General features: G+C 36.4%; 2 protein-coding genes and 2 long non-coding RNA genes across 4 annotated transcripts; 3 read left to right on the forward strand and 1 right to left on the reverse strand.

Annotated features, from left to right (window-relative positions):
• The first annotated feature begins 9,137 nt into the window (after positions 1-9,137).
• Positions 9,138-15,490, forward strand: LOC110865706 (vacuolar cation/proton exchanger 3). The gene is made up of 12 exons (XM_022115032.2): positions 9,138-9,489; positions 9,980-10,047; positions 10,162-10,190; positions 10,335-10,531; positions 10,655-10,879; positions 10,962-11,093; positions 11,229-11,345; positions 11,448-11,501; positions 14,696-14,812; positions 14,902-14,992; positions 15,082-15,149; positions 15,260-15,490. The coding sequence occupies exons 1-11, from the start codon at positions 9,214-9,216 to the stop codon at positions 15,144-15,146; spliced, it is 1,371 nt and encodes a 456-aa protein (XP_021970724.1). The 5' UTR covers positions 9,138-9,213; the 3' UTR covers positions 15,147-15,149; positions 15,260-15,490.
• A 5,513-nt stretch (positions 15,491-21,003) lies between these two features.
• On the forward strand, positions 21,004-21,442 carry LOC110865707. Its single transcript, XR_002550889.2, has 3 exons — positions 21,004-21,047; positions 21,162-21,218; positions 21,332-21,442. It is a non-coding gene; the product is annotated as an uncharacterized LOC110865707 (long non-coding RNA).
• Positions 21,443-35,680: 14,238 nt separating this feature from the next.
• On the reverse strand, positions 35,681-40,269 carry LOC110865705 (importin subunit beta-1). The gene is made up of 3 exons (XM_022115031.2): positions 40,020-40,269; positions 36,601-39,011; positions 35,681-36,167 (listed from the first exon to the last, which is right to left on the reverse strand). The coding sequence occupies exons 2-3, from the start codon at positions 39,003-39,005 to the stop codon at positions 35,963-35,965; spliced, it is 2,610 nt and encodes an 869-aa protein (XP_021970723.1). The 5' UTR covers positions 39,006-39,011; positions 40,020-40,269; the 3' UTR covers positions 35,681-35,962.
• A 17,750-nt stretch (positions 40,270-58,019) lies between these two features.
• On the forward strand, positions 58,020-59,375 carry LOC110864094. Its single transcript, XR_002549617.1, has 3 exons — positions 58,020-58,099; positions 58,990-59,086; positions 59,169-59,375. It is a non-coding gene; the product is annotated as an uncharacterized LOC110864094 (long non-coding RNA).
• Positions 59,376-72,089: the final 12,714 nt, after the last annotated feature.

The raw sequence follows: 72,089 nt of genomic DNA on the forward strand, positions 1-72,089 counted from the left end.
ATAACAAAATAATAAAATAATTATGTTAAAAAATAATGATTTGAAAAAAGAAGCCTTGAAGTGCCATCACATGCTTATTGCTTTAAGTTAATTAGAATTATAAAATAATAAAAAAATATTGTTAAAAAAGTAATGATTTGAAAAAAACAAGAAGCCAGTTAATTAGAATAATAAAATAATAAAAAATTAAGATGTATATAATCATCATGATTCAAAACCTTGTATTTTGCTTTTCATAATCTATGGAATTTGTTATAGAGAGACAATAGACAATGTTCGGATAATCAATCTATTCTATTTCTTTAATCTTAATATTTAAAAGTTCAATAAATCGTGATTCATCGATTGATGTTCTATTCAATTAGTTAGTTCTACTCTCATTATTTAATTTATTTATCATATATCATCTCTCATCTTCCCTCTTTTGTAAGATTCCTATATTTGTTATGGAGTAGCAACATGCACAAGAGCATTTTCAACATGTAACAATATGCGTATATGCATGTTTCATATTAAAAAAGTATTAAATAAATAATAAGTGCATGCATATTCCTTTATGAAAGAAACAAACGATACAATGATGTCTTGAAAAACTGATCAAAACGCATGACTTCAATTCATCCTCTCAAACACATGATCATTATGTTGTAGTGTTGTAGGTGGAATTAGTTGTAAAATAATTTTACACTTTTTTAATATTTCGTCGAAGTCACAGCTAAGATATCCACCACATCTAACCAATTAGGGATTTATCTTTTTCCTATGAGATTTTTTACTTAATTTTTAAAACCTTGAATAATTTTTTAAGCCTTATCTTTCAACTATTAAATAAAACCGTATGTTATATTAAACTAGGTTACAACCCCGTGTATTACACGGGGTAAATAAATGTAATTTTATATATTAAATAATAAAACAATATATATTTAAAAATCTCGTTATTACATGGGTTGAATACATATATTTTTATATATTAAATAATAATAAAAAGGAAAATTGGTATTTAATAAACCAACCTTTAACCATCTGGTAAATAATAATCCAACCTTCAAAATTGGTAAATAATAATCCCACCTATCAACATGTTGGTACTTAATGAACTTCCGTTAATTTTTTTTAACTGAAGTTAGTTTTTATGTTTTATTTATTACACAAACAGTCCCTATAGTTGTAATTTACTAGTTTTAACTATTTTATGAAACAAAAAAACCACTCGAAAATCCTCCTTTTCCTCGATTTGAGATTTATAAAATAGTTAAAACTAGTAAATTACAACTACAGGGACTGTTTGTGTAATAAATAAAACTTAAAAACTAACTTCAGTTAAAAAAAATTAACGAAAGTTCATTGAGTACCAACATGTTGATAGGTAGGATTATTATATACCAATTGTGTAGGTTGGATTATTATTTACCAACTGGTTAAAGGTTAGTTTATTAAATACCAATTTTCCTAATAAAAATTATATCTTTAAGCACCCCATGTATTGTACAAGTTGAGTAATGTAACTTTATATACCAAATAATAAAAAAATATATATTATTAAAAACCCGTGAATTACACAGGTTGTATAATTGTAATTTTGTATACTAATTTATAAAAAGTTATATCTTAAATAAAAATCTTGTGTATTATACGGGTTGAATAAATCTAATTTTATATACAAGATAAAAAAAATTATATCTTTAAAAAAACTACCGGATATACTCGATACCCGCCAATATCTTATACTTGATTGTAGATAATTATTGTTTAGTTGAATACCTTATACTTAATTATATGTAACTCTCCTACCTAATTATAAATAATAATTATTATTTAGTTTAAATTTAGTGTAGGTTTTAAATAATAGGAAGGATAAATAATTAATGTAGAGCTCCTCGACATGTATCCCTTATAGGTTTATTTTATTATATAGTAAAGAAGTATAGATTTTATAAAATGTATAAAATATGTTTAATAAACATATATTAATTTTTAGAATTTTGCTTTGGTAATTAGTTGTATTAATATTCGTGTATTATAATTCACAACTTAATTTTTATTTATAGTGATAATGATATATTATTTTTTATTAAATGCAATTATCTCTTGAAAAAGGTAACAAAAAATAAATGAAAAGCAAAATCATCTTTTATTATTAGATACAATTATCTCTTGAAAAAAGTAACAAAAACATCTAATATAAATGGATATGATGTAAATTTATTTTACTTAAAAACAGATTCTAAGATAATCCGTTCAAAATTTAAACAAACACATAAATTTCTTGTTTTATATATTTAATTAATTAATATAAGATACTCTCAATAAATGACACGTGTCCACTTATTGGTTTCTTTTATTATATAGTATAGATTTATGAAATATTTTTAACCATTTCTAGGCATAGTTCTAAATGGTTCTAAAGAACGACATGCATCAACATATATTGCTGCTAAAACAAGATTCACATACTTCATTTAAGATTCCAACGTGTTAGTAAACAATGACTTAAATATGTTTTGTTAAAGTGAATATATAAGCCGTATTCAATAAAAACCATTTCTTATAACATGTACAACAAGAAGGATGGGAGAGTTGCGATTAATTTTTAATTCTAATAAAACGGGAAAATTACATATATTCCTTTATTTTTAACCTTAATTATATACCCCATCTCAAGTATAGTTATGTTATTAAGGGAAATGAAAAATATCATAAAAAACCAACATATTTTCTGTTTTTTTTTTCTCATAAAAATCCTTACACGTTTTTTTGCACATTAAAAACCAACATATTTTTTTTTCTCATAAAAATCCCTAAACAACTTTTTGCATATAAAAGTTTCCCAAAATGTTGAATTAGAACAAAATTGTGAATTTTTTTTTACTTAATAATATCACGTTAAAAAAATTAAGATAAATTAGTGCTCTAAATTGGATGTATGGTAAACCAAAGCAAGTTTCATGTTTGTCTTTTCTTTTTCATTTTAAATTCAATAAATTGATAACAATAAATATTATTCGGAAAATAATATAATAAAATTCATGAGCGTGGATGAAAAAACACAAAATAAAATAAAATAACAAACATATAAAATGGTATGTATAAATTTAAAATCGTTAAAAAGTATAACATAATTTGTCAAATACTGTTCTCTTGATTTCATCCGATAATAATTAAGAGATTCTTTTTTATTAAAGTTTAACATTTTAAGGGACTTATATGATACAAGAGTAGTAAGTATGTTGTTTTATTTATCAAAAGTGGTTAGGCGAATTTTATGAGACGAAAAAAAAAGTATATTGATTTTTTATGTGCAAAATAAAGTGGAGGGACTTTTATGAAACAAAAAATTAAGTATATTGGTTTTTTAAGTGCAAAAAAAAATGAAAGGACTTTTATTAGAAAAAACAGAAAGTATCTTGGTTTTATGGCATATGCTGTAAACGAAAATTACACATGTCCTTTTTTCAGTTTGATTACATATATGCCCAACCACACACGTTTTTAACTTTTTTTTACATTTTTTACGAAAACTTTTTTTACGGTTTTAAACTTTTTTTTCACAAAAACATTTTTTTACAATTTTTTTTACAAAAACTTTTTTACAAAATAATAAAAAGAGGAGAGAGAATATGAAGAGAGGGAAATTGAAAAGACTTTAAAAGAGACTTTAATGAGTAGAGAGAAATGATTTGATAGTTTTGATTAAATGACTATATTACCCTTTTGGTTGTCATTATTTGATTGGTGGAGGGTGGTTCTAACGGTTCTCGCAATTGGGGGTGGTTTTCATTTTAGTGACCCCATATATATATATATATATATATATATATATATATATATATATATATATATATATATAGGATAGGAGTTGGCCAGAAAGTCCAAATTTCCTAAAAAGTGTAAAAAGTCATAAAACACCATAATGTCAACCATAAAACACACCAAAAACCCACAAATAATATGATGAAGATTACTAAAACATCATGTATGTGGGTTTTGTGTTGTGTTTTAGATGTTAAGGCTCTGATTGTGGAATGACAAATATTATTGTGTTTTATGTTGTTTAGCATTGTGTGTTTTATATTCATAGTTCTACGATGGTGTGTTTGAAATTTTTATGGACTATTAGAGTTTGAATATGATTTTAGTAATATTCATTCTATTATTTGTGAGCTTTAGGTGTGTTTTATGCCTGAAATTATTGTGTTTTATGACTTTTTACACTTTTTAGGAAAAACACACTTTCCGTAGGATCCCCACTCTATATATATATATATATATATATATATATATATATATATATAGGGATAGGATCATGAGAAAACTAGATATAAATGAGAAAACTAACTAAAATCCACTAAAAAGGAGGGGTAGGGAGACTTTTAATGAAGGAGGGGTAAAATTGGAAAAAAATATATATAACTTTTCAAACATTTCCCATTTCTCCATACGTTATCATTTTAAAACAAAAATGGCACCATAAGATCACAAATTTTCTTATCTTTCATTCAAGTATATTCGAGCATATTTTTTATGACATAAAAAAAGATTTATGGTGTCGTCTTGTTTTCAACACTATTATTATAGTAGTGCACATGTGCAATATAACATGTACTACAATTGCATTATATGCTTAAAATTAGCTTTTTGAGTCTAGTTTAGATTTTAGGGTTAGTTTTTTTGGAGGTTTAGGATTAGGATTAGGTTTTTGGGTGTGTGGGGGGGTTAGGTTTTTTTTTTTTTTTTTTTGGGGGGGGGGGGGGGGGTTAGGTTTTTTTCGGGTTTATGTTTAGGGTTTAGTTTTAGGTTTTTGGGGGGTGGGGGTGGGGGGTTTAGGTTTTTTTGGGGGGGGGGGGGGTTAGGCTTTTGGTGGGAGGGTGAATTTAGGTTTTTTTTTTTTTTTGGGGGGGGGGGGGGTTGTTTAGGTTTTTTTCGGGTTTATGTTTAGGGTTTAGTTTTAGGTTTTTGGGGGTGGGGGTGGGGGGTTTAGGTTTTTGGCGGATGGGGGGGGTTAGGCTTTTGGTGGGAGGGTGAATTTAGGTTTTTGGGGGGTGGGGGGGGGTTTAGGTTTTTGGGGGGTGTCGGTGGGGGTGGGTTAAGTGGTTTAGGCTTTCCGTATTAGTGCACATGTGCAGTACAACAAATTTTTTTTTTTTTGAAAATTTTTTTCCATACATAAAAAGTAGCGATTTTTCTTTAAAAATTATAAAAAAAAATTTTGGTTTTTTTTAGGTTTTTTTAGTTAGTTTTTTGGTTTTCTCATTTAAACTAGTTTTCTCATGATCCATCCCCTATATATATATATATATATATATATGTAGAGGATCCTGTAAAAAGTGCTCAAAGTGTGAGAAGTGTATTATAATACTATATATAATACTATATATAATACTATATAACACCATATAAACAACGTATAACAATATGTAACACCATATAATACCATATAACACTATGTAACACTATTATATTATATATATATTGTTAATAAACTATGATGAATAGTAACTTTATTTTTATAATAATATATAGCTTTTCATTATTCTTTTATTTAATATATTATAGTTTACTATTATATTTACTTTCAATAACATAATTTTAATTTTTTTCTTTTTTATAACATAAATTAATTTATCAATTAATTTGATACTTCTTCAATAATTTACGTTTATAACTTTTTTCTAAAAACTTAAGTATATAGTTGTGCTTGATTTTTCCCCAACATTCCGTTATAATTTTTGTTAAAAACGAAGTTGTACTCAAAATAAAGTATTTATTTGGTATCATAAAACGGTACAATGATAAACTAAGTCGTTCTAATGGTTTGGCTTTCTAAACAATATGCTTTATTTTCAAATCACGTTTGTTTTACATTATCATTTGCTCGATTTCGCTGCAACGCGCCACGTCGATATAAACTAGCATAACATTATATAACAAATATAACACTATAGTTTGTCTGATAGCATGTCTATGATAGATGTATAATATAAAGTTATATTTGTTATATAATGTTATATAGTGTTATATGGTATTATATGGTGTTACATATTGTTATACGGTGTTTATATAGTGTTATATAGTATTATATATAGTGTTATAATACAATTCTCACACTTTAGGCCCTTTTTACACTATCCTTACCCTATATATATAGTAGGAGTTGGGTGGAAAGTGTGTTTTTCCTAGAAAGTCTAGGAAGCAATAAGAACGTGACATGTAGCATTGAAGGATTTTATCTAAAAGGGCATTTATGTACTTTCACAATCTATTTTTATTTTAGTAAATTATCTTCAATAACTAACTATCCATAAATTTCGGAATTTTTTGTTTTCGATTTTTTATCTCACTTAATATCAATCATTCCTTCGTTTCCTTGCTGGAATCTATCAGCATGTTCTTGGTACTGTGTTTTAACATTCAGATTCATACAGCTGTGTTTTAACAGCAAGCAGATTCATACAATTGTGTTTTAGCATTCAGATTCAAACAGTTGTGTTTTAACAGCAAGCAGATGTATACAGTTTGTGTTTTAGCATTCAGATTCATACAGTTGTGTTTTAACAGCAAGCAGATTCATACAGTTGTGTTTTAGCATTCAGATTCATACAGATGTGTTTTAACAGCAAGCAGATTCATACAAATGTGTTTTATCATTCAGATTCATACAACTGTGTTTTAACAGCAATTCAGATTCATACAGTTGTGTTTTAACAGCAAGCAGATTCATACAAATGTGTTTTATCATTCAGATTCATACAGCTGTGTTTTAACAGCAAGCAGATTCATACAAATGTGTTTTATCATTTAGATTCATACAGCCGTGTTTTAACAGCAAGCAGATTCATACAAATGTGTTTTATCATTCAGATTCATACAACTGTGTTTTAACAGCAATTCAGATTCATACAGCTGTGTTTTAACAGCAAGCAGATTCATACAAATGTGTTTTATCATTCAGATTCATACAGCTGTGTTTTAACAGCAATTCAGATTCATACAGCTGTGTTTTAATAGCAAGCAGATTCATACAAATGTGTTTTACATCAGCAGATTTCGCCCCAGCAAGCAGAGTCATCCACAACAAACGGAATACCTACAAACATTTGTTATTTTAAACACACACCTAGGGTTCTTGCGACTTCAACTGTGCTTCCAGCAACTTCAACTTTTCTTCCGGCGACTTCATCTCTGCTTCCATCCATCTTGTTCAAATCCCTCTGTTCTTTGAATCTCTTCCCTTCAAACATCAATTACTTCAATGTAGAACACGATTGAACCCTAATCGCCTACTAAAACACAGAACACAATGTTGGGAAGATCTTACGTATATAGAAGTTGGTAAATCTCTTATCTTGATCCATGATTTTAGGTATTTTTGGTATGATTTTAGAGGGTTTTCGTTGTGGGTTTAGAGAGAGAAAGAGAGAGAGAGAGAGGGAAAATGGCGTGTATTAAGGAGATGTGATATCTCTGACGGTTATTTTTGATTGATTTAAAACACACATAAGGACGAAATTGCCCCTCCTCATTTAAAACAATCTATTAAATATATACTAAATTATTACAAGATTGCCATTGATTTGATCTCAACCCTTAAACACACCAATCGGATGGACAAGATCGCTTCCTAGACTTTCTAGGAAAAATACACTTTCCGCAGGAATCCTACTATATATATATATATATATATATATATATGTTGAGGTTCCTGAGTGAACCATAGTGGTTTTGTGAACAAAACGAACAAATCTGGACCATTGATTATTTAGATCCTGAAACTTTATAGTAATGACAGTTTTGTAATTATTTGTGTGTAGAAAATAAATGAAAAGGGCATAAAGATAAATTGTTAACTAATTCTCTCTGCAATTAAATATTTAATTAGATTCTCTTTTTTTTTCTCTCACCAATTAATTAATTTGTTAATTAAAAAAATACAAACATTATAAAATATTGTTCCATAGAACACATTTAAAAATGATGCTGAATTGAATGTACACATATGTATTATACGTATTCACAATTTAGAAACGTATGTACGCATATTTACATTATCAAATACTGTTCCATCTGATCATCTTCTTTAACTGTACGTGTCTTATTTTGTAATGTGCACATATGTACATTCATAATATACCTCTAGTCAAAAGTTAATGATATGGTTGTATAGTATCGTACATATGTGTATAACAAATACGAGATGGTTGTTCGATATTGTACACATTATACATATCAATTTGAATTCACGATGAACAATGTTTTCAATTTCTTAAACATTATTTATAAGTTTTTTAATAAAAGATTATTTATCATTTAGTTTATTTTTTAGTAACTTGCTTATGTTGGTTTTTCTTAATCTAACTCTGTAACTATACTTTTTAAACATTGTGATATAAATTTTCATGAAAATGGATATCGTATCGCTATCATACCAAATAGAACCGGAACCGACGATGTATAGTATTTACATATTTTTATCCAAAACAACTTATTTTTTTGTATTATATATTATACGAGTGCCAATAACAGTATTAAAAATGCATTTTTTATTGTAAACTATACGTGTCTCGATATGTGACGAATCTAATCGATTTCGACCAAATAACATTGTAAACTATACGAATCTCGATATGTAACGAATCTAATCGATTTCGACCTAATAAAATCGGTACCGATATGGCGGTAACGACAATATCAAAAACCGGTATTCGTTTTTAAGGTTTTTGATTGATGTAAAAGATGCGACAAAATCGCGACTTTATTTCTTTCTCTTTCAGTTACTATAACGAGTATCGATATCGAAACGAACTCAACCAAACTAGTACTAACAGAGTTACTGACGTATAGCACAGGGAAAACCAACTAGTGTATATAATAAGTTTCTAAAATGAATGTTCAACATTGTACATATGTCAGCCAAGGTGAAGACAAAGTGGTGAGTTCGGCTATGATATTTCTTTTGAATGATTAGTTAAAAACTCATAAATAATATTCCTAAAATTTTAAGGTTTTTTACTTTTTTATTAAACAGTTTAATAATTATTATTGTAGAAATCATTGGAAATAATACTAACTTCTAAAGACAAAGTCTGGTGCAGCTTCCACGAAGGTTCGCTCGCTTGATATATTGCAAATATAAAAGAGGAGGGCTTCAATGCTTCATTCATTCAATTCATTCATTTAACCTCCAAGTTTGCAAACACACATATAATATACCAAATGGCTTCAAACGAACCATGGTTGCTCGAAAACGGCTCAGTCAAGAGACTGACGAAAGAGACGAGACACGGTCATGGTCATAGCCGAACCGCCCACAACAAGTCCTCGTCCTCACTTCGTCGAAAATCCGATATGTCCCTTGTGTCAAAAGTGCCTTGTTCAACTCTTAGAAACCTTTTAGCCAACCTCCAAGAGGTCATTTTGGGTACTAAGTTAGCAGTTCTTTTTGTCGCAATTCCATTTGCAATTGCTGCCCATTACTTCGGTTATGCAAGGGTGAGTGCCTCTCATTGCCACCCCAGCCACTTGTTATACGTATTAATTATAAATAATTTTGTTATTACTCGTTGAAAATTAATTAAACTCGTTGTTTATATAGTTCTTTATATAACTATAATTTTGCATATTTCTATTTAACAGAAAATAAATATTACAATAAGACCTTGCATATTCCATGTGAAACTGACTCTTTACATTATGTAAGAGACGGTTTATATATAAAATTTGTTGTTGTCATTTAGCACACGTGCGTTTTATGTATTGGGGAAACAGAAGTTGATTAATTTTATTTTATTTAATATATCTGCACACGTATCATTTACCTGACATAATATAATAAGAAATTCTGATCTTGATGTGTTAAAACATAAGTATTATTATTATTATTTTTTTTAATTCGAGGTTACCAATTTTTATACAACAAGATTCGTTGTTATTAATTATAATATTAAATAACAAAATCTCTTATACTTTTTTTTCTAAACAGCCATGGGTTTTTTCATTGAGTTTACTTGGCTTGATTCCGCTTGCCGAACGTGTGAGCTTTCTAACAGAGTAAGCAAGAGTTTTCATGTTTCTTTACTTGATTATATATATATTTTTTCTTAATTTCCAATTATTATATGCAACTAACTAAATTCATTTTATGTAATTAATCGCTGATTACAGGCAAATTGCTTTCTACACAGGCCCCACTGGTAAGTTTAATCATCTATTTAGGTTTGATTATATCTCTAATTTTTCAAATAACTATAAAACAAATTACATTGTTATTTATATATATTATTTTTTTACTTGATTTTATTTTATGAGTAATAATAGGTTTTATTTTATTATTGCAGTGGGAGGGTTGTTGAATGCAACATGTGGAAATGCAACAGAACTTATCATTGCAATATTTGCGTTAAAGGAAAATAAAATTGATGTTGTCAAATATTCTCTGTTGGGTTCCATTCTCTCCAACCTTCTTTTGGTTCTTGGCACTTCTCTTCTTTGTGGTGGTATTGCCAATCTTTCAGTTGAGCAAAAGTTTGATAGGGTAATAATCTTTTGTAGTTCTCAACGTATTACTGGTTCTAAAATAAACGTCTATTTTATATATGTGTGCACATATATCATGTGTTACTGAGATGTTAACATAGGATAACATCTGTTGAAACAGAAACAAGCAGATGTCAACATAGCCTTACTGCTACTGGGGCTGCTATGCCATCTGTTGCCACTCATGTACAGATCTGCAGCGGAGAGTAGAAGCATTGATGCACTTAGTATTGCTAAAGAAACACTGAACTTATCCAGAGCTAGTTGCATTGTCATGCTTATTGCTTACTTTGCTTACCTTATCTTCCAACTCTGGACTCACCGCCACATCTTTGAAGGGGAAGAGGTATGTATGTATGTACATGTGTTTACTTTAGTGTGCATTAATTAATCACATCTACACTACAACTAATAACTGAGAATTGTAGGAGGATGAGGATGATATGGATATGAGTCAAGAAGAGACCCCAGTGATAGGATTTTGGAGTGGGCTGATTTGGCTAATTTCAATGACTGCAGTCATCTCATTGCTCTCAGAATACTTAGTGGACACTATTGAGGTTTGATCATTATTCCTTATAACTATTTCATGGCCAAACAGTGATTTTATTTAACTATTCATTAGGCTTAAATTAAACCTTATCCAAATTTTATATAAAATATAAGTATATAACTTAACTCATTTGGATTAATAGGAAGCCTCCACTTCATGGGGGATATCAGTGAGTTTCATCAGCATCATTGTGCTACCAATAGTTGGAAATGCAGCCGAGCATGCTGGAGCCATCATCTTTGCCTTCAAGAACAAATTGGTAATCTAAACTAACAAAAACTTATCACGCCAAGTTTTATATCTTTTAAACCCATAAACTAATCATATGATTAATTATTGTAATTATATTTTAAAATTGTAGGATATAACTTTGGGTGTGGCACTTGGTTCTGCAACTCAAATTTCAGTTTTTGTGGTGAGAATTATTTTTTCATAGGCCCTAACTATCTGCACACCCAGTTTGCCTATCTGCACACTTAGGGTTTACCTACGCAGCGTATTGGTCAATACGCAGCGTATAGGGTTAACCCTATACGCTGCGTATTGACCAATACTCAGCGTATATAAACCATGGATCTCAGTGCCTAGTTACCAATCATTGCACAGAAAACAAGGTTTATATACGCTGCGTATAGCTCTCTACGCAGCGTATATAAACCATTAGACTTTTTTGGGTCATTTTGGTAGGTTTGAGGGATCATTTTTTCACAAAGTTTATATACGCTGCGTATTGACCAATACTCAGCGTATATAAAGGTCTGAAAATGTCATTTATACCCTTGTATTGAGGCTATACGAAGCCAAATACAAGGGTAGTAGTGTCATTTTTGTCTTATATGCTGCGTAGTGATCTATAAGGAGCGTATATAAAGCTCCATTTTTGTATTTTTTTTGTGTATTCCTTTGTTTATTTATAAAAAAAAAGGAAAATAACACCCGATACGATAATATACGATACGATATAACACCCGTATAGGCCTATAGGTGTGATTTAGGTCCCGTATTAACCTCGTATAAGCCTATAAGTGTGATATCATATCGTATAGGTGTGGTTTAGGTCACCTATTAACCTCGTATAAGCCTATAAGTGTGATATCGTATCGTATATGTGTGGTTTAGGTCCCGTCTAATCCTATATGCATATACAAGACCTATAGGAAACCTATACGAGACTTATACTACACTATACGATACGATACGATACGATACTATACAATAACACCTGTATAGGCCTCTATACGAGACTTATATACTATACACTATAGGATACGATATGATGCAATACGATACGATACGATACGATGCAATACGATAAGATAATTTAATTTAAACGATAACAATATAATATATTTGTATTATTTACGAATAATATTCTTTTTTTATAAATAATTTTCTTTTTTTATAAATAAACAAAGGAATACGATAATTTAATTTACACGATAACAAAACAATATATTTGTATTATTTACCAATAATATTGTTTTTTTATAAATAATTTTCTTTTTTAATTTTTATAATTCATAATATTTATATTATTTTTTATTTTTATAATTTATATTTGTATTATTTACCAATAATATGTTTTTTTATAAATAATTTTCTTTTTTTTATAAATAAACAAAGGAATACACAATAAAAAAAATACAAAAATGGAGCTTTATATACGCTCCTTAGAGGTCCCTACGCAGCGTATGAGACCAAAATGACACAACTACCCTTGTATTAAGGCTATACCAAGCCAAATACAAGGGTAGTTGTGTCATTTTTGTCTTATATGCTGCGTAGTGATCTCTAAGGAGCGTATATAAAGCTCTATTTTTGTTTTTTTTTTGTGTATTCCTTTGTTTATTTATAAAAAAAAAAACGGAAAATAACACCCGATACGATACTATACGATACGATATAACACCCGTATAGGCATATAGGTGTGATTTAGTTCCCGTATTGACCTCGTATAAGCCTATAAGTGTGATATCGTATCGTATAGGTGTGGTTTAGGTCACGTATTGACCTCGTATAAGACTATAAGTGTGATATCGTATCGTATAGCATAGTATATGTCCGGTATTGACCTCGTATAAGCCTATAAGTGTGATATCGTATCGTATAGCATAGTATATGTCCCGTATTGACCTCGTATAAGCCTATAAGTGTGATATTGTATCGTATAACGTAGTATATGTCATGTATTGACTTCGTATAAGCCTATAAGTGTGATATCGTATCGTATAGCGTCGTATAGGTCACGTATTGACCTCGTATAAGCCTATAAGTGTGATATCGTATCGTATAGGTGTGGTTTAGGTCACGTATTAACCTCGTATAAGCCTATAAGTGTGATATCGTATCATATAACGTAGTATAGGTCACGTATTGACCTCGTATAAGCCTATAAGTGTGATATCGTATCGTATAGCGTCGTATAGGTCACGTATTGACCTCGTATAAGCCTATAAGTGTGATATCGTATCGTATAGGTGTGGTTTAGGTCACGTATTAACCTCGTATAAGCTTATAAGTGTGATATCGTAGTATCGTATAGGTGTGGTTTAAGTCCCGTCTAATCCTATATGCATATACAAGACCTATAGGAATCCTATACGAGACTTATACTACACTATACGATACGATACGATACTAAACAATAACACCCGTATAGGCCTCTATACGAGACTTATATACTATACACTATACGATACGATATGATGCAATACGATACGATACGATACGATACGATGCAATACGATAAGATAATTTAATTTAAACGATAACAATATAATATATTTGTATTATTTACGAATAATATTCTTTTTTTATAAATAATTTTCTTTTTTAATAAATAAACAAAGGAATACGATAATTTAATTTAAACGATAACAAAACAATATATTAGTATTATTTACCAATAATATTGTTTTTTTATAAATAATTTTCTTTTTTAATTTTTATAATTCATAATATTTATATTATTTTTTATTTTTATAATTTATATTTGTATTATTTACCAATAATATTGTTTTTATAGATAATTTTCTTTTTTTTATAAATAAACAAAGGAATACATAATAAAAAAAATACAAAAATGGAGCTTTATATACGCTCCATAGAGGTCCCTACGCAGCGTATGAGACCAAAATGACACAACTACCCTTGTATTTGGCTTCGTATAGCCTCAAAACAAGGGTATAAAAGACATTTTCAGACCTCTATATACGCTCCTTAGAAGTCAATACGCAGCGTATTTAAACTTTGTGAAAAAATTTCCCTCAAACCTACCAAAATGACCCAAAAAATCTAATGGTTTATATACGCTGCGTATTGACCAATACGCAGCGTATATAACCCTTGTTTTCTGTGCAATGATTGGTTGTCAGGCACTGAAATCCATGGTTTATATACGCTGAGTATTGGTCAATACGCAGCGTAGAGGGTTAACCCTATACGCTGCGTATTGACCAATACGCTGCGTAGATAAACCCTAAATTTGCTAGGGTTTGGTGTGCCAATAGGCACTTTAGTGTGCCAATAGGCACACCCATACTTAATTTTACCTAGATATATTATTAAAAAAATTTGAATTTTTTTAATAAATTTTTATTTATGATTTAGGTTCCAATGAGTGTTATTGTTGCATGGATAATTGGCATCAAAATGGATCTTGATTTTAATCTCCTTGAAACCGGTTCACTTGCCCTCACAATTCTCGCCACAGCTTTCACATTACAGGTACGTTTTTTTGTAATTTTATTTATTTTTAATTTTTTATAATTAACTTCAGAATATATTTAGTAACTTATGTAAATCAATATTTGCAGGATGGAACTTCTCATTATCTTAAAGGAGTAGTTCTTTTGCTTTGCTACTTTGTCATTGGAGCTAGTTTTTATGTTCAAATTTCTCCAATTGGTAAAATACCTAGTTTTTAGTTTTTTTAATTTTTTTAATCAAATTTCTAATGTTGAAAGCTTTTATTCATTTCTTGAATCCTTTTCTAGAACCTGGTCTCCATGCCGTGAACATGAGATTCAAAACATCTAACCCTGGAGTGTTTAGTGTTTAAAAGGTAATTGACTATACATATATCTATAATAATAGATTTTTCATTTTTATGTCTTGTAAATTACGAAAAATGTATAAAGAATTATTATTAATTTCAAAATATATTGTATGCAGGGTGTGAATTCTGAGAAGTAAATCTGCATGCATTCTTTCATTGGCGTGGGCATAGAGCTAGGTTTATGAATTGTTGCTTGTACGGTACAAGTACAAGCTTCTAGGTCTTTGTATTCTTAATGAAGAGTAGTATTTACTCTTTGATAAAATAAACATTGAAGTTTATTATGAATCTATGTTTGACTCTCTCTGTATCCACCGTCTTCTATTAATTTATTAATTTGTTCTATTAACCGAAATCCGATCACTTCATTATCTAATTTCTAAGTTTAATAATGAAAAGTTATGGTTTTGGGTTTATCTTCTAACTAGGTTATCATCCGAGATTTTTTCCTGAACTTGAGAGAATTATTTATGTTAATTATTATTTATGATTAATACATACTTAAAACTATAAAAAAATATGACATATTAAATGACTTGGCTATAAGAAGAGTTATAAACTTTTCATAAACTTAATCACAGGATCATACATAAACATTTATATATGTCTAAATAAAACAAAGAGAAAAGTGTCCGGATAGTCCCTGTGGTTTCCCCATTTTTCACCTTTAGTCCCTAATTTTCTAAAATTACAGCTATAGTCCCAAACTTTTGCAATTTCGTTCCCGGATAATCCCTAGCGTGGATGGGGGTTAGTTTTTGGTGTTAAGGATGTGTGAAATTACTAACGTGCCCTTTAGTATAAAAAACAAAATATATTAAAAAATTACTAAATAAACCACATTCACCTCCACCACCGCCATAAAACCCCACCGCCTGTCACCACCTCTATCACCAAACCCATCGCTACTGCCGCCTTTCACCGGTAACCTCCTCCACTCCCACCACCGAGCACGTCAACACCACTTTATCATAACCGTATCCACCACCGTATTAACCACTGTATGCCACCTACATCCACCACCATCACCAACCTCACACACACAACAACCTCTTCACCTCTCGAATCCGCACACATATACACCACATTTCCTGCCATAATCACATCAATCGATGAAATCATCGTCTCACACCTCTTCAAATCCTCCACAAAATCCACCGGCATCTCTCTGATCTCCTTCAATCCAAACAAATTACAGTTACCTCCCACACCTTCACTCTGGTAACATTTTCTACTTCACCTAACACTCCATAAGGTATAGATTCTGATCATCGGAAGCAACTGAAAGCCAGATCGTTGAAGCGGATTGGTTGAAAATCCTAGGCATCGAATCCGACTTGATCCAGGTGTGTGACTAGAGGTCGTAGATTTCTACGGCAAGTGGATCGTCTTCGAATCGTGACGGCGGTAGTTGTGGTGGTGGGTGGTGGTGGTGGTGGCAGTGGTTTAGAGAGATAGAGAGAGTAGAAAGAGTGAGATAAGGTCTGAATGTGTTGTGTGTATATATTATACATTTTATAATTGGGTCCCATATATATATAATTAATTAATATACTTTGTTTTATATTAAAAGGCATGTTAGTAATTTCACACATCCTTAACACCAAAAAGTAACCCCCATCCACGCTAGAGACTATCCGGGAACAAAATTGCAAAAGTTGAGGACTATCGCTGTAATTGTAGAAAGTTAGGGACTAAAGATGAAAATGGGCAAACCACAGGGACTATCCGGGCACTTTTCTCTAAAACAAATAATAAGTTTAGGGATCGTGTATAAAGCTTTAGTCTTCAAAACTCTGTTAGCATCCATCTTCCAAGCAGCAACAACATCATCCATCTTCAAACCTGTATCCTCGTAAGACGTCCAAATTTGACATACATACATGATACTTCTATTGATGATACCCTCATCGCGTAAAATTGACCATTTATCTTTTTACATGATTTCGTTCGTTAATCCCAATTTTCGAAAATTGATTTGGTGCAAGAAACCAAATTCTAAATAAAACATGCTCGTTTATCTTTTTACATGATTTCGTCCATTAAACCATTTTATTCGGTTCTTATTAAACGCACGTTGTAAAGAATAAGTTATTGTGAAACGCCAGTGATGATGAAGTTGATTTGATTGTGAGAGATATGATGTTGATATCGTACCTTTGGTAATTTTAGATAAGTTATTGTTAGTTTAATTAAAGAATAAACTACTTAAATATCTACATTTTATATCTATATTAATAGTTGTTATTTACTTATTTTACTAATTACTTATCAATAATAAATAAGTATACTTCAACAAATATTTAAAGAAAGTTGTTAATTATGTGTAATAAAAGTTTTACAATTCTGATTATATATGGAAAATAGAATAACCAGTTATTTACATATTATTTGTAAAATAATCATATTTTTAAGTACTCCCTCCATCCCACTAAAAGTGTCCTATTTTGAGTTTTCAAAGTCTTTATTTATAAACTTTGACCTTAAATAATTTTGTTTGTGTTAGATAATACTTGATGAAAGTTATATGATTTGAGTGTGTTTTACAAGTGTTTTTATTGGGTTAATTTTCATCAAGTTTTATATAACACAAAAATATATAATTAAAGTCAAAGTTTATAAATAAAGACTTTGAAAATTCAAAATATGACACTTTTAGTGGGACTGAGGTAGTATGATTTTGCAATGTTCTTTCATAAATACATATTCTAAATTTTTCTTTCATTGTATGTAGTGCAAGTACTATTCAATCTTTAGTTTTCTTTTTGATTTTCCGTGTTTTGGTTAACATGTATCGTCATGGTCCGAACTTTATCATAAATATACTTGATCCGCTATCGCTTAAACAGGTACACAACTCTCCGTATTATTTTTTAAAGGAATTATTCATATTCTTTTATCGTTTATTTGAAAGAAATGTGCCTTCTGTTTTTTGTTTTTTCAGGCTATACCTATATGTATGAGTAGATTTATATGGATGAGTAAGTTAGAATCTTCAAATGTTAGTCTTAAATTTGATGAAACGCATTCATGGTCTGTTGTTATCAAATTAATAGAAGATATATTCTACTTTACCGATGGATGGTGTGAGGTTTTAAACTTCTTCGGCCATGAAGTTTTCTTCATGATATTCAACTATCTTGGTGATCGTACTTTCATGTTCAAGCTCTTCTCTCCTGATCCAAATAAAGAGTATGGAAAATCATTTTGTAAAATTATTCATAATCTTTTACAAAGTCCAATGGTACGTAATTTTCTTATAGATGACATTTTTAATTTTTGTTTTATTACGCTTTATTAAAAATAGATAATAGGCATAATTTTTAAAAAAGAATTTTTTCTACAAGTTCTACCAAACACTTTATTTCCAAACATTATCAACATCATTTACCCGATAACATGGTTATGCTTAATGTATCCGAGTATCATCAATGGAAAGTCCGTATGAGAAAGATTGGCCCAAATTATTGTTTTGCTGACGTTTGGTTTAAATTTATAGAAGATCTAACGTTAAATCCTGGTGATATTCTATGTAATCAAATAAAGGACGCCACACATTTTAATATTATGATATTCAATAAACATGGTCGTCAACTTTTGTTAAACAACACTCCCTTGATTGAGCAAGAGTACGAACATATTAGCAATGTGGAAGGTTATCGACAAGTTAGTGACGATCCTAACTATCTTTTTTTGCAATGACAGTAACTCATCAATTGGTATTATACTATCCTGTTTTATATTTAATTTTTTGTCTTTTAGTGCTTTTCATTTAACAAAATTTACGTATTTTAATGTTCTTATAAAATGTAGATCATTTCCAAGTTAATTACTGACTTAAGTGGTTTAAATGAGTTTTCTTAAGTAAAGATCAAAGTTTTTAAAGAAAATACTTGGGTTAAGAATCTTTGTACACACAATATTGATGGTCATAGAAGGTTCGTCAATCAATTTCTAATGTTATTGGTTACTTTTCTTTTAACGAATTCTTATATATTACTAAAAAAATTCATATTTTTTCTAGGAAAAATTACAAGTTTTGTCCTTTATCTTTATACCACTTTTCAGGTGGTATCCTTTTTAACGAATGTTGACACGCGATGTCCTTTACTAGATATTTTGTTGCAAGTTTAGTCCTTTGCACCCAACCCAGTTAAAAAATCCTGTTAATTGTTGACAGACGATGTCCTTTACTAGGTATTTTGTTGCAAGTTTAGTCATTTACCTAGGTATTTTGTTGCAAGTTTGGTCCTTTACACCCAACAATTAACATGGTTTTTTAATTGGGTTAGGTGTAAAGGACTAAACTTGCAACAAAATACCTATTAAAGGACACCGCCCGTCAACATTCGTTAAAAAAGACACCGCCTGAAAAGTGGTATAAAGATAAAGGACAAAACCTGTAATTTTTCCTTTTTTCTATGATAGCTACGGTGTTGTTGGATAGCATGATATAATTGAAGTTGAACATATTTCGTTAGGTGATGATTGTTTTTCAACTGGTCTAAAACGAATTCAAGGTTATTGGTTACGAAACTCCAGCAAGTAGAAGTGTTAGAGTAATAGAGTTTCAATTTATATTTCAAACCAGAAAAACATATTTCTTACATTTACTTTTCAATTCCCTTTGTTACGTTTATAGTATGATGCTTCGTTTTATTTTAATCTTTAAATTCAGATTTCCATAATAAGTTCATGCGTACAGTTCGTTTACGATAAGTAACATAAAACTTTTTTACCAAAAGTACAAACATATCATTTTTCAACCCCGTGAAATTCACGGGTATTAGCACTAGTAAAGTATAAACAAATGGAATCTTGATTTATAGAAAACAATTTTGCATGAAACCTAATCTAAAGTAAGCATACGCATTTGTTTTCTTTACACAATTTATTTTATATACATCATTTTATCCGATTCTTGGTTACACCAATAGAATTGGTTAATCTATCTATTATACTAAAGCAAAATAGTGTTTGACTAATTGCCTTTGATGTGGCTATTCTCTTTGGCCAGAGAATTGTGAAATTGGGCGCCATTCTCATATTCTACCTATTTCCTTCAATTTCCTTCAATTCTCTGCGCAGTTTCTTTAGATTATATATGGAAGGTTGCAATCTTATTCAATAATTGGAAGTTTTATTAGGAAATTATGGAACCGTTTCCAATTATATCGCCTATATACAAATTATTTTTTTTAATCGGATGTTTGAAACGATCACCGAAGAAGCCTGTTATGTTTTATGTTCATCATCAGACTTCGAAATACAAGGATCGGTAAGTTGGATTCCACCTCTGTATGTTAATTTTTAGTTTTTATTAGAAAACCCTAATTTTGTTGTATGATTTGTATGTTGTTGTTGATGTTAACGGATCCGCTAATTGTTTTTTATATGAGATTTTAACCAGTTGATTGTTGTAATTTGTCTGTTTATTGATGTTCTAATACACCATAATGGATTTCTATTTGTTTCTGGTTAATCCTCTTTTCTTAGTTTTCCAGTTCATTCATTCCATCATAAACCCTAATCGCTTATTTTGATTATGTATAAAGATTTATTATGTTGCCATGTTGTTACGGAGTTTGAAAATTTAATAAAACAGACTTTTTGTTCTGTTTATTTGAATATAATATTGTTCTAATTTCAATTTTTTTGTGTGTATTCTTATTTTCTTTGCAGATATGGAAGTTGGGTTTCTGGTTCATATGACGGATCCGTATAAATCTGAGTTGGTTAGAAACTCTGCTTTATTTGCCAATTTTATTTTGTTAGATGTTATAAAGTAATAGAAATCCATGAAATGCTATTACGAATTCATTTCTCAAGTGTTGTATGGTTTTGTGCAGTTGGTCTGCTGACAGCAGACTTCTCTTGAGTGGTAGCAAGGACTCTACCTTGAAGGTAACATTAATTTTGTTCATAATTCATTATAAATAATGAATAATCCAGATCAATTCTATAAATTTACAAGTACTCTTTTAATTTGTTATGATCTTAAACATGTTATATATTTAGGTTTGGGATGTGAGGACACAGAAATTGAAGCAAGACCTTCCTGGTCATGAAGATGAGGTTATTATTTTTTTTAATTTATATTTTTTTCTTAAAAAAAAAAGGTTAACAAGAATAAAGGTCATTTCAACAAGATGATAATTATTATCATTCTTTTCTTTCAATTTGTTAAGGTTTTTGCTGTGGATTGGAGTCCAGATGGTGAGAAAGTTGCATCGGGTGGTCGGGATAGAGTTTTGAAGCTATGGATGGGTTAAAAAGTTAAGAAAGCTTTTTGTATGTACTTCAAGGTGTACATGAACCATCTATTGCTCTCATATGGGTTGTGTTTCGTTATTAAGCATCAAACGCTTTACGTTCTTAGTTACATGTTTCCATTGTAAAGAACAGACATATGTAGACACATAGATGTATTATATGCATTTGTTATGTTTAGAATTCAGTTTTAAGTGAATTACAGTGAAACATGATGTAGGGATGTGATGCATCGGTGCTTTTGGATCGTACTATCTTTATTGGGAGTGAGAAAGACACTCTACCAAATCAGTCTTTGAGGGGATTTATGATGTAATCCGATTAGAGCATCGACCGATTCTCATTTTCATTCGAAATCTTCAATTTGCAAAGAGCACTGGAAAGAGCTTTCATTATACAACTTCACCTCATCTTCCTACACAGGTTTCCACTTTATTCAAATGTTGCCCGAAACTCATATCAAACCCTTTATGCCTTTCTAAACACCAATTGTTGATATCTTATCTTCTAGGGTTATAGATTGTTTATGGTTGAAAAGTCAAAGATTGGCAAGTCTCTTACAATCAGGTTTCTCTATGTTCATTTTGTTAATCTTTTTCAAGTGTTATTGTGATCTATATTTATTTGGAGTGATTATTTAGTTGCTAATGATAGCTACCGCATGTATTATCAGTGTCTTAAATGACACGTTGTTAGGGTTCAGGTTTCTGTTTGTTTAAATTGAGTTAGGGTAGGGTTTGGGAGTGCTGAATTGGATTGGAACTTATGTTAGGAGCATTAAAGTATGGGTGCAATCAGTTAATAGGGTTCGACCTAATTATGTTTTTGAGTGGAATTCGTGGGTTCCAAAGAAGGTAGGAATTGTGGCATGGAGGGCTGTGAAAGAGAGAATGTTGACTATAATTTTGCTGCTTAGAAGGAGAATCCAGGTTCCCTCGAAAACATGTGTTGTTTGTGGTGAATACAGTGAAACAAGCTAACATTTTTTTTTTGTTTCTTGCCCATTCGCCCAGTCGATGTGGCAGGCCACACTAGCAGTATTCAATACTACATTGACAAAAAATGAACATTTTTATACAACTGGAGCTATTATCATAACAGGTAAAATGAGCGGAACCGAGTATTATCTAATCTTGAAGGAACATTGTCATTTTAATTTTGTCACCTGCTTCAGGATAACAAAAAAGCCGTTGGAAGGATTTCATATAATTGTGGATGCTAGCAATGGAGTTGGTGGTTTTTTTGCTGTAAGTTTTTTTTTAATCTAAAAACGGGAGTTATGTGTCAATTAGTTTGATTTTCTTTTCTTTTTTTTTTCAGGGGAAGGTGATGTTACTTCTCGCAGTCAATTTCTAGAAACCTGATGATAATACGCTGTTTTTTAATATATTTTTTTGCAGGGAAAGGTGCTGCCTTCAGAGGAACTTAACTATGACCAGGTAATTTCCGTTAATTTTCTTTTGCAAAGTCACCAATATGCACCTCATTTAACGGGTCAATTCAGGCTTTAATTTTATTTGATATATGTAAAATATTAAAAAAAACGTAGCAAAATATAAAATGGGTACAAGTTAAACGGGTCAAAATTAGTCTAACTTATATTAAAATTCGTATGATGTCCTAAATTGTTCTATTTAAAAAAGATTAGATTCATAGATGTCAATAGTGGTAATAGCGCCCACTATAGCGCGTGCCGTAGCATTGCGAGGTTTTGGCGTTATTCGCTGGTTAGCGACTAAATAGCTGAAGAATACCAAATTTTATGGTTTTTTTTATTTTTATAAAAAATTAGTTTATTATATATGTAAAATTCTCTTTGATTTCAACTTAATATAAAAGCTAGCGAGTCGACACGAATTTCGACCTCCATATAGTGTTGAACATTTGATAGGTTAAATTCAATCTAATCAGCAGCTTTAGAGTTTGAGAAATGGAAAAGGGGATTTTAAAGTAGATGCTGAAAGTACTATAGAAAATGAAGTTCAATATGCCAACCATGGTTTGCTTTTTGATTTTGTTGAGTTCATTAAGGTATGTCTTTGGTCTTATTAAATAATTTAACTTAATGTGTAAATTGTTTTCTTAAAGGTAATGGGTTATAAAATGATTTCATGATATCACGTACATGCTCTTCAATTTGCAGAAACAGAAATGTGTTCCACTGGAAGATCTTGCCGCAAAATTTAAAGAACTCAGTTGTGTTTTTGTGTTCTACTCAAAGTGCCAATGTGGTTTGTTTTACTTTCTATAAATTACAAGTGTGTATTTATATTTTGAAACATTTGATACTTTTAAACAAAGGTGTCACTTTTGATCATTTACTTTTATGTGGGTTGATTTGGGTAACCAAACTTCATCCAAACAACCTCATCAACCGTTTTGTTCAAAGGTTACGATTCTTATTTATTGTGATCTATATTTGTTTGGAGTGATTATTTAGTTGCTAATGATAGCTCATGAGTTGCCGAAATATGGTCTTAAGGTTAGGCTCACATATTATGTTGTAGGTAGGTATGTTCTAATCCAATTTTATTGTAACTTAACTACAATAATTACGAAATTAGAAAATTATTAGGTGAATTCATATGGGAAAGAACATAAACTTTTAGACAACCATCTTTCATATACGTGCTATTCTATTTTCTCAACTTCTAACCTGTCGTGCCTATGCCTATGTGAGCAACTGTTGTCGAAATGAGCATGCCAATGTTCATCGTCATTATTATTATAATTATATCCAGTTCCAATTGAATGAAAGTGATTGTTTACTGAAACAAAGTTGTAAACTTTGAGGGAAATTGATAACGACTTACTTAAAACAGACTTGGAGTCATTTTTATCTGGTTTAGGAAGTAAATCGAAGCCTTGGACCTTGGACTAAGTTTTTCAGCTTTTAAATCTAACTTGGCTATAATCGGTGATGAATTGTTGGTCGCTAACGAGTAGAAGAACTCCAAGACAAGTCTCTGCCAATTAAGGTGATTTTATATCTTTTTTCGATGTTATTTGGTTTTTACAATTGGGCGTTGATTCAATTTCATGGGTTATGTTCTTTCAGTTTTATAGGAACCCGAAAATATAATTTATAGAAGAATTCAACATTCAGATTATGCCAGCTGCATTTCAGGATTATTCAAATACTCCCTGTTGATTATGATTTTAAACTTGACATATTTACTTATAAGCGGGTCAGCTTACAACACATCAAAGGGGTAATTTGTTTATAAAAAAAAGGCTAAATAGGTTTGGGCCAAATGAGTTAAAAGTCACCCATTTTCATATTATAAAACCTAGAACCTTTTAATCGGTTAAAAGAAGACGGTTTGAATGCGTCAAAGTGTCAAACGGTTGAAAGTTGACGAAGTCTGTTTTAATGCACACAATTTCTAAAATTGTTTAATTCAAATGTTAAGATTATTATTGTATTAATATGGTTTTTGTAATACTATGTAACACAATAAATACTTATTAAGAACAAAATTGGACAAAAACATATAATGTGTTAAGCTTTCTACTTTGATTCATGATTTATTTTGTAAATGAATTCACTTAAGTTTCAACCAGTTTTTTAGTTTTTGGCATGAAATTTGTGGACTTGGGATTAAACTCACATTGAATGTTTATTGACTATTTATTTCCTGATAGGTATTGTTGGGTTTGGTGGTAAATGCAGGTTATTGGACTTGGGTTTGACTTGAATGATGGCTAGAAGCTTGAAGTTTGTTGCTGATGCGTATGAAAGCCGATAGAGTTTTGAAGATTGATGTTTTTTGTTTGAACTGTATTTAGTCTTCATTTTGGTTGTTTTCGTTTATTTTTTGTTTGGATTTTGAATAGGTTTTATGTTTGTAATACTTGGGTTGTGTGTGGTCGTGAGTAGAGTTAGACGTAGTAATTGTTATTTGTTAGAGTGGTTGGGGCAGGGGTTTGTTAAAACCCGTTCTGTAAGGCCTTAGGCGTTTTTGAGGTTGGTGTTCTTGGGGTATGTCTCGGAAGACCCAATGCTCTTTAGGTGTAACTATTATTTTTTAATTTTATTAATAAAGTTTTGACGGGGTGCCGTCCCCGTTTAGAAAAACAAAAGATTGAATTAATTACTTTAGTTGCATGCCTAATTTGAGGTTTTCTTTGTAAATAGGCTTCCTTGATTTTTTTTATGGTATGGGATGAGTCGGGTTGGGTTGACACACAAACACAACTCCGATCATCGGATATTTAAACTAGATACAATGTTGGGGCCTTTTTGTTTCTACTCTTAGGGGAATCATTGCTTATGTAATGTGGAAGGCTTTCAACACTAATTCGAGGTTGGATCATTATTTATTTTATATCTATGGAAAAATTATGTTTACGATCAATATACATAACTTTAGGATGTCAAAGAGAAGCACTCAGTTACTCTCTTATAGCTCAATATCATCAAGATGTAATAAAGTATTTACGTATTAAAGTATAATTTTTTTTGTTGTTTAGCCACCCGTGTATTACACGGGAACTTAAACTAGTGGTATTATAAATGAAAATTTGATTTCTAAAAGATGAGATGTTGCAAGTTTTTTTATTGAACGGCTAATTATATTATTCATTACCCATCAATATAATACACATGCACCATCCAGCAAATAGCTAGATGGCAGCCATACAACGGAATACCATCCCCTAAACATTCTACTACATCACCTACTAAATCCCTAAACTGAAGTCATCCGTGCGCCCCATTCTAACTCATTTCGTTTACCCCTGTTCTTCAACCAAGTAAAGGACATAGCTTTAATTTCCCCCAAAATCTTGTCGATATGTGCACCCGTTCTGTGATTTTCATATGCACCAGCAGCACCACGACCTCAACTGCATGTTGCTTTAATCCCTTCGTGTCACACCCTAACGGATGGCGGAAACATCAGAGTGAGACGAACGGGATTGCTCATTGCATCATAACACTATTGTGACAATATTTAATTCAAAACCAATTTCCTTCATATTGTCAAGTACATCAAAAGAAATCACAATACGAAATTGGTAATTCAATATACAACAAAGTTTAATCAAAATATGATAACAAATCTAGTATTTCGATATGCGTTTACAAAGTCGTCCCTACTAGATTTCATTAAGATCATCATCATATCAACCTGCAACATGTTTAAAAGTATAATTCAACACACAAGGCATTGGCGAGTACGCAAGTTTAATACGTAGCATAAGTATAAAAAGAATTAAACAAATCCACATGTCAAACTAACTTACCAAGATTAACGTACAAACTGGCATGTGAATATTCAAGTCAATTATCTTATTACCGCATATAAGGCATTTAACATGACCATAAGTTAACGGGTGGTGCGTTACTCCTATGGCGCTATACATGTTAACGGGAGGTTTGTACGAAGTTAATGATAAGTTATCACACAAAAGAATCATCCAGAATAACGAATCAAGTATAATGTACGCATGCATGTATTGGATTATTGTGTTTGCATAAAGTATGATTGTGATTTTAATAGATTAGGCATATTGCAACCAAAAGTGTAAAAGCATAAAAAGGGTGTTCGAGTGCACTCACGGTTTTGCAAAGCTTTCCTTTGAATCCCGTGAAGAGTTTGTGAGTTGGAGGATGGAAAACCGAGGCCACCCTACATGGGGTAAACGAAGGTGTGTAAGTAAGGGAATTAAGATGGAAGATTCAGATTGGAATTTAAAGTACAAAAAGTATATATGTATAAAAGTATTATCTAGCCTAAGTACTTGTTTTTGACACTATGTTGTATGTGATTTCATGGGTCCTAGTTTGCCCATTAGAATCATCAACAAGAGACTTAGATTTGTAGATAAAGTAGCCTAAGTTTATGACGAATAATCATGACCCAATTATCAACATAAATTCATCCATGTTCATATTTATATATATATATATAGTTATAATATTAACCTAAGCTAAGTCCATCATAAGTATCATAGATTATCATGTAAGTCAAGCATGGAGGATTAACCTCTTTGTATGATTCACCACTACACAAATCATCACAAGGATGATTCGGAGGGTCATGAGTAACAAGAAATAAAACTAAATAATACATGCTCAAGTAGCCAAGTAAATCCTAACCCGGGTGAACCACCACGACATGGAAAGAGTTAACTAAGTGTCGGAGGCTAGGCGGGGTTATGTTACTTTGATACTAGGAAGCCACATGAGTGTTCATACACAAGGTTCACAAGTGAGGTAGTGGAACTAGATTGGAAAGCCAAAGCTCTCACGGTTCATACTTTTACAAGTCACAAGTTCAACCATATAGAAGATGGTGAATCGTGATGTTTTCAACACTTGGATTATACTATGTATGAACTTAAAGTAAAGAGTTTTGAACTCATAACTTGGTGGAAATCAACCTCAACACAAACCCACAACTATAGGCTAAGTTGTGAGCTTGGTGGTACAAAATTTCACCAATATTTAGCAAAGAAATTGAAGTTACATAAACATGAACAAAAACATAAAATAAACCTCACTTTGGACCTCAAATATGGTGAGGTTTCACCTTAGTTTGCCATGGAAAACTTGTGAAAACCTTCCTAGAGGTTATCCAAGTAAGATAGAAGAAGAAACAAGAAAGAATGAGTGAAGAAGTGAGCTATAACTCACTTTAAAGACTTGAAAGTTTTATACCCAAAATCAGAAATGTGAACATGATTTAGTAACATACTTACGTTGCGCATAAACAAGTAAAAAGATTAAAGGATCTTACCAACTACGCCTTCAACATAGATCAGGACATCCAAGCTACCCGGCTTCCAACGATCTCTCATGCCCGCAGCAATGAGCATCTTCTCACCAAACGAACTGTTTGACAGCGCAAGCAGATTTCGATACCATTCATCCCTCTTTATCGATACCTTCCTTTAAAAGGATATAAAAAATTGGCGCCATACCACATCACATATAAGGATAAATAATACGCGCTTCTAACCGGTATTGAACCCAAACTAAAACGGGTTTACAATGCATCCACACTACAACTTTTTCTAGTACAGAGCTCCACCCACTTGCATCCGCCCATGGAAGCAGCACTAGACTGGGGGACTTGAAAGGGTATGGTCCCAAATCTTGAGTCGACATGCTCAGCAACAAGCTTGTGTCATGCGTGGAAGGTCGTACCTAAAACAAGTAAACTTCATATTTAGTCGCCTTCAAGAATATCCACGCGAAACCTTTATGACGCAAGCCCTTGCATGCCAGTAAGGCATAGTATAACCAATACCAGTGACAGAGCATGCAACCAATAAGTGCACGTCAGGTTGGGTCCAGTGGAACCTCACGATGAACAATCGTGTAGGAGACAAGAAATATAAAAGGACACTGACGTGTCATCAATCACCGTACGCCATTCACTGCTCCATGTTCTCCATTAACCGTTGATTGCAAACCCGATAGCAAGGACAAATACTAGGCCACGTGGATCCAATCACCATGTGACATCTTCCCATTTACCTACAAGCACTAGCGGTTATGTCTAGGGGACAAATGAGATATCCATTGATGTCGACGTTGAGCCCAAGGCCCGTCATCCCATTTCCTTTGTTACTCTCTTCGGCTATAAATATAGGACTTCACTTCCAGGTTTAAGGATCGCTCTCTTACTCTCTCACTCAATACACACACTTATTATCCTCAAAACAAGTTCTTATTCTCATGCCAGAGGTTGGTTACAAGGAGAACCCCCCCCCCCCATTTTCCTCCTTGTAACAAGCTTCACAGTGTGGTGTTGTTTTGCATGATCAAGCAGTCATCAGGCGAGGAAGAAAGAAGATTAACCTTTCTTGAATGAGACTAATCCCACAAGTTAACCTTCGGATTAATTTGGTTTTTCTTCCATTCTCAATTGATTACTAATGGAAACTAAACCAACAACCTGAAGTGTTGGTTTTCACAATGTATAGAAGTTCGTATGGTTTCGTATATAAATCCATTACTTTTAACTAAAGTACCTTTTTGTTTCAAATACATAAAACGAGTGTTACAAGTTGGCAATGGAGCCATGGACCCATAGAGAAACGGGTGTAATAGTATAGAACAATTAGACTCGAACAACATGCTTATTTAGATATCAATGAATGTAGTGTTTCTTGGGGTGGTAAAACAACTTGAACTCAATAAGTAAACCTCAAATTTGAGAAACTTGGAATGTTTGGTATGAAGCCAGGTATGTGATTATTTAAAAAAATCATGAATAAACTTGGAACGTTTTGTATGGAGCCAAGTATGTGCAATACTATAAGGCTAAAAGGTATGGTCATAACCACCATGACCCTCCACATAGGTGTCATGTCACATACATCTAATCCACCATCGAAAACCACTACCTTATGGGTGTGGTCATGACTCAAACCACTATCCCCTTTATTATTTTAATTTATTTTTAAAGTGTTAAAATCTAGAAAAATGGAAAAGATGGCCCATGGTAATCGTTGTTCAATCCATGCCACACACCATGAATCATTGAGGGGGTGGTGTATCCTTCCATTCATGTTTCTACGTGGCGAATCATGTTCCAACCATGACCCCGACACCCTTCAGCCTAATAATAGTATTGAAAAAAGTACGACGTGTTAAATCTTTTTTATGTCGAAAAATTATGCTCGAATATACTCAAACGAAAGATAAGAAAATTTATGATCTTATGGTAATTTTTTCTAAAAGTATAATAAAATATGTAGAAGATAGAAATGGTTGATATGTTATATATTTTTTCTTTCCAATTTTGTCGCTCTTTCATTAAAAGTCCAATTTCCTTTATTAATAAGGAGTTTTGGAGTTCTCACTTTAACTACGGGTTCTGTTTAATTAAGAACAACTACGAGTTTTGAGAACTATGAGAGCTCCAGCTTCTCGTGCGAGTTGGGCCACCATTTTTATACAAATGTAGATAAAAATGTTTAAACACGTCTATAAAAACAAAAAACAAATTGTCGAATCAGTACTTACGCCTGATAAAAATTGTATTTACGCCTGAATGTAAATTTTGATTACGACGATGTAATTTTTTTTACATCTGATGTAAATTTTTGAATGCGACATTTTTTTATTTTAAAGTTTTTTGTTGGAACGAGTGATTTTTTTCAGATTTTTGAAAAAAAAAATTGAAAAAGAACTTTTGAAGCCTAGTTCTTATGGTTCTCACAACTGAAAGTGTATCTCATTTCACCCTTTCCATATATATATATATATATATATATATATATATATATATATATATATATATATATATATATATATATATATATATATATATATATATATATATATAAACATATATATATATATATATGGGATGTTTCAAATGAAAACCACTTTTAACGTGAAAACTTGAAAACTAACTAAAAAAGCCTAAAAACACACAATTTTTTTTTCAATTTTTTTATTAAAAATCGCTAGTTGTGTTTATAGCGTACATAATGTACGATTAGGCATATTATATGATAACCGGCCTATATGTATATATATATATATATATATATGTGTGATTTCATGTAAAAATCACCATTTCCTATACACATGCGATACCTTAAAAAAACACATGCGATTTCATGCATACACTTGACATTTGATTTCGCATGCAATGTCATGTATACCATGCGATTTTGATTGATGTATTAAAATTCAATAATTTCTATCTATAGGGGTACTGAAGCCAGATGATGAAGGATTGACAAATAAAGATGAGGGAGGAGTGACAGACACCCTTATTGCAAACATTCAAACTGTCGAAACGGGTGTATACGCTTACAAACCACCTGTCAAAGGTAAAAAACACTTTCTATTAGAAAAAAAAATAAAAAGAAGAAAATATTATAATTTTTAACTTACTCTGGCCTGCAGAAAGTGGTGAAAACGAAACTGGTATGGAAGAAACAGTGAAGTTAGCCGAATCTACACAAAACATTCAAGAAAAAGTTCAAGAAAATGAGCCACAAGTGGAAGTAGTTTCTTTAGGAAAAACTACACAAAAGGACCCTCAACAAACCGATTCAGGTATCGAAGTTGAGAAGGAACCAGAAGTTGAATGCCCTCAGGTGACGGCTAAGGAATTGCAATCAGTTGAGTCGCTTTTGAGCCTGGGACCCAACCTGGAAGAAAATAAGGGAAAAAACCAGCTAGGGGGGGAGAAAAAACTCAAAGCCAAAGTAAGTTATACCAAAGGGGTTAAATGAACTCCTTTATAAGACAATAGAAGCCGCCAAAATTCGAAATGAGAAAAGATGTGCAGAGCTTAGAGAAGCATTTTGTTCCCCTTTCTGCAACAGAGTGGTAAACATGCACGAAGCACTATTGAATCAAGAATTGAGTGTGATCCGATACACATTTTCTACATTTGCAAACATAGAGTAAGTAAAACAATTATATCAAGTAACAAACATCTAAATATATACACTCAAAATATTTAATTATTTAATTTTTGCCTGGCAGGGATGTATTTTACCGATTAAAAACCGGGGTTTACACGGTCAAAGGTATCTTTGAAAGCTTCTACAGGGATCAGTACGTAGCATCAAACGGAATAAATGCATTTATGGATGTTCTCAACCTTGAAGAGAAGAACAGGGATAGAAAATCATCACCATACAGACTCTTCTTATTTAGCACAATGATGGTATGTTTTTCTAAGCATATTGGCATTTGAAATTAAAACAGAAAATGCATATTCAATGATTTCGCATACTAATTATAGTTAAATCGCATATAGAATAGTATATAGTTTTCCTGTGATTTCGCATACTATTGTAATTTCGCATACAGTATATATACAGTTCGCATGTGAAAAATTTTCACACATTATTTTGCATGTACTAAATTCGCATGTACAAATACCTTGTAATACATTACTTAACCTTGGTTCTAATTACATAACATACAGCCGGATATCATGTACAAGGAGGAGAAATACACAGACAACCAACGTCTAAATGTATTTGCCTGAAATTTAGAAGACATAATACTAAAATATGAGGTAAAAAAACTTGATTCGGTTGACTTGGTGTTTATTCCGGTACTTCAAGGTGACCACTTCTATGTCTTGTGCTTCCACTTGAAAACCGGCAAAATTGAGCTGATTAACAAGAGTTTGAGGAAAGATACAAGGGGCTTCCAGGCACACTGGTAATATAAAAACTTATTCATATACATGTTATATTTTATGTAAAAGCTACTGACACAATGTTGCTATGTTACAGAGAAGGGTATTGGTTTTATACCTACAAAAGGCCTTAAAACCAACACCGGCTATAAAAGCACTTGAAACATCAGTGATAGAAAGAAAAGTGATGGAATGGAGGACGGAGAATAACGGTGTAGACTGTGGAGTGTTTACGATGCGTCACATGGAAACATACAAAGGAGAGAAAACACCATGGGTGACTGGGTTTGTGAAAGAAAATGAAGTAAACAACAGACAGAATTCACAACTTCATCTCCCGAGGCACATATATCTAAGTAAAATCATTCTATCCGAACACAATGTGGAGCGTCAAAAAATAATTGAACTGACAAATGCTTTCGATAAAAGGCCGGACAGAGAAAAGTATTTCAAAGATTTGGACAAAATAATCCCAGATAGGTTGAGAGCATTTATTGGAAAGGACTAGTAGACTTGTTTGATGTTGAATTTCTGTTGCATATTTACACTTGTTAGATTACATTAATGTTTTTAATTTCGCATATTTTGTGTATAAAATCGCATGTTTGACATTGAATTGCTTAAAATATGCAAAATGGGGAATATAAACATACGAATTCAAATCCCATGCCATAACACAACATGCGAATTATATGAGACATAAAACACTTGCATGTTTTATTAAATAAAAGCACTAAAATAAACAAGTTCATTCAAAAGATGAAAGGAACTTCATTTTCATCTCCATCGAGCATCTTAAGATAGTTATTGCATCCGCCAACTCTTTCAACTGCTTCTCATCCCTCTCACCCAGGTCAACCATGAACATTACAGCAACTTCTTGAAGACTACTCACTTGCATCTGAGAAAGTAAGTTCACAATTTCTTGTCTTCTCTTCATGTTTTCTGTTACACGAGAAATGTTGGTTTCCAGCATCTCTTGACATGATCGATCCTCTTGAATTTGTTCCTAAATCCTATTTCTCAAAGACTGTTTGATACTTGATTCAGAAGAGGATGTTGGGAGGTCTGCCATTTTTTAATAAGATAACATATAAGTGGTTTGAAATGGTGATAAAAAGATAAACTTTATAGTAAAAGAAAAACGCACTGTAAAATTATTGATATGAATTATTGATATCAATTATTGAACTGAATTATTTGATTTGAATTATTGAACTGAATTATAAAACACACTGTGCGAAATTACATATAATTACCTTTAAAGCATGCGAAATATTGAGCTAAATATGTTAAATACTTTTTAGTCTGCGAAATGACCAACTTAACCATGCGAAATTACATATTAAAACTTTATTGTGTGCCAAATGTCCAACTTAAACATGCGAAATTATTCATATGATCCAATCTTTAATACCTGCGATATGTTAAAAACAACACATGCGATATGTTAAACTCACCAAATAAACCCAGAAACATCTTATCTTCAACCTCTTTAGAATCTAATAACATGAAAACACCTCTTTAGAATCTAATAACATGAAAACACCTTCAAATCAAATAAAACTCATACCTTAACCGTAACCCTATGATGAAAAACCCAAAATAAACATCCTAAATGACGAATCCAGCATTTTCAGTATCGCCAATGTGTGTTCGGTATAGGAATCAATGATACGAACAATAATTAGATAGACGGTTTTGAAACGAACTCGTAATCTGCTTCCTTGTTGACGGAATTCCCTAATTAGCCCTCAGATGATTGAACAGAATGTCTGATATACCCTTATCTAATTAAATTCAATCAGGACACGTGTATGGCTATGGGGATCGCGTACGTAATGTACGATTAGGGGATTTGTATCCTACACTTCCTCTATATATATATATATTGAAAAAAAGTTTAAAAAAAACAAAAGAAGTTTTAAACAGGAGGGGCTAGTTATATTAATTTAAAAAGTTGAGGAATTAATTATATAAAATTTGAGAGGCTAATTGTGTAAATTTAAAAAAAAAAAATCGTCAACCTGCAAATCTCCTCCCTCCCTTTTAAAACACAGCTTGAATTTTATTTTATTTTTAGAAAATAATTGATCAAAAGACGTTGACAAGGTTCACTATCAACCTCACACCTGCGATCAGCATCACAATAATAAAAAATAAAAATAAATTAAAAAAAAAAAAAAAAAACTATAATAGGGATATGCCTAACATCCATGATATCCATGGCTAAAATTATCAAAATCCATCTCATACTTGATCCGTTCTCATACATTGAATCTAACCGTGGAATGCAATTTGCGAAGGTATGCTTATTTGATCCTTCATTGTATTAACTGCTACTAGTGTTTGTATGGTGTACACTAAGACTACACGGTATGGGGGCGTTAACCCCATGCCACCTCAACAACTTTTTCATCAATAGTGCCCCCCAACCATATCATGGGCGCTATTGACTGGTCGTGGTTCCAATGGCGGGCAATAACGAGTTGTGTGTGTGAAAGGGGTATGCTATTGATGAAAAGGGGGATTTATCCCATATATTGGTTGCACCAAAAGGGGGCTCTATTGGTGATGTGGCGTTGAGATGACACAATGAAGCTCCTAAGGGCTCCAAACCATACCATACAGCCTAACAATCAGTCTTCGCAAATATTATGAATGCGTCATTCATGGTTTGATTCCATTGGTTTTGGGTGGAGTTAATGGCCCAAACTAATGACCACCATTTTGCAAACTAGCCTATCAAACTGGCTTGGTATTTTTAATCCATGATCGTTATTTACATTTATTTTCTCAAATGCTCATAAGTGTCATGAATACATAATAATTAACACTTGCATGATGAAACAATATACGCGAGAAGTTAACCCGACATGTTTGATTTACAAGTTTACACGAACAGTTACAAAACATTGACCAGATCATTAGACCTGTTTTTTTTCAAACCATAAAGCATGAGCTGAATCGTATGAACTCCAAATTGGGTGAATTAAACTATTTGCTTCTTTCTTAACAATCCGATTAGTTTCAGCTTTCAATGACTTATATATTTCCCTAATATGTTGTGTACTAATATCGATCATATAAATTTCCCTAATGCGTTGTTTGAACATATATGAAAAAAGAAGTAAATGATTCAATATCTACTAGAAAAACTTAAAAGGAAATCTCAAAATTTTCATGGGACAGACATCATAACATGACAAAGGATGCAACGAAAGAAAAAATCATAAAAATGATCAGCCACCGTAATAGTGGCCAAGTCTTGTACACAATGACCTTTCCCCCAAAAGTTGTACTTAAAATCAGTACAAAAAGACAGTCAACACTCATGACTAACATATGACATTTCCCAACCTTGACCCAGACAACTAAACTTGTACCATATAAATGCGCCGTATGCTTCGATTACCAAATTTACCCACGTACCGAAAACACACGCCCAATCATCCCTTGGGTCCAAGTAGCAGTCTCCTTGAGTTGTTCATCTTCAGACTGAAGACATTCTCCCAAAAACTCACTACAGAACGCCATATCTTTGAATAGCACCTTCACATTTGGACCAAGTGCATCCGCAAGATCTCCCAACACTGCTACTGCCGCTCTCACCACACTCTCATCTCTGCACCACCCCAATGCAAAAATTAGGTTATTTCAAAGATAATTTTTTTCTGTAACTAAATTGTTACATAAACCTTAAATTGAAAGGCCAGTGCCGACCACGTTTCTGATTTGACAAAAATACACCCCTCAATTTTTCTAAATTGACAAAATTCACCCCTCAAATTTCTAACTTGACAAAAATAACTCTCCTACTTTCTAACTTGACAAAAAAGATCTCCATTAACTTCTCTTTAACCCACAAACTTTTGACATGTAACCCATTATACCCTCCAAATTTGCTATAATGTCAAAGGTAACCCTCTAACCTTGCAAATGTCACTTTGACTCCCACAACTTTCTAAAGTTACGAGTTTACAGTAAAACCAACTTCTTACGGTTTTCTAAAGTTACGAGCTTATTTAAGTTTATATATGAAAAAAGATAATCCATACCTGTTAGCATCCTTAACAACAACTTCTATGAACTTCAAAAGATGTGGAGCATGAGGCAACATGATCTCAGCCTTTGAACTCTTGAACCCTTGTAAGATACCTGAATACGCCTCAAAGATGCTTCTCTTCAGCTGATTACCATACTCCACCATCTCTTCATCCGTATTGTCTATCTGTGCACACACTTCGGCAGCACCTTGCATCATCGGCACTGCATACGAAACATACTTTTCAAAGTGTTCCCCAATCGCAAGTGCCACATCACCAAAGCACGAAAAAATCGGAGGCTTAACAGACCGATGCAGGTCACCGCTAGAAAGATCCTTAAGGAGAAGCGTCATGATATTATCACAGTACGGTAGCATCTTGTCATCCAAAGCCCGGCATATATCACCAACCACACCAACAGAGATGGAGCAAACCTGGTATTCCTCAAAATTCTGAAGACCCATTTCCAAATATTTGTAGAACTCCGGCATGTACTTCTCGAATTGCGGTCCAGTGCCATACGCAAGAGCACCAATGGCAAGCATTGCTTCTTCATGTACAGTTGAGCTACGACAAGCAAACACCTTGAGAAATAGCACCATGATCTGATCCGCAGCTTGTAATATAACGTGCTTAGTTACATCAGTACCGCTAAGTTTCTGAATAATTACTTGCATGACACCGCAAAGCAAAGCTTGCAGGTCTCCTTGTTTTTCTCTATCATCTGATGATAGAATCTGAAGCTCGATTGTTTGTCCCAGTTTGTTCATGATAACTGGAAGAAGTTGCGCTATTAATTGAGATGATTCAGCTATATTAGAACATCTAACCACCTCATTCAAGGTTTCATAAGCAGCAGACCTTAACTTTGTATCATTAGCGTCTGTTCGTTCAGCGGTTGATATAAGCGCGGTTATGATATCCGGAAGATACGGTGTGAGAACAGAGGAGCCAGTTTCAAAACCTTCATAGCCTTGAGCGAGAAAATAAATAGCCCCGCAGACCTTCTCCGCAACATTGGGAGAATCTTTGATACTTTCTAGAAGGACCACCATAACTCGTTGAAGATTAGCAGGTGAAATGACGGAAAACCCCGTGGCTGGACTGTGCAACAGTTCGAATATACGACTGAGGGTCCATGCAGTGGTGTCTTTCACATGACTGTTTTGATCCTTCATGGCATTAAGCAGAAAGTCTAATGCCGATATAACCATCGGCGATAGCTTTTCAACACTTGGGCCTTCGAGAATTGATCCAAACGCATATGTAGCAGCCTCACGAGATCGCCAATCGGGTTTTGATATGTTATCCTGCACGAAAGGCATAACTAACGGCACTATAGCGTCACCAACAGTTCTAGCGACAAGACCGAGGCACGTTCCCCCTGCCATGGCGAGATTCCAGATACCGTCTTCTTGATCCTGATCTTCATCCTGCTTCAATAAAGTTTCAAGCAACATGGGAACCAACAACGATAGAGCCTTCTCGATGAAACGTGAATGCGGGTATGAATCGCCACTTTCGAAATCTTGAAGATCGATCTCTTCGTCACAGATAGAACTCCAGAATTCAATCGCTTGAAGAGCAACACCTTCCTCATCTCCTTTGACGGCGTTTGCGGTTAGTTCAAAAAGAGTCTGCATATATGGCTCTAAAACATCATAGTAGGTTGACGCTATTGACACTAGACATTCAAAAGCAGCTTGTCTAACGTCAGATTCTTTCGCCATGGCTGTTTCGCACACAACTTTCATGATGTAGTTCCGCTCCATCTCGTTTTCGAAATTGGTTTGTGCAAAATCAAGAGCGTTGTACAACGCGGTAGCTGCCGCAAGACGCACAGAGCTCTGTTCGGTAACATTCATACCTTGCACCACAGCAGTGAGGACAGAGTTAACCTCATCTTGCACAAGATCGTTGTGGGATATCTCTTCACATACATACCCAAGTGCCTCTAAAGTTGCTTGTTTCAATGATGCCGGCTTATCTTGTTGGGTCATGTTTCCAAGCAAAGAACCGATAAGCTCAGGCCATTCTTTTCTTGGAATTTCTATCGAAGCGATTTTGGCGATGACTTGAGCAGCAGTGTGACCTGCTTCGGGAACAGATGAACCGAGAGTATTTAACAGCAGGCCTTTGACTTGGGATCTGAAAGGCGCATCATTTGACATCCACTGTTGCACCAAGTGTTCCTTTGTGGTAGCGTCTTTAGCATCCAATGAGTTCTTAAGCACAATACCAGCCAATCTACGAGACTCCATAGGCTTCCCATCATTCGAGAGCTCAAGTGATAAAGAGAGAAGAAATCCAGGAAGGTTTTGCTCTTGGAACTGTCGAAGCTTGCCCTCTGCGTCAGTTCGAACCTTTGTATCAGCTGATTGAGCAGCTAACAAGAATTGCGTAATCTCGACAGCCATTTTTTCCTACTCAAAAACACAATAAAACAAATCACTTTTACACATTCAGCAAACATGTCTTGACACATAGTTTCAGGCTCATAGTCTATACAAAATTATTCAGGTTCCCAGTACTCGTAAGATAGTCGTTATGTTGGCAACAAGTAGAGAAAGCATCTAAAAATACCAACTAACACTAGCATGAGTAACAATTAGAAAACAGGGTGGCTGTGCAAAATGTTGAACTCGTAAGATAGTTATCATGTTGACAACAAGTAGAAATATCATCTCATAAACCATAACAGCATGAGTAACAATTCGAAAACAGTGTGGCAGTACTAAAAGTTTATATTACTGGTACTACAGTTTACAAACTTGTATCAGAATATTCTACAAGCAACAGTACCACAACGCCTAATAACATATATTCAACATAATTCTGAACCTGCTAATCAACTATTACAACTGAGAAAATTTTATCCAAAATACCATATTTTAATTCTCAACCACTTCCCCACTTTAAATCACATAACTGTAAACATCTAAAAAATCAAATAATTGCCAATATGTTTATCCTTCTTTTGAAAATTAATGACATAAAAGTATCATATTTTCATATTCACAAATATCGATCAAACAAACTCAACTAAAATCTCCCCTGCCAATACAAATAGACCTATAAACAAAAGAACATCTCATAACTAAAAACACATGACGCGCCTCACGACTCAAATACCAAACAATAAATCAAACAAACCAGTATACCTAAGCCAAATAACATCAATCCACAAGTAAAGTAAGATCTATAACTACGTAATCAAACCAGAAACATCAAACAATCAACAAGCTCAACCTAACAATAAGCCCTACGCATCGTGAAAACTGAAATCCAATCGGTAAACATAAGCTTCGTAACAAAATCCTTACAATTGCAATAGCAAAGCACGAACTAAACTGAGATCTACAGTTAAAAAATGAAAAATCAACATCGTATAAACCCTAGGCTGAAATTAGAACAAAATCAACGAATTATACCTTACTGTAGATGAAATTGGATGAACGCGGATGAGATTTGAAGTACCGCAGAGGTTGAAATATTGTGTGAGTTTTAGGGAGAGAGAGTGTGAGTGTAGTGAGAGAGTTTATATTTCGAATGAATGAGAGGAAGCGGGAGGGATGAAGAAGAGGGGAAAGAGAAATAGCAAAACGGGCAGGTGACCGAACTGCCCGAGATCGCCGACCTGTCTTTTCTAAAACCCTAGTTTTCTTTTGTAATCGGTGAGATGATAAATTTGAAATGTTGCACGTGCGAGGAGCGTGCCAAACTCAATTCCAAATGTGGGTTTAAATTTCCGTTTTTTCTTCACGTGGTTGTGTCGTTTTAACGATTTTGCTTCAATCTTTTAAAATGAAAAGTTATTTTGCTTCACGACCTTAACTCTATCCATAGTATATGTTAACTGAACAGGTATTTTGATAATTTCAAGTATAAAATAAAGGTACTTTGATAATTTATATTTAAGACAACCATTTAACTATTTATTATCATTATACCTAGTAGTGATACCCTTGTGTAAACACAGGTGGTTTTTAAAAATTCATGTATACCACATTTTAATGGAAAGTATAGATAGGTGTCTAGATATTGTAATTTTTAGTTTAGTTTTTCTTTTGATTAGTTAATATTAAATTAGTCATGAGTTATTCTCACAAATCTTGCATGTTGATGCATTTGAACTCTCATTTACAATTAAACAAAAAATCAGCCTAAACAAATAATCAAAAGTAGTCACTACCTTTCATCCTAAAAAGCGAGAACTACTATTTTACTTTGCCGAATGTTCATATCTGTTTGAAATGTGTTTATCAAACTTCAATACAGAAGTTGTAAAACATCAACGAATATACTAACAAACTTAAAATCTTTACTTTGAAAAAAATCAATAGAATCTGAATACAACTTAACTTTCAACAAACATTAACTACGATCACACGATCACCTGCCTCAACAACTTTCAGCAAAACCCAATCAAGAGTCTCTTACCCAGCAACATCTCCTTCGCTACATGTTGTGTCATGGCTACATATGATGTTGGAAACAATGTCGCAACTGCTGATCCAACAATCTCCCTATAGAACAGATGATGCCAAAACCCTTCTTTATTACTAATCTTTATTTCTCATCAACATATCCTTGATTTGTCCTTTGAATTATAGTTCAAAGTCTAGGGAGAACATGTCTTCTTCATCATCCCTTTCAAGTTGAAGGTCCAACAAATCTTGGAGATCGTATGCATTCTGACCATATGGACTTTCCATTTTAAGTTTTTCAACACTGTCATCTGAACTGCTCAAAGTCAATACGTGGGTGTCTGAGGATGACTTCCACTTTAGTATTTTTGGATCAGATGGTTCTCTTGGGACAAGACTTATTGAAGATGAGTTTGGTGATTGTGGTCTGCTGACTAAATTTGCAACTATTTCTCTGAGTTGAGCAGCAAGTAAGTCAGCAGCAGGGTCAATGTGGTAATCAAACAAACACTTTATTGCCTCTTTTCTGTATTCTTCATACTTCTGCTCATCTTCCTCATCAGTCTGCTTTTGCTTTTGCCTTTTTAATTGCCCTTTCAAGTTGAAGGTCCAACAAATCTTGGAGATCGTATGCATTCAGACCATATGCACTCTCCATTTTAAGCTTTTCAACACTACCATCTGACCTGATCAAAGTCAATACGTGGGTGTCTGAGGATGACTTCCACTTTGGGAATTTTAAGAGATTATCTTAGTTATATTGGTAGGTCCCTCTTGTGAAGGTGACGTTACCCTCAACTTATGGGTCTGAGTCAGAAGAGATATAGTCCCACAAGGTCGAATTAATGAAAGATAATTAAGTAAGTTATTAATGTGAAAAGTGGTGGGCCCCCTTCAACCCTTTGGTCTGAGTTAGCAGGGATACAGTTCTCGCAGGGTTGGTTTAAAGTTTTAATAGTAGTTTATAGATAAGGGGTTCAAGCGGTTTGCACTTCTCCCATGGTGGGTAATGTCCGCTCCTACTCGTGAAGTGTTACTAAGCTTGAACCAGGTTCTCGCATGATCTATACATTAAACGAGACATAAAATTTACCCAACCACCTTTCTAACCCCCTTCCAGGCAATTAACGCGCTTTATATAAACCGTAAAGAACGAATATGTGAATCAACAACATATGAAGAATGATTATATACATTTGCCTTTAATATAAAAAACTAGTTATTAAAGTCATTAATACATACCCAACTAAAAAGTTGTCAAAGATTGTAAATCAAAAAAAGTAATACATAAAAGATTTGTCTTCACCAAGTGATTTAAGAGTTTGGCCAAGCATGGCCTTTGTTTGACAAATACTCTTACGATCGATCTTGGATCCCGATACTACTACACACACTTTAAATGATGGAAGATGGATGATGGTGGTGGATGATGGTGTTGTAGTGGTGGTGGAGTGGTTGCAAGTGAGAGAGAAATGGTTTGCCAAGGGATGGTTTGGAATTGAACCCATTACATCTATTTATAGCTGAAATCAGGGGCTTCACCACAGCCCGTGTCCGCCTGGCACGACCCCGTGCCCATCTCTCTCTCTCTTCCTCATTAATTGCTGTGTCAGGTCTTATACTAACACGGCCCTGTGTGTCAACGGCACGGGCCGTGGCCAATGTACTTGTTGTACTATTGCAGATTCTGCAAATCTTTGAGTTGACCACGCCCCGTGTTGTCCTGGCACGGCACCGTGTTGGCTGTCTGTTTTGTCCTTTGTTGTTATCTTTTCTTCTGCACAGATTCCAGTCTTGAGCACGGCCCATGTCTGGTGGACACGGTCCCGTGTCAGATCTTCTAACCTTGCTATTTTGTTGGTTTGGATGTGGATTGTGGCTTGGCGAGCTACGTCAGTCCTCCTTCTTTGTAATTATGTTGGTTTTTGCTGTTATTTTGCTCCTTTTGCATATTTAAGCTCTTTTGACCCTGTAAATTAAAAAGGAACAGAAAAACAAGCTTTTTCCAACATTAGTACCGAAAAGGGGTTGATTTTACATCATATTTAATACAATTTGTATGTTGTATTTTATGCACATCACACATGTAAGTTGAAAAACGCCAACAAAGTTGGTGAATTCATGTAGATGTTTTGTATCAAATGAATATTTGAAAATGTAAGATGTATTTGAAAAAAACGTTATGTAAACATCTATGAAATCGTTGATCATTAATGTTTTACAAGGACATTAATATGTGTGACGACATAGGAAGCAATCCAAACCTTGACGATTTTTGTGTCGATTACCCTCGACTGGGACATAAAAGCACTCTTCCCTGAGGGTCCTATGGACCAAGAGTGGGGCTCGCCAAAACCCAATAGATCTACCCATTTCCGTTCCTCGGTCTAAACATGATTAATGGTGCTTAAGTACAACCCTATTCGCACGTGTGATGTGGATAAAATGCAACATATAAATTATATCAAACAAGGTGTAAAATCAACCCTTTTTGGTACTAATGTTGGAAAAAGCATGTTTCTTTGTTTACGTTTAATTTTTAGGATCAAAAGAGCTTAAACGCACAAAAGAAACAAATTAATAGTAGAAACCAACACAAATACAAAGAAGAAGGACTGACACGACTCGCCGAACCCCCATCCACATCTAAACCAACAAAAATAACAAAAACAGAAGCTTAGGCACGGGGCCGTGCCCACCAGGCATGGGGTCGTGCCCAGTCAAGATTCCCTGCAGAAAAAGATAACTTCAAAAGACAACATCAAAAGACAAACCAACACGGGGCCGTGCCAACTCAACATGGGACGTGGTCAACTCTAAGATTCGCAGAATCTGAGATAGTATGACAAGTACAATCACCACGGGGCTGTGCTCTGCCACCATGAGGCGTGTTAGTACAAGACCTGACATCTGCAGTTAATGAAGGGAGAGAAAATGAAGGCCACGGGGTTGTGCCTGGTGGGCGCGGGGCCGTGTGAATGATCTGTTTTAAACTATAAATAGGAGTGCTTGGTTTCATTCCGATTCATCCCTTGGCAAACCACTTCTCTGATCTCTCACACTTGCCATTAGTCCACCACCATTACAACACCAACACACACCACCATCATCCATCTTTCATCTTTTAGAGTGTGTAGTAGTCTTAGGATCCAAGATCGATCGTAAGAGTTCTTGTTAAACAAAGGCCATGCTTGGCTAAATCTCTTACATCACTTGGTGAAGACAAATCTTTTATGTGTTACTTTTGATTTCCAATCTTTGGCAACTTTTTATTTGGGTATGTATTAGTGACTTTAATAACTAGTTTTTTATATTGAAGGTGAACTTTACTTAATCATTTCTTCATGTTTCGTTGATTCACTCATTCGTGTCTTTACGGTCTACATAAAGCACGTTAACTGCTTGGAAGGGGGTTAGAAGGGTGTTTGGGTAAAGTTTTTGCCTCGGTCAGTGTATAGATCCTACGAGGACCTAATTTAAGCTTAGTAAGACTTCCCTTAAGGCAGATAGCATCAAATCGGGGGAAATTAGATTTAATGTGCGGAATCCGTTAAATTGAACCGTATTCGTGTGCGAAAATGTAAATAAACGTCTTTTTATAAAGTATCAATGACAACCGGACAGAGTTTCGACTCCATCTAAACACTAGAACACTCGAAATCAAAGAAACATGACGAAAACGAGAGTGTTCTTGATGTTGAGCTTGATGAACTTATGAAGAAGTTGAAGATATTTCGTGTGGATCAGTCTTCTATGATGTGTTCTCTGACGTGTATTATGAGCGGATGTGGTTAGGTACTTATAACCTTCTCCGAACCGTGCAAATATGCCTTCTCTATTCGTGCGACTTGGCAAATCTAATTCATACGAGTTGCATGTCTTTCACATCCGTGATAACTGGCTAAATCCTTGCATGCTTATTGTCTCATTCGTGCAAGTTGTCACTCACATTCATTGAAATTTGAAGTATCCATGCATGCATTTGTATATTATTTATTTATGATGTCATTATTAAATAATGATGACATCACCCTTGATCATGTTCAGTCTCTTCGTATCGTATCGGACTACATCCTGACCTGGTCTGATATATCCTAATAACACCTAGCGAAACATTTGTCCAGTATTTTACAGACTCAAGACTTTAAACATTACAAATACAGACAAATTTCTAACTATGGACACAAATAGTGCACTCACATACTCCCCTGATGAAACGATGGTTAACCAAGAGAGGTTAATTCACTGGTCTCGTCAAGTAGGGTTAATCCCTTCTTCCGAGGATCGGTGGCTGGATCGTTCGCTGATCGGTGTCCTGCACAAGGAAAACACACCGTGACTCGTAACAAGGAGGATGGGGTGGGTGGTGCTCCTTGTTACCACTCTCCAGCATGAGAATCAGTAATTTTCTTGAGAGCAAAGTGTGTGATAGTAGTAAGAGTGTGAGAGTTGATAAGTGATACCTCAAACCTGGTCTGGGATGGGTATATATAGCCGAGGAGTGAAGGAGGGTAATTGGGTGGCTAGACTGACAACGCGCAGCCCCTTGTAGGTGTGCCAGGCGCGTAGGCCATGGAGGTGACACCACGTCCCACTATGGCTGTCAGTCTGTGTGCCAGCATTGCTTACATGTGGGCTGACAGACGACTGTCATCAGTGTCACTTGCTGTTTTGGCCACCTGAGTCAAGGTGTCAGTCCCTCTTGCATCGTCAATAGGATGCGGTGCTAGGCCGCATCGCTATCTGCGGTAACCGCGGTTGTTTCCGCGTCCCTCGCTTTGACGAAGATGTGTACAGGATGCGGTGTTAAGCCGCTTCGCTACGTGCGGTAACTGTTGTTGTTACCGCATCCCTTGTCGTGACGAAACCATCCGTTTTCATACACAAGGTAAGTCTTCTCATCACTTGACCGATTGGAATCGTCGGCCGCGTTCGTGCGTGCCGCACGGACGCAGATAAGTCCTTGCTGGTGGGAGTATTTGATAAGGGTGATGGTCACTCGCGATTGCTTTGGTGTGAGATTTGGGACCATACCCCTTCAAGTCCCCCTAGTCCAGTGTTGTTTCCTCATGCAAGTTGCAGGTGGGGGGAATAATGGACTATTAGGTCGAGTGGGTACTTTTGAAATCGGTTTGGAGAAGATTCTAGGCCCGGTCGGTTGCTCCTGCTTCGAGTAAATCAATTCGGAGATCTGGTAGAGTCGTGTGACGTCTCTTCCGGACCGGTGAGCAAGTTCATGCTGATGCTGAAACATCAGCTGATGACTTTGGTAGTGTGGTCTACCTTTTTTTGATGTCATCAAACCTGATCACCACCTGTTGGTGTGCCGAACCAACCTTTGAGATGGTAACCGAAGATGAGTATGAACTCTTCATTGCCCGCAACTCTAGCTGTAACCTTTGCGGCTGCGGATGCAATGTGTTTGGTGCCATGCCGGCACTTTATGTTTATCAACTGAACATGAAACGATGATCCCTACTTTGTGGGGTGTTCGTGTTGTTACAGTTTAGCTCTCAAGTAACCGCACGTCCTTTGTGGTTACTGTGACGCCACAGGAAAACCATGCAACTTAACTAGCTTCCTCAGTGAGTACGTACCAAATTTCGGGACGAAATTTCTTTCAACTTGGGGATAATGTGACAACTCGTATGTGAGACTCCTCTTTGTGTGCTTCGATGTAACTTGTTTGAACTATACGTGACTAGCGGACGTGTTTGATTGTAATGTAATATTATGTATTATGTGCTACGTGATGATATGTGCATGTTATAAGTTTGGTTGCATAACACTTGTCCGGTCGCACAAGCCATTGGGCCGCACTTTATTCCTTTTCTCTCACACGCTACTCGGCCCACTATCACTATGCTTGACTCGAGACCAAAAGACAACCCAAAGATGGGTTCGCCCCACTCACCCATTACGCATACATGAACCCTTAGGGGGTGTAGTTTCTCATTGTTTGCAAAACACCAACACACACAAAACCCTAAAGCTCTCCCTCCTCTTGGAAACCCAACGGCAGCCCCCTCCTACTCGAAGCCCTTCCCGTCGATCTAATCAACCTATTCGAACATCACGGTTAGTGTTCCATCGTTGCTAGTTGCTATGTTACGTGGTGTTGCGATTTCTACGATCTTATGTGATAGCTAGGGTTCATGCTAGTAGAGTTATTCACGAAATTTTGCTTGTAAATCTGGGACATGTATTAGATTTTGATGTTAACATATGTGAGGAAACTGTTTGTTTGATGATTGGAATCATATAATAGCAAAACTGTTAGAAGGATTGTATGATGATCTATGTTTATTTAGAACCGATTGCTTGTGCTGAATTGAGGAGTTTCGAACATATGATTTGTGGTATTGATTGTTTTGTTGTACATATGACTTAGGGTTACATGATAGTCCTTGAATTCGTTAATCACATGATCTGATCATATGTTCCATAGGATATTGATTTGTTGTTCTTGAATTGATGATGATTACAGTGATATGAATATGTTTGAATGCTGATTAATGATTGATTTGATTCGGTTTGAAACTGCCAAAACTGTTAGCAAATGTTACAGAGATAATTGAGCTGAAAATAAGGAAATCTGTTACATTCATGATCTCGATATGGGTTGCGAGTCGAGAACTCATAGTCTCGACTCGAGACCACACATCATCAGCACAAACAGCATAACTCGAGACCATGGTTGCGGGTCCTGTTGCGACTCGAGACCGTCTAGTCTCGACTAGTACATGCATGACTCGAGACCTTCTTAGTTGCGACTCGAGAACACCAAGACTTCAACTCGAGACCGCACAGTCTCGACTCGGGATCTCTAGTCTCGACTCGAGACCATATGCACGGGAACACTGTTTTGGACTTGCAAACTATTACGAGCCCAACCATTTGGGCCGCATACTTGGATTTCGCTTATTTACGTAACTGTACTGTTGAACTTGTAATGTGGTTGAACTGCCATGATTATACGTGTACGCCATGATCAATACTTGTATGCAACTAGATGGAATATGTGTAGAAAACATACGTGCACTACTTGAATACGAACCTGACTTGTATAGTAACCATGGTAGGACGTGGTTGACCACCAAATAGCTTGATTGGCTTTTCTGTGTATCTGCCGAGCAAACCAAGGTGAGTTCACACTCATACCAAGGCATGGGATTCCCTGTGGGTAGGGAATGGGATTGAAGGATTGGGATTGAACAATTACTTGTACTTACACTATTACTAGACTATATACCATCATCACCGGATGCGAAGGATCCATACGTAAAACCTACGTATACTTGTACTTATCACCGTCCTCAGGTTGAGAAGGACACTTACGTAAAACCTACGTAAACTTATATTCACTACTACCTCGGGCTGTGACAGGCACTTACGTAAAACCTACGTAAACCCCCGCGTACCACTGTCCTCGAGTTAAGAACGACACTTACGTAAAACCTACGTAAGCCTCGTACGTACTACTGTTCTTGGGTTAAGAAGAACACTTATGATCGCCTCACGGATCAGGCAATGGAACAGAACAGGCTGCCTAAACGTATCAGCGCTACTGCTATCGCTACCACTTCAGCTACTCCTGCTACTCCTAGTGACAACAAGCGAAAATGGGAGGGGGATTCCAGCAAGGGTTCAGCTTCAGTTCAGTCTCAAGTTCAGCAGCGAAAGACTGACAACTATCAGAGCCCTGGTTAGCAATCTTCGGGCAATCAGGGAAGGGGTGTGTATCGAGGAAATCACCCCAGATGCAACAATTGTAACAGACACCACAGTGGCCAGTGCAACAAGGGTCATTATCAGAGGTGTCTCAAGATGGGTCATGAGGCTAAGGATTGTAGGAGCCCACGGCCTATAACTCAGAACCAGCAGCAGCAGCAAACACCGCAGAATCAGCAACAGGGCAACAAGGGATGTTTTCATTGTGGCGCCGAAGGTCACTTCAAAAGACACTGCCCCCAGTTGAACCGAAACCAGAAGAACAACAAAAACAATAACCAAGGCAACGGAAACAACAACGGGGGGAATAACAATGATGGGAACAACGGCGCTAGGGGTCGTGCATTTGTGCTGGGGCAGGGTGACGCAAGGAATGACCCTAACGTGGTTATGGGTAAGTTTCTTCTTGACGACTTTTATGTTACTGTTTTATTTGATTCGGGAGCGGATACCAGTTACGTGTCTCTAAAGTTAGTCAAATGTTAAAACGTACACCAACACCCTTAAACACCAATCATGTCGTAGAGTTAGCCAACGATAAAAGTCTAGAGGCCACACACATAGTTCAGGGTTGTAATCTTATCCTCGCTGGTTAGACTTTCTCTATCGATCTCATTCCTATAGCTCTGGGTAGTTTCGGCATCGTCATTGGTATGGATTGGTTGTCCCAACAGCAAGCAGAGATCTTATGCAAGGAGAAGATTGTTCGTATTCCCCATTCTGGTAAGGAACCTCTCGAAGTTTAAGGCGACAAGAGTGGTGCCGTGGTTGGCATCATCTCCTTCCTGAAGGCCCAGAAATGTTTACGAAAGGGTCACACTGCCCATTTGGCACTTGTTACTGACGCATCAACGAAAGAGAAGAGATTGGAGGATATCCCAGTTGTACGTGATTTTCCTCAAGTGTTTCCTGAAGACTTACCTGGTCTACGCCTCACCGCCAGGTCAAATTCCAGATCGAGCTAGCTCCTGGAGCAGCACCCATAGCTCGTGCACCGTATTGCTTAGCTCCATCAGAATTAGAAGAACTGTCCAAACAACTACAAGAGATCTTGGATAAGGGCTTTATTCGTCCTAGCTCTTCGCCTTGGGGAGCTCCAGTGCTATTCGTGAAGAAGAAAGACGGTACCTTCAGGATGTGCATAGATTATCGCGAACTCAACAAGGTGACAGTGAAGAATCGCTATCCCCTTCCACGTATTGATGATTTGTTCGATCAGTTGCAAGGATCGAGCTACTACTCAAAGATAGATCTGAGGTCAAGCTACCATCAGCTGAGAGTCCGGGATGAGGACGTCTCCAAAACAGCATTTAGAACTCGCTACGGCCACTACGAGTTCCTAGTCATGCCATTCAGGCTAACGAACGCGCCTGCAGTCTTCATGGATCTTATGAACAGAGTATGCAAGCCTTATTTAGACAAGTTTGTCATTGTCTTCATCGACGACATCCTGATCTACTCCAAGAATCAGGAGGAACACGAGCAGCATTTGCGACTTATTTTGAAGCTCCTTCGAATAGAACAGTTATACGCCAAGTTTTCGAAATGCGACTTCTGGCTTCGTGAAGTCCACTTTCTAGGACACGTGGTAAACAAGGACGGGATTCATGTGGATCCATCCAAGGTAGACTCGATCAGGAATTGGCCTGCACCACGTACACCAACGGAGATACGCCAATTCTTGGGTTTGGCAGGTTATTACAGGAGGTTTATCAAGGATTTTTCCAAGATTGCACAGCCGCTTACACTACTGACATAGAAGGGTGTCACCTACCATTGGGGTAGTACTCAGGAAACAGCTTTTCAGCACTTAAAAGATAGGCTCTACAACGCACCTATTCATTCATTGCCAGAGGGCACGGACAATTTTGTGGTTTACTGTGACGCATCCATTCAGGGTCTTGGATGTGTGTTAATGCAACGTGACAAGGTCATTGCTTATGCGTCACGTCAACTTAAGGTTCATGAACGGAACTATACTACGCATGATTTAGAGCTGGGAGCTGTTGTTTTTGCACTTAAGATATGGCGACATTACCTGCACGGTACCAAGTGCACTATCTACACCGATCACAGGAGTCTCGAGCATATCTTCAAACAGAAGGAATTGAACATGCGTCAACGTCGATGGGTTGAGCTACTAAATGATTACGAATGCGCCATCAAATATCATCCAGGCAAAGCCAATGTTGTGGCGGACGCTCTCAGTCGGAAGGATACTACGCCTAGGCGCGTACGAGCACTACAACTTACTATTCAGTCTGGTCTTCCTGCTCAGATACGAGATGCTCAGGTAGAAGCATTGAAACCAGAAAACGTTAGGGCTGAAGCCTTACGTGGCTCAAGGCAACGATTAGAACAGAAGGAAGACGGCGCCTATTATGTAACGGGTCGTATTTGGGTCCCCCTATATGGCAACTTACGCGAGCTTGTAATGGACGAAGCACATAAGTCTCGCTACTCGGTACATCCAGGTTCGGATAAAATGTACCTCGATCTCAGAACTACGTAACATAGCGACTTACGTTGGTAAGTGTTTGACTTGTGCGAGGGTCAAGGCAGAATATCAGAAACCATCAGGCCTGCTTCAGCAACCCAAGATACCACAATGGAAATGGGAGGAAATTTCCATGGATTTTGTTACTGGCCTACCTAGATCTCAATGTGGAAATGATACTATTTGGGTGATCGTGGATCGACTCACAAAGTCTGCACACTTCCTAGCTATTAAGGAAACGGACAAGTTCTCTACTCTAGCGACGTATATCTCAAGGAAGTTGTCTCAAGGCACGGGGTGCCGACTTCTATTATCTCCGATCATGATGCACGATTTACTTCAGAACTGTGGCAAGCGATGCACAAATCTTTTGGCTCTCGATTAGACATGAGCACAGCCTATCACCCTCAGACGGATGGGCAGTCTGAGCGCACGATTCAAACCCTAGAAGACATGCTTCGGGTATGTGTTATCGATTTCGGCAGCAGCTGGGAAAAACATCTCCCTTTGGTGGAGTTTTCGTATAATAACAGTTACCACATCAGCATTCAAGCCGCTCCATTCGAGGCATTGTATGGACGTAAATGCCGGTCACCTCTCTGTTGGGCAGAGGTGGGGGATAGTCAAATCACAGGTCCAGAAATGGTAGTTGATGCTACTAAACGGATTGCACAGATACGGCAACGCATGGCGGCGGCCCGTGACCGTCAGAAAAGCTAAGCTGATAAGCGCAGGAAACCACTCGAGTTCCAGGTTGGGGATCGAGTGCTACTCAAAGTCTCACCTTGGAAAGGTGTAGTTCGTTTTGGCAAACGAGGCAAGCTCAATCCGCGGTATGTCGTACCGTTCGAAATCATAGAAAGAATAGGCAAAGTGGCCTACAGACTAAACCTACCAGCAGAACTCGGTGCAGTTCACAACGTTTTTCACGTGTCGAATCTGAAGAAGTGTCTGTCAGATGAGACCCTTATAGTTCCTTTGAAGGAGCTCACTATCGACGAGCAGTTGCGATTCGTCGAGGAACCAGTAGAAATCATGGACCGGGATGTTAAGGTCCTCAAGCAAACCAGAATACCTCTTGTTCAAGTTCGTTGGAACTCCAGTCGTGGCCCAGAGTTCACCTGGGAACGCGAGGACCAAATGAAACAAAAGTATCCTCAACTGTTCGGAAACAGTACAACCACTGCTAAGGCTGAAGCTACTGCGGAATTTCGGGACGAAATTCCAAACCAACGGGGGAAGGATGTGACGCCCCAGGAAAACCAAGAAAACCATGCAACTTAACTAGCTTCCTCAGTGAGTACGTACCAAATTTCGGGACGAAATTTCTTTCAACTTGGGGATAATGTGACAACTCGTATGTGAGACTCCTCTTTGTGTGCTTCGATGTAACTTGTTTGAACTATACGTGACTAGCGGACGTGTTTGATTGTAATGTAATATTATGTATTATGTGCTACGTGATGATATGTGAATGTTATAAGTTTGGTTGCATAACACTTGTCCGGTCGCACAAGCCATTGGGCCGCACTTTATTCCTTTTCTCTCACACGCTACTCGGCCCACTATCACTATGCTTGACTCGAGACCAAAAGGCAACCCAAAGATGGGTTCGGCCCACTCACCCATTACGCATACATGAACCCTTAGGGGGTGTAGTTTCTCATTTTTTGCAAAACACCAACACACACAAAACCCTAAAGCTCTCCCCCCTCTTGGAAACCCGACGGCAGCCCCCTCCTACTCGAAGCCCTTCCCGTCGATCTAATCAACCTATTCGAACATCACGGTTAGTGTTCCATCGTTGCTAGTTGCTATGTTACGTGGTGTTGTGATTTCTACGATCTTATGTGATAGCCAGGGTTCATGCTAGTAGAGTTATTCATGAAATTTTGCTTGTAAATCTGGAACATGTATTAGATTTTGATGTTAACATATGTGAGGAAAATGTTTGTTTGATGATTGGAATCATATAATAGCAAAACTGTTAGAAGGATTGTATGATGATCTATGTTTATTTAGAACCGATTGCTTGTGCTGAATTGATGAGTTTTGAACATATGATTTGTGGTATTGACTGGTTTGTTGTACATATGACTTAGGGTTACATGATAGTCCTTGAATTCGTTAATCACATGATTCGATCATATGTTCCATAGGATATTGATTTGTTGTTCTTGAATTGATGATGATTACGGTGATATGAATATGTTTGAATGCTGATTAATGATTGATTTGATTCGGTTTGAAACTGCCAAATCTGTTAGCAAATGTTACAGAGATAATTGAGCTGAAAATAAGGAAATCTGTTACATTCATGATCTCGATACGGGTTGCGAGTCGAGAACTCATAGTCTCGACTCGAGACCATACATCATCAACACAAACAGCATAACTCGAGACCATGGTTGCGGGTCCTGTTGCGACTCGAGACCGTCTAGTCTCGACTAGTACATGCATGACTCGAGACCTTCTTAGTTGCGACTCGAGAACACCAAGACTTCAACTCGAGACCGCATAGTCTCGACTCGGGATCTCTAGTCTCGACTCGAGACCATATGCACGGGCACACTATTTTGGACTTGCACACTGTTACGAGCCCAACCATTTGGGCCGCATACTTGGACTTCGCTTATTTACGTAACTGTACTGTTGAACTCGTAATGTGGTTGAACTGCCATGATTATACGTGTACGCCATGATCAATACTTGTATGCAACTAGATGGAATATGTGTAGAAAACATACATGCACTACTTGAATACGAACCTGACTTGTATAGTAACCATGGTAGGACGTGGTTGACCACCAAATAGCTTGATTGGCTTTTCTGTGTATCTGCCGAGCAAACCAAGGTGAGTTCACACTCATACCAAGGCATGGGATTCCCGGTGGGTAGGGAATGGGATTGAAGGATTAGGATTGAACAATTACTTGTACTTACACTGTTACTAGACTATATACCATCGTCCCCGGATGCGAAGGACCCATACGTAAAACCTACGTATACTTGTACTTATCACTGTCCTCAGGTTGAGAAGGACACTTACGTAAAACCTACGTAAACTTATATTCACTACTGCCTCGGGCTGTGACAGGCACTTATGTAAAACCTACGTAAACCCTCGCGTACCACTGTCCTCGAGTTAAGAAGGACACTTATGTAAAACCTACGTAAGCCTCGTACGTACTACTGTTCTTGGGTTAAGAAGAACACTTATGGTTGCCCCTAGTCTAGTACATATACACATGGGAAGCCCCCACCAAATGAACATACAAATGACTTAGTAAATGACGCATGACGATGCAACGAACTTACTATTAGGAACTTGCTTACTGTGAACTCGCTCAACTAGTTGTTGACTCTCTGTTACATGCCTTGCAGGACAATAGGTACTCATGGAGCTTGCACGGGAGGTGCGGTCTTTGTGGGAACATGGACTGTTGAGTTCCATGTTAAACATTTACACTTTATGAACTTATACTCATGTTTGGGTTTTCACAATTATGCTTCCGCTATACTTTAACTATGTTTGGTTTTGACCACCTTTTATATTGATGGGTTGAATTTTAAATTAATACTTGCAATGTTCAATATGATTGGTGGCTTGATCCTGGTCATGTCATGCCTCCATGTAGTAGTACTCCGCGTGTGGATTTTAGGGGTGTGACAGTTACCTCGTTCCCAAGCATCGTTGGCCATGTTTGGTCGAACAATGTGAGGAACTGTCCTGCATTGTTGGCCTTGTTTGGTCGAACAATGTGAGGAACTATCATGCATTGTTGGTCGTGTTTGGTCGAACAATGCGAATAGTTCAGGTGAACTATTGGCAAATAAACATGGTCATAGGCATGCTTGTACCCACCATTGTTTATTCTATGCGGTCAATTGGTAGGTAAACAACGTCATAAGCGGACTTGTTTCCACCATTGCTTGGCTTGTTGCTCAATGAGATCACCGTGTTACTTAGGAATCTGGGTGAAGCTCGCCCGCATTCGTTCTGTAGCCACTTTCGGCTTTAGGAAGTTTGTGATCAGTTTTCCTTGAAGTAGCTTTGATCATCTGTGTGATGACTTAATCGTGGCTCTTCTGTAGCTACCGTTTCCATAGTCATGGATCGGCCGCAGCGACTCATGAGTGTCTGCGGTTTGTAACAGAAGACTCGCTTTAAAAGAGGGTTGCACTTGATTTCCTCTTGAAGGTTCAAGAGTCAGGGTTGCTGATGTGCGGTCGCTCATCATACCTATCCTTTCCCTATTGAGAAGCTGTTTATTTCCCCTCTGTGGTTGTGAACCAGAAACGAGGGATTTGAAGCTTGAAGGAGTTTTGGTTTACCTGTTCCTTAGCAAATTAACCATCATAACCGATAACCGAACCATAACTGACATAACCGAACCACTATTAACCGATAACCAACATAACCAATGGTTATGGTTATGAAACTTTGTTTAACCGAACAATTGGTTATGGTTACAGTTATGAAACTTTGGTTAACCGATATAACCGAAACCGAACCGAACTTGTAATGTTAAGTTTTTATAATGGATTTATGTTTAACATTAACCATATAGAAGTTTTTTTTGTTAAGATAAAAGTATGTTATTAACAAAATAATCTTGATGTAGATGCCCTTTATATTGATGAAAAAAATGAGGTGTTATGATTGTAATTTTTTTTGAAAGTTACCTTATTAAAGATAATCCCTCATCAGTTATCGTATAAAAATGTAGTTTAACCAAAAAATGTAGTCTTGGTTATCGTATAAAAAAACACCCAAGTTAAGTCCAAACCATGCGCACCCCTATTTATTTCAAAGCTTGATTGGGTAAATAACCAAAATTGACCAAAACCGAACCATAACCGACTTTCTAACCGATTAACCATAACCGAAATTCGGTTATGGTTATGGTTAAGGAATTCCATAACCGAAGCTAGCGGTTATGGTTATGGTTAACGGTAAAAACCGAACCAAACCGACCCATGCACACCCCTAGTAGCTACCGTTTCCATAGTCATGGATTGGCCGCAGCGACTCATGAGTGTCTGCGGTTTGTAACAGAAGACTCGCTTTAAAAGAGGGTTGCACTTGATGTGGCTCTTGAAGGTTCAGGAGTCAGGGTTGCTGATGTGCGGTCACTTATCATACCTATCCTTTCCCTATTGAGAAGCTGTTTATTTCCCCTCTGTGGTTGTGAACCGGAAATGAGGGATTTGAAGCTTGAAGGAGTTTTGGTTTACCTATTCCTGAGATGCGGTTTTCGCAATCCAAAAAACACTGCTGGTTCTGAGTATCTGACACACCTGTGCGGGATCGTGTGTGTTATTCTCCGCATATTCCACGTGAGGAAATGAAGCTAAGAAGAGGTTGGTTATCCCTCCTTTACATAGTATGTATATATATTTTCTCTTTTTTAAGGGGGTATGTAAAAAACGACATGCTGTATGGGTTATGGTGCGAGACACCAAAGAAACTGCATGCCGCTTAGATGAAGATTGTCTTTGTTTTGTCGCTTATTGTATACGTGGTATGTCGCACGTGCGGGTTGGTGGAGGTTGGTGAGATTTAGCTGGCATGTGCTGAACTGAAAGGACGTTTGCACTGCCCAAGACCATAAATGCACTGTAGCAAGAGTGCAAAAGGTCGTGTATTGTCAGGCGCGTGGGCGGCCACGCGCGCGTGATAACCGTCAGAAAAACCGTCGCTTCACACGTGGCGACTTATGACGGGCTCCGAAAGCGCACGTCTGTTCGGTTACCGTGATCGCATTTGTAACGCCCCAAAATTCAAATTATCTAGTTGTTAATATGTTAGTACGTTTAAAAAAAAGAAACAGAATAACTAGGTTATTAAACCTAGTTAAAAGTTTGGTTAAAATAAATAAGGATAAGAAATTTAGTTATATAATGAATAGGTTACAAACATGAGGGGTGGTTTTTGAATAAATAGAAAGATTATATATAAAATAAAAATAAAAACCCCAACTACCCATACCTGGGCGTGGAACGATCGAACAGAGAGGAGAAAGAAAATGGTGAAACCCTAATTCATGAGCAGACCTTCAAATTGAAAGGGGAATTGAAGCCTAGTTGAATGCATGAACTAAGAATGATGATCCTCTAAGCATACCCAACATCAAGTAAGTCGAAATTTGCAATTTTGTGATGTTTGATTTTGTGGGTCTAGTATAATTCAGGTATGTAATGCAAAAATTGGTATGAATAATGGTTGCTAAAACATCAAGAGATGTTAAATTTTGAATATGAGCATGGATTAGGCAAAACCCACTTGTATGTTAAAAGATGGTTAAAAAGTTGTGAAATTCTACTTGCAATTTAGATAAATGTTGATGATATTATGATTAATAGCTGATTTAGAACAATATGCATATGGCTAGGGTGGCAAATTGTGAAGTTGGGATTGCTTATGTGAATCAATGGGTGAACTAGGAAGAATGTACTACAATTAGTTGTACAATGTGCACCAAATGGTGTATGCACACCAAGTGTATGATGAAATGCTTGTGTGATGGTTTTAGATGAAATTGTACATAAGTGATGGATGGAAATGTCTAGAATGTATTAATGAAGTGATCAATGATAGACTATTATGAGATATGCGTTTTGGTTAGACTTGTTGTCACAATTGTAAGATTTATGTAAGACATATGGTACGTGTTATATGTATGTGTGTTTAATGCGGTGGTGTGATGAATTACATGAGAATTAAAGGATGTGAAATTGAGTATATGCTTTATACTTGTTAGAATTGATTCACGTACCGCACGAGCATGGAAAGCAAGTGGTAAAGAAAAGAGGAAGCAAGGCAACGGAAGCATGTACGAAACGGACACTCGAGGTAAGTGATTCTAGTTTCACTTCTTAGCTTGTTTAAATAAGGTAGTGTTCTAGATAATTGAGTATGTTACGAAGTCAAACATGGATTTAACGGGTCAAAAACTAGGTAGCGGGGTAAGGTAAGGATTCGACCATTAAGGCATGAGTGTTAGTATTAGAATGATTTAGGGGCTTGGACAAATGTTATTTTACGTTTTGGGACGTTCGGGGTGCACGAACAGGGGTCGAAACGGTGAAAATAAGCAAAAACGGAGAGCTGATCTGCAGAGGGGCGTCCCCGACGCCGCTACCAGCGTCGTCGACGCTGGTGGGTTTTGGCCGACGCCCTATGTTGCTAGTTAAGTTAGTTTCTTTGTTTTCTTTGATTCTCGGGCCCCGTAAGCCCATTCCTAAGCCCCCGTTAGACCCCCGTCATGCACCCTAACTTTACCAAATAGTTGGGTGAGTTATGGATGAGTAAGGAACCCGTTTTAAAGCTTCCGAAATGCAACCCAAATTTAAGAGAGAGTTTTTATCAAGTATGGGTAAGAAGGGAACTTTCTTGTGGGTATGCATAAGGATAAAATAAGTAGTTATACATGTGGGTATGTGTTGATTGTATGTAAGTAATTGGAACTCGTAGGTGAGTATGACTATGAACGCGTAAGTATGGAGATTTATGTGTATGTAATTTACATGTATAGACGTGTGTGTTTAGGACTTGCATGTAATATTGTGTAAGATGTAAATTGTAAGCTTTTGTACGAATAGAAAGGTATGTATGCATGGATTAGAATTTAAATATATGCACGAATGAATGAGACTTGTTTATGCGTATATGTGGACTTATTCATATGAATGAAATCTAACGATGCTAACCGTTTACCTATTGAGAATGAAATGGAAATGCAGGTATACAAATAATGGAAGTTGTAGGTTTGACACTAAAATCCAATGATGGTGTTCGAATGGATGGATGAATGGATTAACATAAGCGAAAGCATGAGATGTTGACGCCTAACTATGTATGTTTAAAACTTATGTATGATGTCACTGGTTGCTAATGATGTGGTTGTATGTGATGTCTACAGGTTGCGTGGATTTAGCATCATTATGAAGGATAGAAAGATTGAAGATCGAGTCAAGAGTAAAGGATTGTACGGGAAAGATCGGTCACATAGTTTAGCAAATGTAGGTCTGAAGTATTAATATAATGGAACGTGGTAAATCCTTTTTAATGAATGTATGACATTTGATATTCGAACTTTCCTGTAAGTACTATGTCTATTAAAGAACGAAATTTTAGGTTCATATTTTCCGCTGTGTTGTATTTTTTTAAGTTATTACAAGTTAGTCTTACAGGGAATTGTTCATAATACGAATGGGTCATGCCCGATTTTTGTTAAATTATAGCATGATAATATTACTTTTGGATTAAGAAATTTGGGCGTTACAGCATTAAATGCGATGGGTATAAAAGGGGAAACCTTTTAGGGTTTCCCCTAACTAGTCCCTCTAAACCATCTACTACTGCTCCAGTAGTCTTGATCCGCCGTCGTCGCCGATGGCGAAGGAGGAGGCGGAAGTTAACGCCCGTGGTATGTTCTTGCCAGTGTTGAAGTGGTGATGTGCGCAAAATGCAACATATATATTACATCAAATGTGGCATAAAACTAACCCTTTTTAGTACTAATGTTGGAAAAAGTGTGTTTTTGTCTTCCTTTTGTATTTTCAAGATTAAATGAGCTTAAATGAACAAAAGAAGCAGCTAAATCTAACATAAATACAAGAAAAGGAATAAACGTAGCATGCCCGACCCCTCGACAGCATCCTCCCAAGCAAAAAAAGAGAACAGAAGGCTGCACACGCCCCGTGCTCAATGAGCACGGGGGCGTGCCCAAGTGTCTGCAGAAAAGACAAAGCTGTAGAAGCTTCTATCACCCACCACGGGGGCGTGCCCAACGGACACGGGGCTGTGGTCAACTCTAAGATTCGCAGAATCTAGAAAAATCTTAATAGTACAGATACGATTTTGCACAGAGGGTCATGCCCAGCGGACACAGGCGCGTGGTCAACTAATGCAGACAAACTGCAATTAATGAAGAAAGAGAAGATGGGTGGACACGGGGCCGTGCCCAATGGACACGGGGCCGTGTCCGGGCTTCTGTGCAGGCTATAAATATGGGTGCTTGGCTCATTTGCAAACCATCTCTTGGCAAACCACCTCTCTCACACTTCACCTACCCACCACCACCATCACAACCAACATCCACCACCATCATCCATCATCCATCATAGAGTGTGTGAGTAGTCTCGGGATCCAAGATTGATCGTAAGAGTTCTTGACAATCAAAGGTCATGTTTGTCTAAGTCTCTTACATCACTTGGTGAAGACAAGTGTCTAGTGTAATACTTTTTATTTTTAATCTTTTCGCACTTTTTATTTGGTTATGTATTAATGACTTTAATAACTAGTTTCTTATGTTGAAGGTGAATCTTCCTTATCATTTGTCCGTGGTGTCTTGGCGTTATTTTACTGTCTATATAAAATAAAAGATTTTCACCATTCATATCTCCACGGTCTATATGGAGATATGTTGGCTACCTGGTCAGGGGTTAAGGGAATGGTTTGGTAAGAGTCTTGCCTTGTTCAGTGTATAGATCCTGCAAGGACCTGGGTCAACTTTAGTAGGACCTCCTTCAATACCCACTAGTATTGGATGGCGGGGGTCCGAAGTCCTTAACCCCCTCATATGTAAGCTACTATTAAAACTTTAACCCGGCTATTTAGGACTATATCCCTGTTGACTCAGACTACTTAGCCGAGGGTAACGTCACCTTCAAAAGAGGGGCCTACCACATTACGCATGAATAACTTAACTAATTATCTTTCAATAATCCAACCCTTTAGGATTGTATCCTTGCTGACTTAAACAACTGGGTTGAGGGTAACGTCACCTTCAAAAGAGGGGCCTACTACAATAACTAAGATAATCTCTAAAAAAGTGCAAAAGTGCGGAAATAATCAAAGGTTACACTAATCACGAGTCGGATCCAAGTGATTCATCTTGTCTATCTGTTTTTATTTTTATTTTTATTTTTCAGCATTTTTAGTTTTTATTTTCTAGTTTAAACATCTTTTTCTAAACTTTTGATTTGATTAGACGTTGAGGATAAACCGGTATTAAAAGCTCTTGTGTCCTTGGACGAGCTCGGTATCTTGCCAACACTATACTACGCTCACGATGGGTGCACTTGCCCATATGTGTGTTTGGTGTTAGTAAAATATCGTGTTTTATAAATTTAAAACTTGACTAACGTGTAAAAAGGGCTAAAAATATATATAAAAACCTATAACACCACACGCGCATCAAGTTTTTGGCGCCGTTTCCGGGGACACAAGGATTTTAAGAAAGCTTAAAATCGACGGCCTAATCAGTTTTTCAAAACCTTTTCAAAACGCGCACACATTTTTCTGCATTTTAGTTAGTTTTGCATCTGAACACGGGCCGTGCTCACTGAACACGGGGCCGTGCTGCATATTTTTCATAAAACACCCAGATACAGAGTCTGAACACGGGGTCGTGCTCACTGAACACACCCCCGTGCTGCACAAAACGAGTCACTTTAATTCAAACGCCCAGATATAGAATCTGAACACGGGCCGTGCTCACTGAACACGGGGCCGTGTCCAGCCTCTGTTTCCATTTTTACAACTACACCTGTGAGGAGGATAATTATAGGGAAGACTATTGCACCATTTGTGGTGACCCGCACTCGGTACAATATTGTGACTTATTTCAACCATCCACTTCATACACCTATTATGAGGAGCCCAGGTACGAGCCATCGACTTCATACACATCCTATGAAGACCAAAGGTATGAACCTTCTTCCTTATACTCATATTTTGATGAACCAAGGTACGAGCCTTCATACTTATACTTTGAGGAACCAAGATATGAGCCACCACCTTCATATGCTTATTATGAGGAACCATGGCGTGAACAACCCACCTCATATGAGTATTATGAAGAACAAAATTTTGACCTTTATCCATCATATACTTACAATGAGGAACAATGGTGTGAACCATCTACTTCATATGAGTATTATGAGGAACAAAGGATCGAACATCCGGATTCAAGCTTTGAGAATCCCGATCCTTACTCTATCACCGAAATAACCGATAAGATAATAGAACACATTAAAACTATCGAACGTTGCATACTAGAATCTCGCGCAAGGGAAGAGGAGTCCCGCGCAAGAGAAGAATTAAATAAAAAAGAGATAGTTGAAAATGTAAAAATGGAAGAACAAGTAAGTGAAAAACCGACACATGAGTTAAACAACGAAAAGGGTGAGTCCGTTAACGTTAAAATTCAAGAAGAGTCTAATTTTGAAGAAATTAATCTCTTGTCACCTTCTTTCGAAAACCAATGTTTAGTACCACTCATGCTAAGTTTTTAAAAGAGTTAAACACTAACACTAAAATTGACGAAACGGTAAGCATTAAGTTAACAAATGATCAAACTTCGCTAATAAAAGAAGACCCATTTGAAATCAACATTACACCGGTTCCATGTTTTTTTTCAAAACTCCTTTATTAGTATTGTTACAATTGATAAAGATCTTTGTGTTAATGTAATGCCAAACTACATTTTTGAAAAATTAAGTATTAGTGATTTTTCTCCACTTCAAATACCCATTTTTCTATCCAATCGGAAAGTAATAAAATCAATCGGTATAGTTGAGAATGTCTTGGTTCAAACAAATCAATTGGTAATCCCAACCGACTTTGTCATCCTCGATGACGCTGGACGACCTTTTGTAAAAACCCACGAAGCTTTGAAAAACCGGAAGTACAACAATCTATCTATTCAATTAGGGGCATTTAAAAGGAGCATCGATCTTGAGCGTTCAATGAAATATCCTTTCGGCAATAATGACCCCCTAATTGAAGATGGAGATGAACCATCCGATACAAGTGAAAAGATTGACCACTTTGTTGAAGAAGAGGTCGCCATAGAACAAACTTTTAAAGTTCTTGATCAAAATGAGCAATCAAATAAGGAGTCTCCTAAAGACCTACCTCTTGAGCTCAAAGAACTTCCAAAAGGTTTGGAATATGCTTTTCTAGACAAATATGGTAAATTACCTGTAATTATTTCATCTAAATTATCTAGCTTAGAAAAAGAAAAATTAATGAAACTTTTGAAAAAACACAAAAATGCGATCGCTTGGAAGCTTGTAGATATTAAAGGAATAAGTCCTTCCATGTGCACGCACAAAATTTTAATGAATGATGACTATAAGTCGGTAATATAACCACAACGTAGAGTAAATCCAAATGTCCAAGAAGTGGTTAAAAACGAAGTCATCAAATTACTTGACGCCGGACTTATTTACCCTATCTCTGATAGTCCTTGGGTAAGTCCCGTCCAAGTAGTTCCAAAGAAAGGAGGTATGATGGTAATAACTAATGAAAAATGAATTAATACCAACGAGAACCGTCACAGGATGGAGAGTATGTATAGATTATAGGCGATTAAATGAAGCAACAAGGAAAGATCACTTTCCTTTACCCTTCATTGATCAAATGTTAGAAAGACTATCCGGTCATAAATTTTATTGTTTCTTGGATGGTTTTTCAGGTTACTTTCAAATCCCGATAGCACCCGAAGACCAAGAAAAGACAACTTTTAGATGTCCCTATGGAACTTTTGCTTATCGACGCATGCCATTTGGTCTATGCAATGCCCCAGCAACCTTCCAACGTTGCATGGTGGCCATCTTCCATGACATGATAGAAAAGACAATGGAAGTCTTCATGGATGACTTTTCTATCTTTGGAGATTCATACGACCAATGCCTTGATAACCTTGAACGAATGCTATCCCGATGTGAGGAAACTAACCTCGCCCTTAATTGGGAAAAATGCCATTTTATGGTAACGGAGGGAATAGTACTCGGTCATAAAATCTCGAGCGAAGGAATGGAGGTTGATCGAGCCAAAATAGACACCATTTCTCGATTACCACCCCCATCCTCCGTTAGAGCTATCAGAAGTTTCCTAGGGCATGCCGGATTTTATAGGCGATTTATCAAAGACTTTTCTAAAATCTCAAGGCCTCTAACAAAATTACTTGAAAAAGATGCCCCTTTCATCTTTGACAAGGATTGCAACCAAGCATTTCTAACACTAAAAGAAATGCTAGTCAATGCACCTATCATGATAGCGCCTGATTGGAAATTACCTTTCGAAATCATGTGTGATGCAAGTGACTTTGCAGTTGGAGCTGTCTTGGGACAAAGAAAAGAAAAGCATTTTCACCCAATCTATTATGCTAGTAAAACACTTAACGATGCACAAGAAAATTACACAATAACAGAAAAAGAATTACTAGCCGTGGTATTTGCTTTTGATAAATTTCGTTCTTATCTTGTTCTTTCTAAAACAATAGTCTATACAGATCAAGCAGCCCTTCGATATCTCTTCAAGAAACAGGATGCTAAACCACGTTTGATTCGGTGGATTCTGCTACTCCAAGAATTTGATATTGAAATCAAAGACAAAAGAGGAGTAGAAAACACCGTAGCAGATCATCTTTCGCGCTTAGAAGACCCAGCTTTGGAGGCAACCTGGGATGAGCAAATCAACGAAAAATTTCCAACAGAGTCCCTGGAAATGGTGGAGTACCAAGAAGAACCATGGTACGCCGACTACGCTAACTATCTAGCTAGTGGTATAGTCGCCAAAGGATGGCCACATCATCAAAGAAAGAAATTCTTTGCTGATGTAAAGCATTATTTTTGGGAGGATCCTTATCTTTTCAAAATGTGTGTCGATCAACTCATCCGCTGATGCGTACATGGTAGCGAAGCAAGAAGAATTCTCCGCCATTGTCATGAAGGTCCATACGGAGGACATCATGGTACCGCTAGTAGCGCACGAAAGGTATTTGATTCACGGTTTTATTGGCAGACCATTTACAAAGATGCCCAAAGTCTTGTCAAGACTTGTGACGCTTGCCAAAGAACATGTAATATTTCTTCCAAAAACGAAATGCCACAAAATGGCATTCTTGTTTGTGAAATCTTTGATGTGTGGGGGCTCGACTTTATGGGACCTTTCCCACCGTCAAAAGGAAACAAATATATACTTGTGGCGGTAGATTACTTGTCTAAATGGGTCGAGGCCGAGGCACTTCCAACAAACGATGGAAGAGTCGTGGTAAGATTTCTGAAAAAATTATTCTCTCGTTTTGGAACACCTAAAGCGTTAATAAGTGATAGAGGTACCTATTTTTGTAACCATCAACTTAAAAATTTTTTAACAAGATATGGGGTCTATCATAGGGTCTCAACAACATATCACCCTCAAACAAACGGACAAGCCGAAGTGACTAACAGAGGTTTAAAACGAATACTCGAAAAAACTGTAGGGTTAAATAAAAAGGAATGGGCCGATAAATTAGATGATGCTTTATGGGCTTCTCGAACTGCTTATAAAACAACAATAGGTACAACCCCATATAAGCTCGTCTATGGAAAAAGCTGTCATTTGCCAGTAGAAATTGCACACAAAGCCTACTGGGCAATTAAAAATGTAAACTTGGATTTAGAATTTGCCGGTAAAAATCGATTTTGCCAATTAAATGAATTAGACGAATTAAGGAATAATGCATACTCTAACTCCGAAATTTATAAGGAAAGAATGAAAAATTTGCATGATAAACACATTAAACCTAATGAATTTCGAGTAGGAGATCAAATTCTATTGTTTAATTCACGACTTCGATTGTTTCCTGGTAAATTAAAGTCTAGGTGGTCAGGACCTTTTTCCATCACCCATATTTTCCCACACGGTGCAGTAGAAATTAAATCTCGGAATGGAATTCCATTCAAAGTCAATGGCCAATGGCTGAAGCTCTATCAAGGATTCATTGAGGATGGGGAGGAAGAAATCTCGCTTCAAACGGTCGAAGAATGAAAGCATCAACATCATACCTGGTAAGTTACGAACGAGCAGGTTGACATCTAAATCGGTAAGTCTTCTAACCAAGTTTTTGGGAAACAAGGGCACTCACAGGAGCACTAAAGAAAAAAAATTAAAATTGCACGCCCACGGGGCCGTGTCCGCGCAACTGTCAGGATAAAACCCCCTTTTAAACACAGTTTCTTCATTCCACAAGCCCCGTTTCCCCGAAAACTCTTTGGTTCAGGCGATTTTTCTGCAAGATTTTGATGTCTCCTTTACTTCTAACAACATCAAGGTATGATTCTATCATTATTAGTAGTTAGATTAAGCATTTGCATGTAGTTTAACATCAAAAATTTGGGGAAAAATCTAGGGTTCTTGAACTTCATCTGGATCGAACCTCAAATTTTTGCTTAAATATGTTAGCATTAGTTTAGATACATGTTATAGGAAGTAAATCAACTTGTATTGTTCGTAGATTTGCCCGATTTCTCACAAAAACCCCAAACCCTTGTTTTTGAACCGAAAAAGATAAAATTGAAATGGTAAACGGTTTGTTTTGGGAAAAACAGCACTTGGGGTTTCATTTACGGGAAAACCGCCCCTACTGGATCAAAAATTTTCAGGTTTTCAGGACCGGGTCGAAAAATGGGATTTTTGGGAAACAGACGTCTAGCACGGGGTCGTGCTCGCTGAGCATGGGGCGTGTCCAGCCAATTTCAGACCAACTCGGGGCGTGTCCGCTGAACACGGGGTCGTGTTCAGCCGACTGTTTTCAGTTTTCTCCGAAGTTTTTACTGTTTCTTGCTAATTGTTGGGTGTTTCCTTTCAGATGGCCAAGAAATTCACTCGGTTCAATGCAAATGAGTTGGATGCTAAAGCAAGGTACGACGTGCTTCGAACCAGGCCAGAGGAATACCCACGACAAGTATGCATGGATCTTCTAGGAGCAGTGAACCTGCTTGACCGGTTTAACAACCTAGTCACCGGCCCACTAAGAGCCGCTCTGACCACTCGACTTCGCTTAGTCCACGAATATAATCTGGAATTCTACAACACATTCGCGTTCAAATCAAGAGACGACCCATTTGATAATGATGGGGTAGAATTCCGGTGTGGAGGGACTGTATACTCAATATCGATGGCACAGTTTGGGTCAATAGTTGGGTTGTATGCAGAGGAAGATGCGGGGAATGAAGAAAACACCAGAGGGCTACGTGAATTACAAGAGAATCAACGCCAGGCTGCTTTGGCGCATATAGGAGAATGCATCTACAACCCAAGCAGCACTAAGAGCACTAAGTTGAGGGACCCTCTTTACCGTTACATCCATAGGGTTCTCACTTACTCTCTTAGCCAAAGGCACGATAGTAGTGGCGTTGTAGGGTTAAGAGATCTGGTGGTCCTTCATTGCATTCATACCCGCACCCACCTTGACGTTCAGTACCTCTTGCTCCGAAACATGCATTGGAACCAGCTTGCTACTCCACCGACCCCTATCTTCTTTGGGGGGTGGATATACCGTCTCTTCAAACGTTTTGTGAACATGCCGAGGTCTTTCCAGAAGAGCCCATGGTCGGGAAGAGTGGACATGACCATCTGCCGCTCCATGAACCTGATTTATGAAGCAGAAGATGGGACGGTTAGCTTCCAAAGAGTTTAGGGGCATGCATGGAACCCGCAAGAGGCACTCGTCTTACATGCTCCACAATTCCAACCTCCTCCTCAATACCACTACCAGCCCCATGGTGATCCGTGCCAATCCTCCTCACAAGGAGGCGGTTTTCCTAGTTTCCAAAGCTTACATGACTTATTGCAGGAAAACTTCATGTGCACCAGGAACACCTATAACATGGCAAGCAACACGTACGCCCGAGTCGGAGCAATTGAGAGAAACATCTCCGACATACAGGATGACATTGGGAACATCCGGGAGTAGATGGCGGGCACGGAGGAGGAGATGATGATGAAGACGAGGACATGGACTAGGCGGAAGGAGCAGAGGTAGGAGCAGCTGGTTGGAGGTCTAACAGGTTAACCCCCTTATCTCACAAACAATTTCCGGCCTGCGTGCCGTGTGTTGAACAATTTACTTTCCTCTAACACTTTTTACTTTTCTGCATTTTCTTTATTTTAACTTTGTGGTATGGATGTTTGAACTATGCTAATTTAGGATGCTTGTTATGGTTTGGTGTAGTGTTTATTGATAAAACAGGTACATACGGGGCTTAGAGTACTAAACATTAGTGCTACTAAAGCCGGGACAGCAAAACCGAAGCCAAAAACCTGTTTTACACCTTTGCAGATTGTCTACACAGGGTCGTGTTCAGCGAACACGCCCCCGTGCCCATTGCCCCAGACCTGTTGTTTGTCTAAAATATGCAGACTTTTGCCAGACACGGGGTCGTGCTCAGCCGACACGCCCCCGTGTCCACCTTCTTTAAGTTCTTGTTACTGGCACTCTGACCACGGGGCTGTGTTCATCCGACACGGGGCCGTGTCCAGACGCCCAGTAACATAAATTTTTGCTTTTTCACACCTTTTACACATTCAATCAACCTAAAAACTTATTTTTGGGACACATTGAGGACAATGTGTAATTTAAGTGTGGGGGGGGGGATGCTAAAACCTTGAATTTTGCAAGTCCTAATTACAAGCCTTACACAAAACTCTATTGGAACCGCTAATCACCCCAATTTTTTTTCAAAATTTTTTCATTTTTTTACTTGTCTAGGTTTAATTTGGGAATTCGAAGTTCAAAAAAGGTTATATTTTTACAAATTTACAACCGATAGCGTCATGATAAAAAGAACCAACATAAGAAAATTATGAAACGGCATGACAAATCTAGTTAAAATTTGATTATATATACTTGATCACATAAAAACCCATTCCCACAAAAAGTGAGTTTTGAGCCTTTATTGAGCATACAAATACACATCTTTAAACTAAATGCTCATTTTTTGTTTCTTGTGTGAATAGCCGCTTGGTTCTTACGACTCTAGAACTTGCCACGGTGATACATTCCCGGTCCTTACCAACTTAAACCCGAGTAAGTAAATGATGGATGCATTAGGACTAACCCTTTTTATTCCTACACCATTATTTTTCTTTTTTTTTACCACCTACCCAAAATCCCCCTAGTTAACCCCTTTGAGCCTAAACCTTTTCATTTCTTAACCCAAAACAAACACCCTTTTACCCACCAAAACCCTTTTTCATTTTAAACCCTTTATTTTAGTAACAAAGCTCGGTTTTTCTTATGACTTCCTTATCAAAAAAAAATGATGATGAAGCCAAAAGAAATAAACAAACAAGTTTATCAAAAAGAACTTTGTTTGAAGAATTGCTTCATCAAAATAAAAGTTATAAAAACATAAAAAAGTCTTATGAAAACCGACGCTTTTTACGCCTTTCGCCCTTTTCTACTAACCACTAACCCAACCACATACCTTTAACCCAAGCATAACCCTTCCCCCAAAAGTCCTCTTGATAATTACAAAGGTTTATAGTTAAAAAGGAGGGGGATTGATTTCTTGGCAAGCTTATGGTAGAAGTAAGTTCCATGCCGCTTTCGAGTGTTTCACTAAAATACGTATTCGGCCGAGTGTTGAGTTATCCCCCGTGAGGTATGTGAACTTGTATATAAGTGGAATTTTAAAAAGGCATGTTATGCCCTAATAAGTAATTTATCTTATGTAATGTTTTAAATAAATCATGACGAATAAGATTGTAAATAATTAAAAATAAAACTTAATAAAGAATCTTGGAAATCCCGACACTCTATGACAAGCCCAAAACCTTCTCTTCTACCCATTCCATTTGGGAGTGTAAAGCCACATTATAAAGAGTTTTGCTTGAGGAGAAGCAAAGATTCAACTGTGGGGGTATTTGATGTGCGCAAAATGCAACATATAAATTACATCAAATGTGGCATAAAACTAACCCTTTTTAGTACTAATGTTGGAAAAAGTGTGTTTTGTCTTCCTTTTGTATTTTCAGGATTAAATGAGCTCAAATGAACAAAAGAAGCAAAAAGACAGCTAAATCTAACATAAATATAAGAAAAGGAACAAACGTGGCATGCCCGACCCCTCGATAGCATCCTCCCAAGCAAAAACAAGAGAACAGAAGGCTAAACATGCCCCGTGCTCAATGAGGACGGGGGCGTGCCCAAGTGTCTGCAGAAAAGACAAAGCTGTAGAAGCTTCTATCACCCACCACGGGGGCATGCCCAACGGACACGGGGCCGTGGTCAACTCTATGATTCGCAGAATCTAGGAAAATCTTGATAGTACAGATACGCTTCTGCACACGGGGTCGTGCCCAGCGGACGCGGGGGCGTGGTCAACTAATGCAGACAAACTGCAATTAATAAAGAAAGAGAAGATGGGTGGACACGGGGCCGTGCCCAATGGACACGGGGCCGTGTCCGGGCTTCTGTGCAGGCTATAAATAGCGGTGCTTGGCTCATTTGCAAACCATCCCTTGGCAAACCACCTCTCTCACACTTCACCCACCCTCCACCACCATCACAACCCACATCCACCACCATCATCCATCATCCATCATAGAGTGTGTAAGAGTTCTTGACAATCAAAGGCCATGTTTGCCTAAGTCTCTTACATCACTTGGTGAAGACAAGTGTCTAGTGTAATACTTTTTATTTTTAATCTTTTCGCACTTTTTATTTGGTTATGTATTAATGACTTTAATAACTAGTTTCTTATGTTGAAGGTGAATCTTCCTTATCATTTGTCTGTGGTGTCTTGGCGTTATTTTACTGTCTATATAAAATAAAAGATTTTCACCATTCATATCTCCACGGTCTATATGGGGATATGTTGGCTACCTGGTCGGGGGTCAAGGGAATGGTTTGGTAAGAGTCTTGCCTTGTTCAGTGTATAGATCCTGCAAGGACCTGGGTCAACTTTAGTAGGACCTCCTTTAATACCCACTGGTATTGGATGGCTGGGGTCCGAACTCCTTGACCCCCTCATATGTAAGCTACTATTAAAACTTTAACCCGGCTATTTAGGACTGTATCCCTGCTGACTCAGACTACTTAGCCGAGGGTAACGTCACCTTCAAAAGAGGGGCCTACCACATTACGCATTAATAACTTAATTAACTATCTTTCAATAATCCAACCCTTTAGGATTGTATCCTTGCTGACTCAAACTACTGGGTTGAGGGTAACGTCACCTTCAAAAGAGGGGCCTACTACAATAACTAAGATAATCTCTTAAAAACTGCAAAAGTGCAGAAATAATCAAAGGTTACACTAAACACGAGTCGGATCCAAGTGATTCATCTTGTCTATCTGTTTTTATGTGGAAAAGTGCGGAAATAATCAAAGGTTACACTAAACACGAGTCGGATCCAAGTGATTCATCTTGTCTATCTGTTTTTATTTTTATTTTTCAGCATTTTTAGTTTTTATTTTCTAGTTTAAACATCTTTTCCTAAACTTTTGATTTGATTAGACGTTGAGGATAAACCGATATTAAAAGCTCTTGTGTCTTTAGACGACCTCGGTATCTTGCCAACACTATACTACGCTCACGATGGGTGCACTTGCCCATATGTGTGTTTGGTGTTAGTAAAATATCATGTTTTATAAATTTAAAACTTGACTAACGTGTAAAAAGGGCTAAAAATATATATAAATACCTATAACACCACACGCGCATCAAGTGGTTGGAGTCATCATTTAATAACTTGATGACGAGTATCCAAATGCCGGCTGCTTATGGGGCCCGGTATCCCCAAGAGGGTGATACTGCCAGTGATGCTCCGGTAGGATATGTCAGCATGTTTGCTAACTGGTTCGAAATTTGTAATCTCCGGCTTCCACTGACTGTTTTCATGGTGGAGTTATTGGAGTATTACAAGATCCACATTTCCCAACTGAGTCCGTTGGGAATGGTTCGTGCTCGTAATTTTGAGTATACCTTTAATGCTCAGAGTTTGGAGCCTTTGGTAGAGGATTTCCGACGTTTCTACCAAATGACGGAGCAACTTGGTTTCT

Source organism: Helianthus annuus, chromosome 6 (assembly GCF_002127325.2).
Source record: "Helianthus annuus cultivar XRQ/B chromosome 6, HanXRQr2.0-SUNRISE, whole genome shotgun sequence".
Classification (NCBI taxonomy): domain Eukaryota; kingdom Viridiplantae; phylum Streptophyta; class Magnoliopsida; order Asterales; family Asteraceae; genus Helianthus; species Helianthus annuus.

What these genes read in the sequence shown, in the direction of transcription:
- LOC110865706 (XM_022115032.2), top strand. Translation starts at nt 9,214, where the DNA reads ATGGCTTCAAACGAACCATGGTTGCTCGAAAACGGCTCAGTCAAGAGA. An exon ending in ATTACTTCGGTTATGCAAGG is followed by an intron (nt 9,490 to 9,979) that starts GTGAGTGCCTCT and finishes TTTTCTAAACAG; the next exon opens with CCATGGGTTTTTTCATTGAG. An exon ending in CGTGTGAGCTTTCTAACAGA is followed by an intron (nt 10,048 to 10,161) that starts GTAAGCAAGAGT and finishes CGCTGATTACAG; the next exon opens with GCAAATTGCTTTCTACACAG.
- LOC110865705 (XM_022115031.2), bottom strand. Translation starts at nt 39,005, where the DNA reads ATGGCTGTCGAGATTACGCAATTCTTGTTAGCTGCTCAATCAGCTGAT. An exon ending in GTTGTTAAGGATGCTAACAG is followed by an intron (nt 36,168 to 36,600) that starts GTATGGATTATC and finishes GGGGTGGTGCAG; the next exon opens with AGATGAGAGTGTGGTGAGAG.